The sequence below is a fragment of the Xenopus laevis genome, chromosome 5S (genome assembly GCF_017654675.1).
Source record: "Xenopus laevis strain J_2021 chromosome 5S, Xenopus_laevis_v10.1, whole genome shotgun sequence".
NCBI lineage: Eukaryota > Metazoa > Chordata > Amphibia > Anura > Pipidae > Xenopus > Xenopus laevis.
The window spans coordinates 56,933,541-56,988,945 of record NC_054380.1 but is presented as its reverse complement, the minus strand read 5'-3'; the positions used below and the strand labels follow the sequence as shown (position 1 = coordinate 56,988,945).

The 55,405-nt window shown below is 38.9% G+C and overlaps 1 protein-coding gene across 4 annotated transcripts; it reads right to left on the bottom strand.

The window, feature by feature from the left end:
• Nucleotides 1–11,979: 11,979 nt before the first annotated feature.
• Nucleotides 11,980–43,612, bottom strand: dse.S (dermatan sulfate epimerase S homeolog). Of its 4 annotated transcripts, none has more exons than XM_018265382.2 (6): nt 43,539–43,612; nt 26,309–26,777; nt 21,723–21,976; nt 20,749–20,988; nt 17,861–18,068; nt 11,980–16,939 (listed from the first exon to the last, which is right to left on the bottom strand). In XM_018265382.2, exons 2-6 carry the CDS (start codon nt 26,722–26,724, stop codon nt 15,187–15,189), a joined length of 2,871 nt encoding a protein of 956 aa, XP_018120871.1. In that variant the 5' UTR covers nt 26,725–26,777; nt 43,539–43,612; the 3' UTR covers nt 11,980–15,186. The 4 variants fall into 4 exon arrangements, with proteins under 4 accessions (XP_018120871.1, XP_018120872.1, XP_018120875.1 ...); XM_018265383.2 differs by lacking the exon at nt 43,539–43,612 and adding an exon at nt 40,141–41,202; XM_018265386.2 differs by lacking the exon at nt 43,539–43,612 and having other exon boundaries at nt 26,313–26,449.
• Nucleotides 43,613–55,405: the final 11,793 nt, after the last annotated feature.

The following is a 55,405-nucleotide window of genomic DNA, read 5'->3' as shown; positions in this document are numbered from 1 at the left end:
CTTACATCACTGCTTGCCCTTTCCATAGACTTACTATGTTTAGTATTTATCTAACTTTACACCACTTTGCTTGGTTTCCTCCGCTTGCATAAACAGTATACCTAGGGGGTTATCTACTAAGCTCCGAATACCCGAAAATCCCCGAAATCCGAAAAATTTGTGATTTTTTGTGTTATAATAGGCTTTAAAAGATCATGAATTTTTTGTAATTTATTAAACCCACGAGGGCTAAAAATGCGGAGTATAAAAACATGGCATCTCAAACCTGTCGAGGTTGCATAAAAGTCAATGGGAACAGTTCCATTGATTTTTGGTTGTGTCGGGGGTTTCGGGCAATTTCACAATGTTTTCTGAGCTTTTGGGTGAAAATTCATGAAAAAATCACGAAAATCTGAGCTTTTCCCGCAAAGGTAATTTTCGGGAAAATGTAATAATAAATAAGCATTAAGAACCCGAGCGGCTTAGATCGGAGTTTGTAGCAGCCGATATTGAGATAAATTTGGACCTTGATAAATAACCCCCCAAATGTATGGTATCATTTCCTCAAGAGCAGTCAAGAGCTAAGAAAAGAAAGCAAAGATGAAATAAGAGAGAATGTTGCTTTCAAGCAAGTTGGGAGGGGGATGAATACATAAAGCAATGTTTCTGGGTACACTTGCTTGTTCATTCAGACTAAGGGTAACACTTCAAATGGGGTTTTTTTTTCTCGTGTTTATTTCCTGCACACAAAAAAATGTTTTTCCATGAAAACAAAATACATGATAAAATTTAAGTGCAGATTTGATAAAAAAAAAAAATCCTCCCTCCTGTAACCATGAATTTTGCCACAAACCTGTATCAGGTGAAAAAAACGTGCTCATCCTTAATGCTTACATATTTAAAATACTGTATACACCATATACACTTGAAGCACTATAATTGAACATTACAATGTTCAAAATAATCTTTATCTGACCACAGGTATATATAGTTAGGATAGGGAAGCAGATACCAAAACTGCTATAAAGCAAAAACGATGGTCACATATGTAATAGTTTAAATGTAAGACAGGACTGAATTAGGGATGTCTCTGAAAGAAAACACTGGCTTTCTTATCTTTGTTACTATCCCTCCCCTCACAACTATCAGGGGGTGTGACTATAGCGTGCCCCATACCTACTCAGGGCAGCTGTGGCAGCAGCGTCAACAATTGTCCAAAGAGATAGGTAGGGGACATAGGGAGAGCACGGGTGGTCCCCAGAGCTCTTTGCAGCCATCAGAACAAACGTGGTGAATTCACTAAGCAACCTTTGGCACACTGGCTACCCCCTATCCCCCTTCACCCCCCCTAATCCCCCTCCCCCTTGGATTTCAAGGGAAAATATCTGGCGCAGGGGAACAGGTTCATTTTCAATTTGTATTTACCATATATAGGTATCTGAGAGCTGCCCTTTTAAAGCCGCCGCTCTAAGCACATGCCCTTGTGTGCCTATATGGTAAATACGCCCCTGGACACGGAGTAGAGGACCTGGTGCAAATTTAAGTTGGTGGCTTCTAGTTCTACAACTGTGCTTTTCCCTATTAATAACATTGACTTCAAGTACATTTTTAACTAATGGGTCAGTAAAATACTGACTAGCTTCTGCTGCCTTCCAGGCCTTATGACTGTATACTTGTTTTTTTGGAATTTGAAACTGTTCCTCCACATGGAAGAACATATGCCCTCTCTGTCCATGAAATGAAGGCTTTGAAAGAGCACACAGAGAAAATTCTGGATAAGGGATTTATAAGGGAATCAAACTGTCTGCAAATACTGGGTTTTAATTTGTTGAGATTCCCTGCATTTATTATCATACTCTAAAAATCACTGCTAAGAATTGTTGCCTCTGTTTCCCAATCTGGATAGTGGATTAGATTTGTTGTCAAATTGTGCAAAATTGAATTGACAATTATTCTAATGTTCAGCAACAGCAACATTCCAGTGCTCAGTTCCAGGAAATTTACAGGGAGTTTTCTGCCTGTGCTTTAGCATGGGCAAAAAAAATACTCGATAACCCGTTTGTTATGAATTAAAAGAGAGCATCATTCATAACCAATATTCCATTTATATTTTATGGCCAACCACCAGCAGATAAATAAACCGTATCTGTTTTACAGCCCAACTTGCCCTCCCATAAATTGTAAAAGGACTGTGGAACCTAATATTGCAAAAACAAATGATGTGGTGACTTATATAATATAAGTGTAGCGCTATAGTAAAATGTGTGTGTTATACACCACTATTGAGCTCCACTCCATATAATTGTGCTCCGGATGAGACCTGTAATCTTAAGGAGCGAGCCCTCGCAACGGTGTGGAGGCAGGGTGTAGAGCAACTCTAATTGGATTCAGGGTATAATAATTGGGTGCCAGTGGTTCTTATAACTTAAACAGGAACGTATTTATTGAACATACACAATCCTCAGTGGAGTATACAATAGAGCATGACAGGATTTGGCATCACATTAAATAGGCAATACTCACAGCACCATATGGTCAGTATTAGTCCCCACAGGCAAGAGGACGTGCTCAGCAGCAATAAAGGTACACCCAGCTTTCAGCCTTTTCCCTAAGTGGAACATGAGGGGAATCTATCTACCCTGTTCCTATACACTTCTGGGCTATTAATACCCCGGATCTTAATCCCTCTGACTCTCCTCGTCGGAGCCTTGAACTGCTCAGCTAAATAACCTGTCTGTCTGTTACTCCTAGAGTAACCTATAATGGTGAGTAGCCTATTCTGACTAGACCTGACCTGTCTAGGTTCCACAGAGCTCTGCCTGCCTGTTCAGGTCAGAGCTAGCACAAAATGGACCCTGAAAGCATGGACTGAGAGCCTTTTATATCCCAGCACAGTGCCATCTGATGGTCACTGTGAGAAGCAGAAAGGGGCATAGCTTAGAGCAGAAAGAGCAAACAGTACCCCTCCCAACTGTATTTTAGGACCCAGTTAAGTGTCCATAACATGAAGGGACTGCCTGGCAATAATACTTGGAGTGGCTATTTTACACATAAGTTACCTAGGATTTCTTGTTTTTTCAAGTCAAAATATATGTGGGTAACCTTAAGCTATTTAAAGGATTCAAGCCCACAAATCAAATAAAAGTAAATTTGTTTCACATTGTTTTGAACTATTTTCCAAATGAATTTATTGTTAGTAGTTATTTTGCTGCTAATATCCAGACATATCCTCATATTCCAACATCAGTTGTCCTTGCTGGAACCCAGGGCATTATAAAACATGAGACACTGTCTGTGCATGGCTCATTCTAGCCCCCTGCATTGTGGGGCTAAAAACTAGATTAATGGAGTCTTGTCTCTTTTGCTCAGTTCTCTAAACCCCCCTGGTATCTTGAATTGGTTTATGTTGGTTGAAACTGAAAGAGTACTCTAAATTAGCAATGATGAGGGCTAGGAAATAGTTCAGTGTTGGGTCTGCATAGGAGTGTCTGCATAGTCAGTTAATTCTAAGACTGAAGTAGAAGAAGAATAAGAAACCCCCTTCCCTGCCTGTAGTTTTTTCCAATAATAGGAAATGGTAAACACTATGTCTAACTAGAAGCAGGAGGTGACAAGCTATTACCCAGCTGCTTTGGTATTTTTGGACCTTCCTGCCTGAAACCACCACAGACTTAGTCATAGTTTCTCATTCTTTGAAATATGCCCAGTTATAATAGTTTAAATATTGATGGCTGGTTGGCTCAGGAGTAAGTTCAAAAGAGCCTAGAAAATATGAAAATAAATAAAGGTCTGGGACTGAATGGTATTCATCTCATGGTACTAAACAAGCTTAGCTCTGTGATTGGTAAATCTCTTTACTTAAGTTTCCAAGATACTTTGGTGTCTGATATGGTGCCAAGAGACTAGTGAATTGCTAACACTGTGCACTTATTAAAAAATGTATCCTATTCTCAGTCTCATTTGTAGGAAAGAGTTTGGAAGGAGTTATAAAGAATAAGGGGCTTCAATACATTTCAAATCAAAATACCATGAGTTTGTGCCAGCATGGTTTTATGCACAACAGATCTTGGCAGATATTATTTAATTGTCCTCTATGAGGCGGAGAGAAGTTTAATTTATTAATGACCTAATGACCTATACGTCTAAATTTGAGAACTGGGAAGCAAATTGGCAAAAGAGTTTCAAGTTTTGAGAAATGCAAGGTTATGAACTTTAATATAAATTAATACTAGGTATACAATAAATAGCTCTAAATTGGTCAAAACTATAGGTTCTATGGAGGATGTTGTTGCTGCTTTGCAGAGAAGTCTGTCTTAATTAGAGAACTGGGCAGCAAATTGGCAAATTAGGTTTAAGTTTTGAGAAATGCAAGGTTATGCACTTTAAAATAAATAAATACTAGGTATAGAATAAATGGTAATCTGTTGGGAGCAATCTATTTTTTTGGGATCTCTGTGGATAAAAAGCTGTCTAATTCTAGACAGTCTCATTTAGTGGCTACTAAAGCAAATAACGTACTGTCTTGCATAAAAAAGGGTATAAACTCAAGGGATGAAAAACATAAATTTGCCTCTTTTTGGGTCCCTGAAGTATATAAAAGGATTTTTTATCAGGGAATATTTTTCTCACATAAATTGTAGGACAAGAGGCCAACCATTTATACCCTAGGAATTGAAGCAGGGAAATCGGTTCTTAATAGCGAGGACAGTGAGGTTGTGGAATACCCTGCTGGGTGATGTTGCTTTCTATTAATGCCTTTAAGGGTGGCTTAGGTGACGCTTTGGACATGTACAATATCTAAGACTATAGTGATCTTAATATCTACAGTTAAGTATAGGTACAGTATCTGTATATATATTTTTATATATGTATATTGATAGGGCTGTAGGGGTATGTTTGTGCAATTTGAACGCTACAGTTCCTTAAAGGAGTGGTTCACCTTCAGAACAAAAAGGGGCAAATTTACTAACCTCTGAAAATTTGTCAGCAACGGCTTCGCTCACATCACAACACTTCGCCAGATGTAGATTCACCAGGACAATGTTAATTCAGTAAAATCCGAAGTTGCGTCCAGGGCACTGAATGCTGGCAAAGTTGTGCTAGCGAAGTTGCGTTGCCTAATTTGTATACGACGGGAAGTTAAAGTTAAATGGACGTATATGTTGTAGCAAATACATTACACTACACAAGCTCGGGGAACCTTAATAAAATAAAGTTGTTATATTCAAATAATTAGCCGCTCCAAACTCACCGCTCGTGAGTCTTTCTCCTCCACTTGCTCCACTCCAGAACCGGGTGCTCAGCCACCAGCGCCTCTGCTGTAGTAGGTAAAGATGAAAACAGATAGGTGGCACTCCGGATAAAATGAATAAAGAGAATTTATTCCAACAGTAGATGGATCCAAATGGCCTTACGCGTTTCGGGAACGCAATCCCTTAATCGTAGGCTTACAGGTCAAACTGTCATTTCCTTAAATAGACAGCATAACAGTGACATCTGCTGGGCAATACATGAATCACAGTTAAAATACATACAAATCAATGTAATGTCTTCATCAGATTGGAAAACCCGGAAAACAGTTAAAAGTATATTTGCTTTATTATTGTATATATCAAAAGTTGTTATATTGCCCTACACATGAGCCCACTGTATAGTTTATGTGCCATATGTTAGGAAATGTAGGGGGGAAGCCGGTTACCCCCCAAAAAAATTCGCTCTTTTGCAGCCTATCACCCTGAAAAAGGAAAGGATGCCAGCGTTTTTTGGGACTTAGCAAAATTTTCAACTATTTTTTTAGGAAAGCCTATCTACTCTATTGCACGTCGCCTTGTCTGAGGTGGTGAAGATGAGTCTGGCACAAGAGGTAACGTTCAGTAAAATCCGCATCTTAGTGAATTTGCGTAGTTACGTCCATTCGCCTGAGCGCAAATTCACCAGGCGTTAGGGAGCGAAGTACAGATAGAGTCTGTCTCCTTCGCTAGCCCGTGTAAGTCACAGCAAACGTTATTCAACTGTCATGTGAGGGGCAAAGTGTTTGCAAAGGCAAAATTTTCCACATGTGAACAAAATGCGAATGATATTTGCGTTAGTGACCAATATGACATTACCCCAATAAAATTAAACAAAAGCTCATTTGTATTTCCACAATGGTTGTATACATTATTAAGGGGGTTATTTATCAAAATCTAAATTTTTATGAATTTTTTCAATAAAAAAAGTCCAACCAAACTAGAATCCATGGTTTGACCTTATGTATTACTAAAAAATCTTGATTTAATCGGATTGGGGAAAAACTCGATAAAATTGAGTGAAAACCTGACCAAAGTTGGCGGATTTTCAGATTCAGATTCATTTTTGCTGCATCTGGCTTTAATTCATCGTGAAAAATTAGTTTTGCCCCAGGCCGGAGTTTATTAAATACCCCCTCAGTGTGCACGTGAGTTAATACAGTGCAGTAAAAGGGTACAACAACTTGAACAAGGGATTGGAATGTGCAGGGAATCCATAAGAGTAACATTGTATCAAGAGAGATATAAAATAGTTGAGGAGGGCAAACACGGTATAGCCCAACAATTGGTGGATAGATGACTGGATAGATTACCTTCAAATGACAAATAGACCAAGAGGTGTTCAGCTTCTTAAGTTGGATGCATGCACGTGCATCTGGAGCATGAATCCCGAAGAAGGGTAGCCAGGTGGGGCCCCAGTATATTACCTTGAACCTGGGTCGGACGCCACTAGTTACAACACTATATAAATTTTCAATACTGTTATTTTAGCACTAATATACATTGGAAATACTAGACTATGGTAAAATGCAGTCACATTTCACAAGTGACACTTGATGGATAAATAGCTATATTGCACTTTCATAAATTGATTTAAATTAACATTTTGAGAATGTTTTTATTGGGGAAATAAATTTCAGTATATAATGACCATTACAAGGTAATCACCACCAACCACCACAAAATTCAATATATTGGGATAGCAAATCACGGAAAACAGCAAGAGCAGAGTACCTGCTATTCAATCTTTATTGTGCATTTCACACAACATGTTTCGGGCAGCAAGTGCCCTTTCTCAAGTGTGAAGAGAAAGGGCACACCCTGTGGTTGCCTGTGACGGAGCACCAGTGCAAATCAGGAATATTCAATTAATGCCGGGTGCATGTGTGTTACCTTTGAATGTGATTGCAACCACCACAAAATGTCCTTATTGGTTAAGAAAAACCTCCATGTTCTGGCTTTATCCTCAACACCGCTCTAGAAAGAAAAGGTGAAATACTGTACACACCAGTTAATACAATGGCATTCTCTGTGAAATAGCATGTTTAAGAAATTTATATGTGCTGTAACCATCGACTGCCAGCCATAAACCCTGCTCGGGTGCCACGTGTAATGTAAAATCTGGGTGCCCCACAACACAGAAAGAGTTATTTTCTTTAGTAATAACATTTTAAATTCATACATTAAAAGAGACATGTCATATAATAAACATATTTTATTCTAACCCCAAATGTATGATTTACGGAGCTGACAGATTCCATGGTGCTCCCACTACAGGACATCCGTTAGATCATTATGTACTGGGTGGAGAACATGAAGCAAAACACATTATGTCACAGTCACAGTGAAATTTCCATTTGTAAATGCTCAAATTAAGCTGTCATTCAATATTTATAGTGTTATGATGGTACATAGTAGAATTTCCAAAACAAAGCTATGATACATTTTGTAAAGTTTAGAAACTTATTGCATACAGGGATTGAATAAAACTAGTTTAAAGGTGCAGTTAAAGATTACCCATGCACACCTGGGTTTATAAAACAAACACAGAGAAGTATGGAAATGTAAGAATTACTTGGGCAGAGAAATAGTTCTGATCAGTATCTTCTGCAATTTTGACAATTATGTTTATTCAAGATAGTGGCTGGACAACAGTCAAAAATACCTACATTCCAGGGCAAAAGGATTGTAGCCATTTCTGATTCTCAATCGGTTTTGTTCTATGCACAAAAATTCTGAGCTTTTTCTTCATTCAGAAACCCAAACCAAATATAATCTACTCTGTGTGTCTTAATTTGTTGCTTACTAGTTATATTTATACAAAGTATTTGAACCTTTGAAATGCCTCTTTGAACATTTTTCTCTCTGTTGCACCTGGCTTTTGAAAATTCTTGTTTTTTACTTGTATATGCTTTGATTTATCATAGTCTGTTTGTCTGGATGCCAACCCACTGTAATGTTGTAATGATTCTTTAAGTCTGCTGTAGAAGTAATAAGAAACACAGAGCAACTGTACTGTAAAACACCCATGAGCACTGCCTTGTTTGAGAAATGAGCAAAGAGATCATACACAGTTATTATTTTTGTGGCTCCAGTTGGGTTTGCTGTGGGGTCTGCACAAGTCTCAGAGCTGCCCACTTTTTTGAAGGCTGTTAGATCTCTGTAGCACAGTTGTGAGTCTGAACCTCTTAAATGTGTTGAGTGATTTGAATATACACAGTTCCCCTTTACAGAAACGTTTTAAACAGCGCAAGTGTGCAAAGGTGCTTGTTCTTGATTGTTTAGTAGCTTGCTTTGTGGTGTGCAACATTCCAGAGAACTTATTGTACTATTGGGATATTTGAAGAACTCTTTGTTCATAATATATGCATCTTTCCATTTTCAAGAGAGGAAGCTGGTATATTACTGCCAATTGCAATTCAAAACACTGTGAGCCAAAGTTTGTCACCCTGATCAGTGGGAAGATCAGTGTGATTCTGAATGGATTAAAGTGATGGAATGTGTAAGGTTTCTTTATTACAAGATTGTAGTTTAGACATACTTCTTCAAGAGTAGTCCTTTTATAAAATCAAATGAAAGCATTTATTTTATTGGGTAGGCATTTCTTGCTGGGACCATTACGATCCTGTTGAATTTTGTGGACCTGCAAGCTGCCAAGCAGAAGTAAGATTTTTGCACCAGTGTCTATTGCTAGTATCTGATCAGCTATGTGTATCATGTGTCATTAAAAGTGCAAAAATCTCAGATCTGCACAGTGGTCGGTTATGGTGGCCATTTAGAATTGCTGTGGTGTAGATGTAGCATCTTAAGGCTGTCGATAAAGAGCAGAAATATTTTTAGGGTTTTAATACTCTAAACATTTTCTAGTTTTACAGTCTATGGCAACATGTTAATAAAATATATTTTATGCTTTTTATGTTTTTTGAAGGTTTTATCTTCTGAACCTTCTTTACTTGATAATTGCGGATCTTAAATCTTTTATCCTTGAATGTCTGTCTTATAGACAAGCTGAACCCTTGTTATCTTTCTCTTTGGAACTTGGCATCTAAGACTTAGATGATTACATAGGTACACTGGAGTTGGCCAACATGAATTAGGGTTATTTTGGGTCCTGGCAATATTCTGAAGAAAGAGGTGGACAAGTCACATTGTTCTTGTTTGTATTTTCAGTCCATAGTCCCCCACTAAAATGGCAGTGTTGCCACAACAGAGTTGATGCCAAGGGGGTTATTTATTAAAGTCTTGTTTTTTTTTTTTTGAAGCTATCCTGATCTGCGATGGGTTTCGTTCAATAATCCAAAGATTTTGTGGTTTCGGGGTTCAAATCTGAAAAAGTCACAGTTTTTGGCAACAAATCAAAAAAATGTTTGATTTGGATATTTTTACGAGTCTTTTCCTGCACAATAAATTTTCATAACCCCCTAAGTGTTTTGTATTAAGCTTATGAAGGTGTTAGCCACAGTCAGTAGTAACTCTTAAAGAAGCTTGCTCCGTTCTTGAAATGTGATATTATCCTTGCTGCTCTCCAAACCAGGGATCCCAATCTTGATGACAGATGCAAGCTGTTTTACTAAATTATAAAGGGTTCTGTCATCTCACGGTTATCTAACATAATACGGTTATACTGTAATTTGTGTTTGCCAGTTATCGGAATGGTGGATATATAGTAATGTTGTTTAGGTTTTTTTGCAGCTTAAAAAATGAAATATTATAAGATGATGAATATATATTAGGAACTAGCTCTAGTGGTGCTATGGTGATACAGATAGATATTTTCTTTAAGCATATTGTCATGAATTACTGGATATCAACAAAAGTATGTGTATTATTTATGAACCTTTTTGATTTTGCTACATTAAGAGAATTCATTTGTGCAGCTTCAAATGAGTACCTTGTGTGGGCAAGTTTCCAGAGATGATGTGATTGAACTGGACAGAAAAAAACTGTCCACAAACCCACAGACACTCATGTTCCTGGTTTACACAACTTACTGACTTCACAGATTTAAGCATGTGGTAAACAAATGTTCTGCTGGCAAAAGGTTCTACAAAAAAAAAACCATTAACTAGTTAAAGGAACAGTAACATCAAAAATCAATTAAAGTGTTTCAAAGTAATACAAATATAATGCAGTGTTGCCCTGTACTGGTAAAATTGCTGTGTTTGCCTCAGAAACACAAATTTTGTTTATAGTCTTTGTAGTCAGGGGGGCAGCCATTCAAAAGTGAAAAGGGTCAGGTTACACAGTAGATAGCAAATGAGCTCTGTAAAACATAATGGTGTTATCTGTTATCCACTATTTAACCTGTGCCATATAGCCTTTTTTTTTTAATTTGGCCATTGTAGCAGAACTTGTTATTCTGTCTTGAAATAGCGCACATCAAGGATAGATAGAAAGTGCCTTATATATACTTCATAACACATAGGAGAATGGAGATGATCAGAGGCTACAGTGAACATAGCCTACCACGGAGTTCTTTTTTTATGTTTCTGGCTAAAGGGCTCATTTACAGGGATGGGCGAATTTGACCCGTTTTGCCAATAATTCCCTGCCGGCGAAATGTCACAGACGCCCATTAAAGTCTATGGGCGGCAGAATTTGAATGTAGAATGCTCAGGACCTGGGATTTTCCAGATAATGGATATTTTGGTAATTTGGATCTTCATACCTTAAGTCTACTACAAAAACATGTAAACATTAAAAAAAAAAAAACGATAGGCTGATTTAGCTTCCAGTAAGGATTAATTACTGTATATCAGTATATTAGTTTGGATGAAGAACAAGGTGGTTTTATTATTACAGATATTTATTTTCAAATTTGCACTATTTGGATAAAATGGAGTCTATGTAGGTAGGCTTTTCTGTAATTCAGAGGTTACTTTATAACAAGGTTCCAGACAATGGATCCCATGCCCGTATTAAAAAAAAGAACCACATCGGCTACTCAAAACAGTTCTAGAGCCTAGAGCAGAGGAAAGTATCTAATAGCTATTTACACGAGAAACCTCTAATGGAAACATCTAATGGATATATAATAGCAAAAATCGCATTACTTAATGCTAGACATAATGGTTCTCGGAACTGTTTTGTTGCCTGTGAAATCATTGTTATTGCTGTACTATATATGTGAGAGTGCTATGCTTTGGTACATCTCCTAAAAAAATAGCCCCTGAATGGTAGAATACAAACAACTTATGTTTTAGTATAAACAATTAAAGGGACATAATACTCACTAATTCCTGATTTTGGTTGAAAAATAAGAAGTTGTGTATGGCTTTCTAAAGTTCCCTGGTGCTTGCTCTGGTGAGGAACAACCATCTGCAGGTAGTGTTATCACAGCATTCAAGTGCCTGGTGAAAGACCACTGGTATAATCAGCTGGAACTAGGGCTAAGTAGAAGAAGCACCCACCTAGGGCCCAACAATGGGAGGGGGGGGGCAGGCAGGCATCTGTTCAAAGTTCCTCTGCCTACCCCTATTCCAAGTTCACGTGCTCCCTCTGCTGTTTTTGCCTCTTGTCTGAGCACCCCTCCGCGCATGACATCACTGCATATGCGTGTGAGGGAGGGGAGAGGTGGCTGCTGGGTTGCCTAGGGCACCCATTTGGCTTGTTTTCCCCCTGGTTGAAGAGGTTTATTTATTATTTACTGTATTCCCAAAAAATAGCTTGGGCCCCAAAAAAAAAAATGTAGCCAATGAAAAAGTTAAAGGCGTTTTTTTATCCAAAAAACAATTTAATGCACACTGAAAGAAAATAAAGTTCTAAGCAACTTCCCAATATACATTCATTCTAATTGTTTAGCGGTTTAAGTTATTAAGTTATATATGTGTAAATAGTTGCAGTGGAAAGCAGTGTTTGTTTTTTCTTTTCTGTTTTCTGGGGCTGGCTTTTGATACAATGTAACAGGTGTCAACTCTCTTCCAGCTGGCTTCTGCTACATTGTCTCAAGAGAAAATTTTAATCACAATTACCAATAATTTTAAAACCATTGTTTAATGTTAAATCGTAAGTTGCTTACAATTACATTTTCTTTTATTCTGCAAAAAAGTTTGGGTGTAGAGGACCCCTTCAAACAGATTCATTGGAAAAAAAACAACTTCTTAAATCCTAACAGGGTACAATTGATTGAGGTTTGTAAAAATAAGGGACAGATTGAAAGTTAAAAAAAGACACATTTTAAAATCGTTCTTACAATGCATTAATGATTGTATGGGCATATACACATAATCGCCTAAAGATGTTTTTTGCATATGTTGCACTACACAGCAATGTAGGAGTTAATTATTATTCTATTTTTAAATAGAGCTAGCATATTCTGCAGCATGTTACACTTACATAATCGGTGCCCCAGTGGAGCTTACAATCAAAGTCCCTGTTATATACACATACCAGGGTCAGGAGCCTGTATATTTTTTGAGAGTAGAAACAAGTACCCAGAGTCAACTCACAAACACCTTGCATATAGTGCCCTGGCTGGAATCAAATCGAGGTCCTAGCACTAACTGTGTTGCATTAAGTTCATTTTTCTTTGTTCAACATTAATATTCACAGCCTTGGTCCCAGACACACAAGGTTCAACAAAATCAACTAAGACACAACTTGTAACTGTGCTGTGGAACACAAACAAATCTACAATACAGCTTAAAGGAGAAGGAAAGATTTCCAAATGTTAGGCACTCCCCAGTGATTATAATGACTTACCTGATACCCCCATTCTCCTGTTCGCAGCAAACTTCTGAGCAAGCACCACGGTGCAACTGTCATCTTCCTTCTACATGGGTGTGCGCATGTGCAACAGAGTAAAATGCAGGACTTTTATGCTAAAAGCAGACTTTTTTACTCTACAGTCCATGCATCAACCTGTGCCAAGGATTTGAAGTTGAGAAATGCTTCATGGTGGTTGCTCTGAACTACCCAGGGACAGTGCAGTTTCTAACTGTAGAATTGGTTCAGGGTATCGGATAAATGTTTGTAATCACTGGGGGTACACCCAGTAAGTTAACCTTTCCTTCTCCTTTAACATGCAAAGAGGTAAGTTCCCTGTCTCAGATAACACCACCATTAGATAAAAAGAAACGTAATCATCTCTCAATAAACTTGAGGCACTTAATGTAAAGTATGTAGCTTCAATGCAAAAGAAGCTGAATGGCCGTAAGTTGGTTCAGGCAACCTGGTGAGCCCTTTGAAGTCACTGATGTCCTGAATCTGTTGATACCGTTTCATGAAAATATGTAATTTATTAAGTTACTTGACGTATTTCAGTTAACTCAAAAAAAAAAATGTATGCACTGTAGTTAAGCTTTACATTAGAAATCCATTATGCCAGACACATGCCATAGTACCAGAACTGCACATGACCAGGTTGTATTAACTACAGCAATGCAAACAATCGTGTTAGTAATGAAGGTTGTAATTAAACATCTACCTTCAAGCAAGGTAAGGTTAACTAACAACATCCATTACTTCAATGTATGTAACATGTGACAGGGGTTTATTACCTTTTAATTGGTATCTTCTCAATACCAATTAAAAAAACTGCCACTAATGTAACTTAAACCACTTCCTCCAGCCCCTTCTTCCTTGTATACAACAGTTCAGCACTGACTGCTGTAATAGTGACGTCTGCTATAGGGGTCTGGCAACGACCCAACTTACCAGACCTGACTTCACTGTTATAACAGCTATGGCTAAAAAGGTGCTGTAGGTCAACACAGGTAAGAAAACTGGGGCAGTAGTAGCAAGGTTTGAGTTTTAACACATTCAATTACAGATATGAGACCTGTTATACATAATGCTCAAGAACTGGGGTGTCCTGCATAAGGGTTCTTTCTATAATTTTGAACTCCATATCTTAAGTCTGAAACATGAATTAAACCCAATAAGTATTGTTCTGCCTCCAATAAGGATTAATAAGATCTTGGTTGGGGTCAAGTACAAGGTACTGTTTTATTATTACAGAGAAAAAAGAATGTTTTTAAAATGTGAATTATTTTATTAAAATGGAATCTATGGAAGATGGCCTTCCTGTGATTTGGATCTTTCTGGATAACGGGTTTTTGTATAACTGATCCCATATGTGCATTTTAAAGTGATATTAAAGCATTGCTAACATATTAAAACATGGGCGTATCACATTAACAATTTATACCTGTTTAGTCATGTGTTGTTCATTATGATTAAAAAACAAGAAAAGACTGTGGGAACAGCTTAACATCATACTAGGGCTCTGTTCGGATTTAAATTAAACTTTAATATGATAAATAGATTTTATAAATGACAGGAGGTGAAGGGACAGTTACAAACTTATTCACTTTTCTTTTTCAAATCTTTTTTCTTTATAAAAATATAAACATGAAAAAAATAATTTTCGAATTTCTGTAACTGTAGATGAATTTGGATATTACTAATGCTCTCCACACGTTGTCAATGTGGGTTTCAGCACTGATGTAAAGGAGGACAAACCTGTAGCCCTACTGCTTTGTTAAGCATCCATTTCAAGTATTGACCAGTCACTTTTGCTGGAAGCTATAGCTTAACAGTAGTGATGAGCGAATCTGTCCTGTTTCACTTCACCGAAAAATGAGCGAAACTGAAAAAACATTAGCAAAATGCATTGCAGTCAATAGGTGACAAAAACTTTTTATGCGCAACAATTTTTTATGTGAGCAATTTTTTTTCTCACTACAAATGCATTAAAGGCAACTGGTGTTTTTTATTGTGCCGATTTTCTGTTTTGGCAAAATGCATTAAAGTCAATTTTTCAAGTTTTTGTCTCACTGACATTTTTGTCATGTCGAATTTCTATGCAGCAAATTTTTCGTGAAAAATACAGAATTTCGCTGCAAATCTATGCATGGTAAAATGATTCGCTCATCACTACTTGCCAGTTAAAGAGCCATAGGTTTGACATGCCTGCCATCTAACACTGAGACTGATAGCATGACAAATACAGCCACATCAGTATGCAAAAATCCAATGCAAGTATAGCATACAGCCATCTTTTCTGTTGTAAACTCTTTGGCTTGAGGAACCGAGATAACTGTAGTACTAACAGAACTATGAAGATGGAAATGTTAAGAATTAAAAATAAGCTGGTGTAAGAGGCCGAAATAGATGAAGTCCCACTGTGGAAAGTTGTAAACATATGAGGGGATGCATGCTTACTAACAGAAACCGGTTTGTGCTTGACTTGAGGTTCATCTACAAAGTCCAAAAGGTCTTTCATTTGTTCTTCTTCATTAACTGGAAGTTCACTTTGTGCCAGAGCCATAGCTTTTTGGCGTGTTTGCTTCTCATTAACTTCTATTTGAGCAAATAGATCTGGTACAGCATTTTTAAATTTGTTATTTTTTGTGGCCTTCCTGTTTTTTTTTGTTTTGCCTTGCTCCTTCTGCTGCTGAGATACTGAAAATATTTTTTCAACAGCCTCCTCTGTATTCCTTTTATCTGTAAACCTAAGCAGACGTTCAGCCGTCTTTCTAAAGCTGGCGGTATTTTTGACATGGGATAGAATTTGTTTTTCCTTTTCCTGAAATACTGGCTTAAAGTGCTGGAGATTCTGCTCGAGAATTGCAGAATAATCTTTGACTTCTTCTGGAGAAGAGCTCCTGATGGAAGAGGTCTCGTCAAAGACAAATTTCTGTCTATCTGCAACTACTTTAGCATAAATGGACTGACTTGGTGTTTCTCCTGTGAAAATGTAAGCAGCATATGCATGTTCACTGGTCGCAAGATACACATCAACTTGCTGATAGTCTCCATGGACACTGAAGCTCTCAACATCCACAGAAGGTCCTATAAAAACATATATGGCTCTAGTGATAGGTTTCCTGAGGTAAGTTGTGACATTCACATAATTAGTTCCATTGTATGGATAACCGCGTGGATAAGAAATTGAAGTAATGACTGCTTTCTCACTCCGACCAGTGTCATCCATCCAGTACATCTTATACATTCCATCTTTGTGCCTAATTACTGCTCCATGAACACTGTCAATTGAGGTTGCCTCAAAAGGCATATCCACATTGTGGAAATAGCTGGAAGTTGCTTCCAGAGTGCTGCCACGGTCTAAATGAATATGGTCTACAAGGAGTAACAACTGTGGATGTAGCAGGATAAGATTTCTTTGAACACTTTTCAATTTCAAGTTTGGACTGTAGGCTCCAACCCCTTCACCCCTGATAAAAACAACCCCAGATTTCTCCCCAGCAGCAACCACCCTTCCTTGACAGTCTGCAGCTTCCCCTTGCTTGTATTTTAGCCATTTAGAACTACAGTCTTCTGTAACCTGACCTTGCCAAGGAGCAAAGCAGCTTTCAGATACAGAAGGTGAAAACATTAAAGCATTATTTAGAAAAGTATACTTCGGTCCATATAAAGCTTCAGTTATAAAAGGAAATCCGTTAGGAGCAAATGTAAAAGAGTTTTGATCAGGATGCTCATGTCCAGCATTAAAATTTCTCCATCCTTTAATCCAGTCTTTGTACTTGTTTTCGTGAACAATGTCAAATATGGCACGGCCTCCAAGTTTTCCTGATTTAAAGGACAGAAAAGACTTGTTAATTTCCGCTGGTAGGGAACTTCCATAAGTCACTACTCCCCAGTCTTCAAAGAAGTGCAGTTGAGGTGTGCCAAAATCTGGTGGAGGTGTAGACTGTAAAGTTGCATCATACCTGTAGCAAAATAAAGTTTATTTATTCTTAATCTCTTTCATTATAAAATATACAATTAGGCACATGAAATAATAAGTATAGAGCATGGCAGCAAATCAAATGAGCATGACAGCAAATCAAATGAACACTGGCATTCCCATTGAGTTTTCTGTTTATATAAAAAGATGCTCTCAGTCTGTGTTAATCCCAAATACAGAATTAAATGATTAACACAATATACAGTAAAGCAGGTAAACAAAATATTTTTGTTATAATTGTACTCTTAATACATACTTTTGAGCATAAAAACAGTGTTTATAATGCAAAATAGAGAGCTTGCATGAGGAACTCTCGCATGGTTGGCTGTCAATGGTAGCGTCCTGTCCAGGCAGTTTTTTAACTATGGAGGTTAGATTGTCGTTTACTAATCCTGCCTTCTCCCCTCCTATAGATCAGTAATTTTAGCTGGCCATACACATTAAGATCTTTCCCAATGTGGCCACCTACATTCTGTGCCAGGCTGATCTGATTGTTTGATCAGAACATAATTAGCGCCTATGCCAGCTCGTTGGAAGAGTCTGAAGGGGTCAAATCGCCATCTTAAATCTGCCCATAAAAGGCCCAATTTACAAAGATAAGCGATATATCAAATAAAATTCCAATATTATTCCATAACTTTATTTTCAGTAAAATGTTGGGGGGGAGGTGGGGCTGAATGAAGTATTGGGGTTACCTATGCAGTTGGCATTGCTCTGAAGAATAAATGGAAATGCTCTTAGTGCTTCTAGAATAGTTACATTTTAAATATGAAAACATTTGTTTTGTTACTCCTTATACTGTCATTACTGCAGAATAGTTTCTATCTTCATAGTAAGCAAAGGCAAAATGCTCTCTATCTGTAGTCGGATTACAAATCCCAACAACTTTCACAGCCATACTTACCAAAGAAACTCAGTATGAAGGGTGCACCAGCGCTGCCCTTTAGCTGGTGTTCCTGGACCTTCTTGCACTCTGTTTGTGTGAATTTGTTCAGCCAGCCAATTACCACTTCCATTTCTCAAGACATATTGGTCTAAAAACACCAACTGGCTCTCGGGTCCATAAAACCAATTATAATTGGAATCTGCTATGGCCACAGTTCTTTGAAAGCCTAAAAAAAAAAAAAAAAAAAATCATACAGGGTATTTAAAAAAAGATTATAGGCTGGGTCATGGGTAAAACACAGGACTTTGGAGCGCCTTTATTTATAAGTGATAAGTCCTGCCAGTAATGTGTCCCCAATCTACCCCTCATTTACTGACCCACAAAAGGAACCATGACATCATAAACAGACTTGCTTGTTAGGGGGATTCTGCATAATCTCCCTGAAGAAAACAACATTTTATCTGACAACAGAAACAATAGTTAAAACAGCATAGCTAGCTCTAAACCCGTTTTTGGGTCTAATGTAATTGAGAAAGAAATCAAAAAGGGATGCAAAGAAATGGAATTAAGAGATTCATATGCCAAGGAAATCTCTGGATTTTACTGTTCAGGATGCACATGAGCTGAAGTCTTATTTGATGCCTCACCCCATCATCCCAGCCCTTTGGTTACTCTCCAATAGTCATGCAAGATGCCTATTATAAAAGTTATTTTCCAAGTTGGATTAACGTAACCCTCTGATACAAAAAATATTGAGGTCATTAATTTTACTATATGAACATGAATACTGTGGGAAAAGATTTCTAAATCATGTCCTACCAAGATTACAGATTCAAAAGAATAAACAAAATGTGGCCCAAAATCTCTCAAAATCAGAATGTCATTAATCCAATAAGGAAATCACAACATTTTATACAATTATTAGAGGCTTGTGCTATGTGTACATTTCTTTTAAAGGAGAACAAAGCTTAACTAAAGGAGTAGGACAGAAATCTTGTACATTATGTTTTGTGATTCTATACCAGCCAAAGCCAACAACAGCCATTTAGCAGTAAAGTTCTGTGCCTCAAAATATGCCCCATGTAGCTCCCCATCTTCTTTTCTGCTGATTTGCTGCACATGCTCTGTGCTGCTGTGAGTTACTGAGCTTAGGGACTGACACAAAATATACTGAATATATAATATAAATGCCACAATATAATGCTGATCAGATTGTTGGTTATTGGCACACGGCAGTTCAGAAACCAACAAAATTAGCATCAAAATGTAATAGTCAATCCTGTAGCATCAGTTTATATGAAAGGCCAACCTCATTTTCATTCTGCTTGATGATTTGCAACAAGCCCTAAGCTAAGCTTCTCAACAGCTGCCCAGATAACACTGAGCCTGTGCGCGTTGCTGACACTCCTAACAAAATTCAAGAAGAGAAACTCCTGTAACACATTATTTGAAGGCCTGGATTATTACTACTATAGCAATGCTAAACCTTTAGGCTGGTTCAATAACTTTAATATATAAAATATGGCTTTTTTAACCATATTCATTTTTAGGGTTCAGTGTTCCTTTAAACATCATGCAATGATTAACAGAGCAAGGTTTTGTGTGCTGCATTGCAATAGTTGACACAGAGTAATGACCAAAAGAAGGTACAGCAGTTCTCCAAAAGTCACTGCATCAGAATTCAGGACCTACAGACAACAAGGGACGGATTTATCAAAAATCGAGTTGGCTTTTTTCCTCAATTCAAAAAAGCAGAGAAAAACGTATTTTTTGACATCTTGAATTGTCTGGATTTATTAAAGAAAAAACTGCTAAACGTTGCCAGAAAAAAAAAAAAACTTACTTGGTAACTGCTGGCGAGGTTGTATAGAAGTCAGTGGGAATATTCTCTTACAACTATACTTTCCCAGTTTTTAAAAACACTGAGTTTTTTAGCCTTGTTGAAAATAAACAGAACCACGCGAGTCTCACTAAAAAAAACCTACTCGAGAATATTGTATAGTATTTTTTTTCTTAAAGTGATACTGATGCTAAAAAACTATTTTTTAAAATATGAATGTATATCAAAAGTTACCTATAGGTCATGTTGATCGTTTTTTGCAGAGAGGTCTGTTTTTGTAAATAATTTTTAGTTGATGTTCCTAAACCTAACTGTTTTGACAACCTGACTGTCACATCTCAGCCGGTCAGTTAAAGTTTCTAATGCTAACGGACTAGTGCTGCACAAATATGGCAGCCCCCTCATAGACGAGCACGGGGAGTAAGATGGGTTATGTAAAAGCTTTGAGCAAATACTTTATGGCAAAATTACAAGTAGCAAACAAAGCCAATACTATGATAGATGTAAAAAATGGTTTAATTTCTGGTGTCAGTATCTCTTTAAATAAGGTAATATTAAAGATATATACTGTATAGCTCACATTTTGTCTGCATGTTTCTTTTTTTGCTTTTTCCCCTGAAAACTTTTTCTAATAAATAAGGCCTCATGTCTGTTGTCGGGATGTTGGAAGCTTTAGTGTGACAAAAGCAAGAGCTTGAATGGCTGGACAATACGAGGTTCCAGTCTCCAACCAAATCAACCCCTTCTTCATTGTTTTAAGGCATTTTTCAACTAACATAATTGAAGATGAGTGTTTTGGTTTCGAGAGGAATGTGTAGCTTTTGTAAGTGTAACCACGGTGAAATGTTTTTATAATCACATTTTATAGTGAGGAGACAGTCTTGTCATTTTACAAAGCAGAGGGAATGCCCTGGCTTTGTATTTAAACCTAGTGGCATAGCTTTATATTATAACCTATAGTCCATGAAAACCTTATGAGCCATATGTTATTTTCCTCTGAATCTCTGCTTTTTATTACTCTCAGTCATAAATAGAATTAAATGCGAGCATAAAGTGTATGTCTTACCTGGTAGTATGGTTCTGTACATAAATGCAAAGTGCTCTTTTAGCCAAGGATGGCTGAAGTGATTAATGTTGAAATGCCTCTGAACAAGGAACATGTACTGAAAGAGGGATCTGGTGGTGTAGCTACCATAAGCCACTCCCTCATAGAGAGAGCCATCTGTCACGTCATATAATAGAACCATAGACTTCTCCATGATTGTCAGCACTTGCTTTGTCCAAAAATAGGCCTCTTGCAGGTAACCTAAGATAAAGTCAGTTATACAGTTAAGAAACACATTCCGTAAACACTATACTTGGCAATGGCCAACATGGGGCTGTCCAGATTGTAATGGCTGCTGTAGTACACTGGCATTTAGAGCACTGCAGATTTCCATCATATCTATACAGAGAGTTATGTTATAATAGGGTTAAAGTAATGCATTGGTCTATTAAGCTGATAAAGTGACCAGTCACTTTTGGCCATAGAGTATGTACTGTATATCAAATATACAAAAAGAGAAAGTGGCACCTAACGTACAAAAAAAAGTTTCCCACACCAGAGGTTTTATTTTATTCAGACAACTTGCAGTCACTGAATGCTTGCTATGTAATATAGCAAGACACAGTATTATGGAATATTTGAGATTCTTGTTATTAAACAGTGTATTATTAAAGTCTCTATATTAACATCATTTGAACTAATGTCTAAAGTGATGTCTTGACTGCTACCATCAGGAAAAAAAACAGGCAGTTAAAATGCCCTTCTCCATTGGTTACTGCTTCCTACTGTATATTTATCTATGGGAAATAACATTCCTGAAGTGCAGGTAGAGGTAACAGGCTCAGCAGAGATCTACCTTCCACCATCAGGGGTTATATTAGCCTATATTCTGTTAATGAAGTTCTTCTAATTAAAGTGTATTTATCCATGTCATGCATAGACAGCTAGTAAATTGTTTTAATAACCTATACTGCAGTTACTGCAGAGGTACGTACCTTGATTCATCATCACCAAACTTCCAGTTAGCAGGGCCACACAATTTGTGGGCTGATGGTTGTGAATGTACTGAAAGCCCCATCCTCTCCTGAAGGAGGTTTCATACATATTTGCTGAGGCATTGGCGATTACCTCTAGAAACCTCACCTTCTGTTGCTTGCTAAATGAGTTGTATAGAAAGTCATAAGCAGTAGCAAAGCCAACCAGGGAGTGTGCCAAGGGAACTTCATCCCAAGGAGCATCTTTCACTAACCTGTAAAATAAAGCATATGTTTACATTTTACGTTTAACCTGTTCAAACCAACTACTACACACAAAGATGAGGTTCGTAAAGTTATTGTGCAGTTCTGTGTATTTTTGACTGAAACAAAAAACCAAACCAAACCAAACCAAAATGTTTTACAGGGGGGAACAACGGCTGACCAGAAGCTTTGTGTAGCTCTATGATGCACATGACACACATCTCATTTATTGTCAGGGGTTCCTTACTAAAAAAAGATACATAACATACAGAGGATTCTTGTGACCACACTGTACAGTATTTCTGTCCCTGTGATTCATTTCAGGAAGAAGATGGTAACCACCATAATGTCACTTAATTAAGAGAAAATAGAAGATTGCAGCTTTGACAACGTAAATTAAGGGCCAATCAAAATATATTACAGGACAGTTAAGCCTAATTTATTAAACAGAGAGGGAAAGGTTCAGCAGGTATGGGTGGTTTAAATTTAACAACCACTGAAAACAGATGATGCCAAATTGTGTTTTATACTATTATACTTAATGGGTTAGGAAAATCTCTGGGATAAGGACATTTCGAAACTTAGACCTTTGCTTTTATTTTTGTACAGCCAGAATAGTTAGCAACTAAGGTGCTAAAGTGTAGCCAAAGAGTGGTCACTTGTCTTTCTAATAAATGCTTTGTGTACTTGGAACAAACTAACTGCGCTAAAAAAAGCTGGCCACAAGCCACCTGGGCATGTTGGCTGAACAAAAGTATCTGCAAAAAGTTTGCTCACATATTCAGTAATCTGGTCAAAAATATATTCTATAAAAAATAAAACTCCAAACATCTAGATCATGAGGCCACATCTACAGCTGATCACCATACACTGGCCAATCAGAATTTCAAACCGGTTTAAAAACTTTGCTCCATATCAATAGGGAATAAAAAGTACCAAACAAATCAAATATTCTCATTTGAATAGCAAAAACTTAGTCAGAAGTTAATGCCCTCTGACAAAACATTTTTAGAACTCTATATAGCCCATCCCAACTTCCATATGAGGCAAAATCATCCGATATAGCAAAAAAAAAAATATGCTTTTTTTTTTTAAACTGGGATATAAAAAATGTTATTCGACTTGTTATTCATTTGGCTCCAGTATTTAGAAGCAAGTCTTTATGAAATGACCTATTAATATCCATGTTAATGGCTGTCCCCGACCCATTAATCAGCTCCTGGAAGTTACAAGGAACTGAACACATCTATCTACTTGATTAAACAGTATCCAAAAATGTATTTACTATGGAATGACTTGAAGAAGTGGTCATTATTAAAACAAGTTAGCAGACATGCTCTTCAGATGCCATGTAATGTGCTTTTGCAGCCAAGGGCAAAGACACACACACGAGATAAACTGCAATGTACCCAAGAGCCAGGCCTTTCTAGCTATCTAATAGAATTCCAATCATAAACTGAGTAATTTGCCTCCTTGGCTTTCTGTGGATTGAGACAATTACCATTGTGCCTGCTAAATGTAACTTCATATAGTGTGAATGTATCATACATCTGAGTTGGTTTGCAATAGTGCATATGTAAATTTAAGATGAATTAACTAAGCTAAAATAAATATTAATGCTCATTAAATTTCTGAAAGCGATCCTCTAGGGATTCCTCTAATTAAACTATAGTAAACTTTCACAGAGAATAGTATGAAGATTTTCAGAATGGACTTTTTGGGAGATAGCCTTCCCATAATTCTGAATAACAATTCTGTATAAATTATTCCATTCTTGCATAATAATTTTACTATACTTCAAGCATCCAAGCAAAGCTGAAAACTTTAAAGCCTGAGAAAGTTCTTGACTCGGTATTTTATTGCAGCTTTAGAAGCTTACTTTCCTTATTAATTGCTCCATACTTTCCTCCATAATGAGTTGTCCGTTAAAACTGCATTAATTAATTAGGGGCAGATTTATCACATTGTGAATTTAGAACTCACCACAAAAAAAACTCACTTTCTATTCATTCCTATGGGATTTCTAGAATTGTATTTAACAATGGAGTTCACCATTTGATAAATACAGTATGCTGTTAAAAATCCCATAGGAATGAATAGAAAATGAGTGAGTTTTTTTGTGGTGAGTTCTAAATTCACACTTTCACAAATCTGACCCATTTTAAATGTTAACTTTAAATTTGTCTCAAAATCGGCTCTTTGCACTTCCATATGGTTGTGCTCAGAGCTGCTCAGCATTTCCTGACTTCAATTCCAAATTGCACCTATTGATGCAGGGGAACCCCAAAGCTACTACCACCTCCTGACCAGGCGGTAGTTCTAGGGTGCCCAGCAGAAAGTGACGCAGCATACTTGGGACTAAAGAATCAGGCACAGATGTCACTTGCATGCAGAACACCGGTCCACCAAGTGGATTTCTGCACAACTGCATCTGATTTGCAACAAAATGCATGTGTAGATGTGTTAATTTTACCAAATTGGACACAACTGCGTTGGCACAGTGCTATTGCATCAGGTGCAATGTCCTCTTGCAACCTCATGGCATCTCATTCTGAAAAAAAATGCAGCATTGTGTGGAAACATGCCAATTGTGCTCCAAATTGCACTTCACCAACTGCAATTTTAGAGGTAAATGCAAGAAAAAGAGCATCTTGGTATGAGAACAAATCATTAAGTACTAATTAAGGCCCCCACAAAGCTCTTTGGGCCCCTTCCTAGTTAGACTCTCCTTACTTCTACACACAGATCTGCAAAGAACTATGTTATTCAGCAATAGCAGTGATGTTATTTTTCAACGGTGAAGGAGATACATTTTCACCGGTCATTTGCTACACACCCATAATCTAATGGACCCAATGCAATCTTGAGGTTGCCAAAGGTCACTTCACTATCCTTATCTTCCTTGACCCATCATCTGCATTTGATATGGTTGACCACTCTCTCCCGATACAAATTCTGTATTCGCTTGGCATCTGTGACCAGGCTGCATCTTGGCTCTCTTCTTACCTCTCTAACCTTTCGTTCACTGTGTCCTATGATAATGAAACTTTATCTCCAGTACCACTTAATGTAGGGGTGCCGCAAGGTCCGTTATTGTTCTCGCTGAACACTCTGTCTTTGGGAGATCTCATCCACTCATTTGGTTTTAATTATCATCTGTTTGGTGATGATACCCAAATATATTTATCCATCCCTTAAAACTGCCTCCTAGTGATCTCCAACTGTATGAACTAGCACCACCTCAAACTCAACCTAAAAAAACTGAACTAATAATCTTTCCATCTAAGCCTGGTCCTACTCCCCCATTTACTATCTCTATTGATGGCATGCTCATTAACCCTGTCTATTCAGCACACTGTCTGGGGGTAATCTTTGACTCCATTCTATCTTTCTCTGATCATATTAACACCACTGTCAAAACTTGTCACTTTTTCTTACGCTATATTGCCAAAATCCATTCCTTTCTTTCACCTGCTACAGCCAAGATGCTCATGCATGCTCTTATCCTATCCCAACTAGACGACTCTAATCTTCTACTAACTGGCCTCCCTAACTCCCATCCCCCCTCTACAGTCTGTATTAAATACTGCTGCCAGAATTCCCCTCCTCTCATCCAAAAGGGAACAGGCCCTTCCCCTGCTGAAGTCCTTATCATGGCTTCCCATAAAACAAAGAATTACAAACTCTTCCTCATAACCTTCAAACCACTTCATTCATATGCACCTAACTATATCTCCTCTCCTCTCAAAGCAATCACCTGGTTTCACCCCACTACATCAGCTGTTTCTCAACTTAAATGCTTCTGTCTTGCTTCTCCTTACATTTGGAATGCTATTCCCAAACTCCTTCGGAGAGCATCCTCACTCAGTCTCTTCAGAACTAAACTTAAAGCATAAAGACATTAAAGATATAAAGACTCCCCCTATTCACACCTCCCCCTATTCAGAACTAGAGTTTGTGAACCTATAATTTAGAATAGTGGATTCAAGCTTTTCACTGTTTTTGGATAACTACATACTGTAAATAGATAACTACCTATATTATGACAGATCCACGCTGGCAACTTATTTAAATACCTTTACAGTGTATTTAAGTTGGTTAATAAAGCAACAGAGAGAGCACCATGAATGCCTGGCCAAACCACATCCAAAGGTGTGCAACTGGGTGTACAATCAGAAGCAATTTCTAAGTTTCACACAGTTTCTATTAATGATTGTGAGTAATAATATAAAATAAGGTAAACTACCAATGTGTTCATGCTACAAATATTAATTTTACATCTACTGAAAAGTATATTACAGACATGACAGAAGCGAAGTTAACAAAAGACAAACAAAATCTACCAACTAGGCTGAGCTGCCATCCTTTCCATATATTCTCTGGCCAGACCAAGTGCTTCAGTGTTATCTGGATTCAGGACGCAGAACATCGCCAGTGCACCAAGGTTGTTGCCATAAATTTCATTCCATCGAGCAGAAAACTCCTTTGGATCCCACGGGGGAAGGTACTCACTAGGGTTGGTCAGCATTACATGAACTGCCTCATTAATTCTTGCCGAAATGTGCCGATGGCTGCTTGCTGCCTGGGCTCGGAGTCCTTCCATGTTGCCCTTTGAGAAGTACAGCATGGGATAGCCATCATATTTTCCATTGAGGAATGGTATTTGTGTATTAATGTCCTTTTCTGTGCCGTAAACCACAATGTAACAAAGCAGATGTATGAAAAATACACTAGGGGCTCCCCGAGTGTGAGTCCTCATTGTGACATTAGATCTCCAGGCCACTTGCTCTGCCAGACCATCTTTGATACAGCCTGGTGGAAAAACAAGCAGAAAGAGATTAGAAAAAGAACACACAATTTTAAAGGTAAAAAAAAAGAACAGTAAATTGTATTATGCCCTAATCTATATATATTCATTACTTAAATCTTATATTGTAAGTTTCACTATAAAAAATGTATACAAGTACAGCAATATTATTAGTAATATCTGTAATTTGACAGTTCTCTTTTTTACCTCTTCTATTGGTTGTTTTTGTATGTAATCATGTATGCTCAGTGTATACACTCATTTATTGTACAGCACTACGGAATATGTTGGCACTTTATAGGTATAATTATTATCATGTATTTATAAAATGCCAACATAGTCTGTAATGTTGTACAATAAATATACAGGAAAACATACAAAATCCACCAAAACTAAAATTTTTGTTAATTATAGCAACAGTTGACAGCTATATATGGGTTTTCTTTACCTTCATCTGACCGAAATTAAGAAACACTGACCTAGAAGTAGAGAAACAAGGTTGAACATAATGAATGTGTTTTATTTTCAACTTTGACTATTATGAAACTACGTTATATAAGGGTAAATGATAACGGAGATAGGCCATTTGCAATGATTTATTAACCATGTACCTGCAAAATCCATAAAGCGTGTTAAGAAAAGTGCTGACATTTTTAGGTATGTGTTTTCTATAGTTATAGTGTTTATTGGACCTCATAAACAAATACCATTTGGACATAAATTCCATGTTCAGTTATAAACTTGTAAATTGCCTTTATACAAGAACATTATGACTGTTTTCTGTTTACATATGAACATTAAACAAAAATTATCTCATGCTTAGTTTTGGCCTATCAGCATAAACATGCCTAAATGATCAATGACCTCTTTTTTCACTTATAGTGCCAAATAGCTAAATAGCAGTGAAATGATTGATGAAATTAGAAACCCTACAAATCAGAACCCTTAGAGTGCTTTTAGTATATTACGTTCTCTGAAGTAAAGGACCTGAGAGAGACCTCAGAGAGGAAAAAAAACATTTCATATGGTGTTTCAGGTGAGAATTTTCCAAAGAGGAAAAAAGGAACAAATTCTTAAACGTAAACATCTGTGGTTTCTTTATGCTCTGAAACATTCATATGAAAACAGAATGCTGCTCCAGTTTCTGAAAACTTAAAAATACATCATAGTTTAAAATCTACAAAAAAATATATATATTCACAAATTATGTCAACTGAAAAGACCTAAACCACTATGTATTTTAATCCTCATACACTAGAATGACTGAACTTAATGCAATACAAAAATGTATCACTGATCAGACAAAATATATTTTTTTAAATTTCAAAAAAAAGAGATTTACTGTATATAATTTATGCAGAGGGGCTGTTATAATGTTTTCTATAACCTTTCCCCTCTGAGAATGTCAGGAATTCCCTGCCTTTCCTCAAAAGGATGGTATGGCCTGTGTTAACCCAGACAGGAAAAAAAAAATATATAGGGGCATATTCAACGGGCGAATTTTCACCAGCTTCGCACCCATGGCACCATTTTGCCAGGCGCAAATACACTACAAATACACAAATTCACTAAAATGCAAAGTTTTGTCCCTGGCGTTGAACGCTGGTGACTTTTCGCTAACGTTACTTCGGCTGTGTGAGGATATCATAGTGAAGATGCACTAGCATTCATTTGTGCCTAGCGAAACTTCGCTAGTAATCTTGCGCTTAGGTCAATTTGCATAAGATGGGTGCATAAGTTGTATGGACGTCTTTATTATAAATGTTGCTGCAAATAGTTTAAGTTACTGGTTTATTTTACACATGTCCAGTCAAGAGAGTTAATATAATGCCATACACATGAGCCCACTGTAAAATGAATGTTCCATATCTTAGGAAATGTCTGGAAAAAAACAGTTCCCCAAAAAAGTTTGTTAGGACTTTTGCAGGCAATCACGCTGATAAAAGGAAAAGACGCCAGCGTTTTTTTGAACTTTGATGCATTTTCAGCTCACAGGATATGATGTAAGTGATCTAGCTGCTTTACAGCACTTTGCCTGGTCTGATGTGGCAAAGGCAATCCTGGCGAAAGAGGTTCAGTAAAATCCACATTTTAGAGAAAAGTCGCCTGGCGATAAGAGTACAAATGACCGCTAACAACAGTCTGTTTCACTAGCGAATTTGTGCCTGCTATTAAATTGGCGATGTCCCTCCGGGTGGCAATGCTGGCGAAAAGTCGCTAGTGTTAGCCACTTCGCTCTTTAGTAAATCTGCCCCATATTGTATATGGAAAAAAAAGAAAGCACTCATGGTGCAGAATGAAAATGTAGCCTTGCATTATTTAAGCTCACCAAACCAACTATGATAATGATCTTAAACAACAATTATGAGAGGGGTTCATGGCTGTTTAATTTAAAAAAAATTGTTGTCTAAAAATGCTATTCTTTTTTAACAAAGATCATTAATTAAAAGGAGGAAATGCTGTTTTCACACAATTAAAGTATTTATTATTTTAGCTTTATTTTGTTCGCAATTGTGTTCTCCACACTTTTTAAGAAATGGAAATTTGGCTCTTCAAAGACAAGAAAGGTTTATTTACCATGGGGAGGCAACTTTGTTTTCTCAAGGCTTTTAGGAAAAAAATGCACTGCTGCCATTTTTCGTACCTTTCCCTAGTGCTGATTGACACTAGTGCATGCATTTTATTCTACTGCATACTGCATACGAACAAACCCAAGCCAGGGACGCCTGAATCTAGTGTAAGATGGCAACTTCGCACTTGATTTGATATTTCCCTAGGCCAATACAGTTTGTTCCTAAGAGGAACACTCAACTATGAAAAAACTTGTATTCAATGGGAGAAATATATTAGAACCCCCTTTTTTTACCTGTTAAAATGCAGTCAACTTGCCTTATGGTAAAAACTCCACTGTCTGGAACCCACACTTTGCATATAACATGCTATGCATACAAGCCTTAGGGTAAAATGTGCAGTGTTACTTTTTCAGACCTGGCTCTTGGCAGCAATATCCCATATTTTTGAATGGGAGGGGCAAGTGCTAGAAATCGTTCTGGCTACCATTACCTTTAAAACAAAAGTAAGCATTCATGGCATATAATGTGTACCAACTACAGAGAGGTACTCCTTTATAATTTCACTGCATAGGCTTCTTGCACAGAGAGTCTTCTTGAGTACTACAGTTCAAGAAGCAATCTATCCCCACTGACCTTCAGCAGCCAGCCATTTAGGAAAGTATCAAAAGCATACAGAAATTGAGAATTTCCAATGCAGAAAAGAAGAATAATATCTGAAACAGAGTTGCTGAACGTTGTAGACTTAAAAAACATATTTATGACAGGCAGATTGGGGGAGATTTAATTGCCTGGCGACTAATCGCCTTTTCTGCGTGGCGACAATCTCCCCGAACTGCCTTCCATCTGCTGGAATAAAGAATCGCCTGCGCTAATGCACTCATGGCGCTTCGATTTCCGAAGTCACCTGAAGTTGCCAAACTTCGGGCGACGTCGGAAATCGTAGCGCTGCGAGTGTATTAGGCGCAGTCGATTCTTCATTCAAGCAGACTGAAGGCAGTTCGGGGAGATTGTCACCACGCAGAAGAGGCGATTAGTCGCCAGGCGCCAGGTAAACAAAATGCAACAAGCTAAGCAAGTGCTCAGCATAACTGAGTAAATAAACCTGTTCTGGTCTCTATTTATTGTCACTCCGTCACACTTCCCACTCCCATTAACATTACTTTTATTGATTTGTTTGTATTGACTCCAAGCAACCGGGCCTGGCTAATTGATCTAACTGACATCTAATGTAAACTTAGCTGGAATGCACCTCAGATTCCTGCTGTAGAAGTAAAATACATTACAGAGCACACAGCCCCTTAGTCTGTGCTACATATTTACTATATGTAAACTAGACCAGAACTGCAATCTATTGTGGAAGACTAAATAGCGAGTAAACTGGGCTCACTATGCACCAGTGTCAATTTCAATGTTGTGCAAAATGACATCCAAAAAGGACAGAACAGAAAACAAATACTAGGCCAAAGTTACACATGCGGTTTTTTAACAGAATTTTGTGATCCTAGTCACTTCCCACAACTGCTAACATCTTACACACCTAAAATACTATCCTAAAAATAGCAAGCTTTATGTGATATGTCTCACATGTATGCACCGTTAAGGCCAGAGAGTCTGGCAAACTACAACAGTAAGTAATTTGGTAATTGTAGGCAAATTACAGTTACATAATGCGTGGTGCATGAAGGGTCTTACTACTTGAAGTGCAATCCTGTATGTGAAACACGGCTGTTCATTTCTGCAGCTAAAGTTGGGCCTGACCAAAAGCTCAAGGGAAACCTGGCCAAAGGTTGGACCTTAAGGGTAGTGTAATCTAAAATCTACTACCTTAGAGTGAACACTGAACAGGATTCAATAATAATAACCTATTCAATTTCAGCATCTTTAACTAAACTTTTAGTATGATGAAAATGCAGCGTCGGACTGGCCCACCGGGACACCGGGAAAAATCCCGGTGGGCCCCAGTCCTTGTGGGCAGCGTCGGACTGGCCCACCGGGACACCGGGAAAAATCCCGGTGGGCCCCAGTCCTTGTGGGCCCCTGTGGCCACTAGACGACAGCGCTCACTACTATATAATCTATATTGCTGCTGGTGCTCAGCTCGTGAGCTTGTATCACGCAGCTATGGCCCGCCTCCTGCCTCTTCTCCACCTGGTGGCTGCGCTTCAGCTGTGCGCCTATTTTCTGATTTGAGCCCTGATGACGTCACTTGCCTGTGCCTGCGCCCTCACGTGGTGGGGGAATCAGAGAGAAAGAGCGCGTCAGGGAGGGCGTACTGGTGTGGTTCCTGGGTTGCGATTGACCTGCTGCCTGTGCCCTCATGGCATCGTTTGTTCTCTGCAGCCTATTGCTACGTTCTTGGCTTCTCCTCTAGCTAGAGACCAGCTTGAATACAGTACTTTTCTGGTGAGCAAACAATCTGGGGGGGAGAGAGAATATGGGGGAGGATGGGGCAGCAGAGTCAGTGATGGAATTTGCCTGTCTGGGGTGTCGAGGAGGAACCAAGCTGCCAGTGAATGTAGGGCTTAAGTACCCCTATAGTCATGTTTGAGTTAATTGTTGGTGTGATGTAGAGTGATATTCTGAGACAATTTGCAATTGGTTTTCATTTTTTATTATTTTTGTTTTTTGTGTTATTTAGCATTTTATTCAGCAGCTCTCCAGTTTGCAATTTCAGCCACTTGGTTGCTAGGGTCCAAATTCCCCTAGCAACCATGCACTCATTTGAATAAGAGACTGGAATAGGAATAGGAGAGGCCTGAATAGAAAGATGAGTAATAAAAAAAGTAGCAAAAACAATACATGTGTAGCCTTACAGAGCATTTGTTTTTTAGATTGGGTCAGTGACCCCCATTTGTAAGATGGAAAAAGTCAGAAGAAGGCAAATTATTAAAAACTATAGAAAACAAATAATGAAGGCCAATTGAAATGTTGCTTAGAATGAGCCATTCTATAACATACTAAAAGTTAAATTAAAGGCTAACCACCCCTTTAATTTCATTTTACATTTAACCATTTGTTTGCCCCTTTAAGTTTGCTTACCCACTTTCTGTTATTATCCATTTCCATAATCCATTTTTACTGGGACTGGGGTGGGACTCAAGTGCTTACAATGAATTAAAAATTAAATATGCACTGAATTTTTACTTTTTTTATTGATTGAGTGTAACATTAATTTTTAATCAATTACAAGTTGATGAAATGTGATTCATAAAGCTGATGGTGTACTGATGTGAATAAACTGTGTACCCCTCTCTCTATTTTTATATATATATTTCACATTTCCATCAGTTCTTGCCCAGTGAGCTTACACTATAAGGTCCCTATCACAATTATATCAGTTCCTGTCCTAGTGATTTTACAATATAAGATCCCTATCACAATCCCATCAGTCCTTGACAAGTGAGCTTACAATCTAAGGTCCCTATTACATTCCCATCAGTCCTCCGCCAGCGGAGCAAACATATTGGAGCTGGATATACCCATGGACTGACTTTTATCCGCTAATTGCAAGCATATTTATGTGAGTGCAATTTTCTCTTTTAAATTTATTTATTAAAGGTTTTTTACATGATGTTGAGCACATCTTTTTAGAAACCGATGGATGCTAACAGTGCTTAAAAACAAGGGGCAACAACTATTTACTACGCAAGCAATACCTGTAAATGTCTGCAAGTACAAAATCTGGAAACACAGATCGTGCCATTTAGGTGTTATTTTGGTTAAAGGGCAAGCTAATCCCACAGGGGAAGGGAAATAGACACTTTACCTAATGATAATTAACCCCAATATCACTGCAGGTGTAACAATTAATTAAGTAAGAAATACTATACTATATATTATCGTTTTTCTGTCTATCCCGAGCTTACATTGCTGGTTTATTATGCAGGTATACTGGTTTGTGTGTTTTTTTATAGGTGATTAAAAATTATACTTATTAATAAGGTTATTTAATAGTGGCAATTTAATGTTATTTAATAGTATACAAATAAAAAAAATGTTCACTTTGTTATGCATTTTGTTTATTTTACCTTGTCGGCTTTCGTGAGTAAATTGGGGGGCCCTTCAGATCAGTTTCTCTGGTGGGCCCCCAGTGCCCCAGTCCGACACTGTGAAAATGCCCTTGCAATTAGGCAACAGTGTGAATTAGAGACCGAAATTTAAATAGTCCAAAAATCCAATAAAGTTGTGGCTCAAGTTGAAAACAACTGTTCACTCATAATTGCAACCTAAGCAATTTTGTAAAGATGAATGAGTAAAAAATTGTGGTATCCAGTTGAGCAAAGCTCATAGAGACCTATACACGCAGAGCCAAGGCTGAAACTGCATCTAATTAATACTGGCTTGAATGGGATGTATACTTATGTATAATCTGTTATATTAATATTTGGTCATTTAAAATGTAACTGTTGCATAAAATAAGGTATTGTCTAATGCTTTCTGCATATGCAAAAAGATTTTGCATAATTCCAAAAGATTATCATTGACAAATTTGCTTGTGGGTGGCTTTTGTGTGGCAGCTGCTAAAAAGTAATCGCCTGTTTGCAGGTTTTTAAAGGACCAAAAAACCCAAATTAACTGGGAGTTTTCCCCTTATTTAGGTGCTCCTATTAATACCCATCCAACCCCAATTTACTGGTAAGTAATAATTTGTTAGTGATTTGCCCCTTGCATAGACTCAGACTTGAGCCTAAGCAGTATAGTATAGTACTGCGGAATACCCACAAAGCAGTCAGGTTTCGGGCAAAAAAAACCCTGATTCCCTGACCATGTGGGGAAGTCCACGGGTAACCAGGCAAAGATGCGGACTGGTCCCTCTCACCCTCCCTTTTGTACCTTTCCTGAACCACCACTTGAGGTATGTCCCTTCCTGTCTATGGTGACGTCACTTCTGGTTTTGGGTTGGAAGATAAGTTTAACTGCATAGGTTCCAGGTTGGGTAGCAGCTCTGGGTAGGGGGATGTGGTTTGGATTGTGGGTGCAGATCGGGTTAGGGGTCAGCAAGTCCGGCTAAGGCACGCGTCCTTCCAGTTGGACCCGCGCAGGACAGTACCTCTTCACGTGTTAGTATACTGTACAGGTACGAGGCCAAGTTTAAGCATGCCCGGGAAAATCAATATGGTGTGGCACTGCTATAGAGAGTTTTACCAGGATGGTGTTTTTTTCTTTAAAAAGAGGAGCTTCAGCCAAGGGGGAAAAATGTGTTATTTAATCCAGTGGTAAGTGGCCGACATATTGGTACCCCCCCCCATGAATTAGGGTTCCATTGTCCTTTAAAAACAGGATTAACTTGAACTTTAAGGCCTTTAATTTGATAGGCTAAGCAATAAATATGGAAAAGTCTAGTTCAACTTATGCAAGATGAAGATTTTAACAATGCTACCCTATACTCCTCAAAGCAAGAAATCAGGGGTTTAAAGATCACAGCATACTAAAATACAACTCATTCAGCATTACAGTTTGGCTCCTGTTTTGAGAGGAATTTCTTCCCTTAAAAAACAGAAACCCGGCAACAGGGGATAGATATTCTTATACAGTTTTATATAAAAGACTGCAGGCAAGAAAACACCTGTCTTTGCTGACTGCCAAACAGTCTTTAAAAGCTTGAAATTAGTAGTGATGGGCGAATAAATTCACCAGACACAAATGAACAGCATTTCACCGCAAGCAAATTAAATCGTGAAACTGTGGCAACAATTCGCAGGCAAAAAATCTGCGTAACAAAAAATATTGGCGTGCTTCGAAATTATTCGGGCGCCCATTGACTTTAATGCTTTTGGACCAAATAGTTGCGAGTATAAAAATTGTTATATTCTCCACTGCTACTTAAGGAAACATGTTATCCAACTATACCTGCAATCCCACAGCCACATTCCCATCTTGGATGTTATTATGCCCACTGTTACTATAGGCACAATCTCTCCCTACTATACCTGTTTACAATCACATTCCTATTCCTATTATTACCACTAACACTTCAGGCAACATCTCATCCTACTACAACTGCCCCGAGCAAAATTCCCATGTTAGAGGTTTATATTGTTCACTGCTACCTCAGGCAAAATCTTTCCCAGCTATACCTGTCAATTCAAAGCCACATTCCCAGATCAGAGGTTATATTTCCCACTGCTACTCCCTCTCTTCACCCATATATACACTCCATTTTCTCCAAATAATTGAAATATATTAAAAAAGATTTCCTTTTTTTCTGTAATAATAAAACAGTACCTTGCACTTGATCCAATCTAAGATATAATCAATCTTTATTGGAGAAAAAAAAACAGTCTATTGGGTTTATTTATTGTTTAAATGATTTTCTAATAGACTTAAGGTTTGAAGATCCATATTACAGAAAGATCCGTTACCCAGAAAACCCCAGATCCGACGCATTATACCTGTACATAGAAAGATGTCTGGTATCACACAAAGTGCAACATCTTGGAACTGGCTCAAAGCAGGGACATGCTACAATTTATTATTGGGGTTCAAGCAGGGGACTTATAGCATCTTGAAAGGGATACCGTCATGGTAAAACATGTTTTTTTCAAAATGTATCAGTTGATAGTGCTGCTTCAGAAGACGTCTTAATTGACATACGTTTTTCAAAAGAGCAAACAGATTTAATTTTGACATCTCACATGGGGCTACACAGATTTGTAATTTTCCCAGCTGCCCCCAGTCATGTGACTTGTGCTCTTTTAAACTTCAGTCACACTTTACTGCTGTACTGCAAGTTGGAGTGATATCACCCTCTCCCCCCCAGCAGCCCATCAGCAGAACAGTGAGAAGGTAACCAAATGACAGATATCCCTAGTAGATATAAGAACAGCCATCAATAGTAAAAATCCATGTCTCACTGCGACTCATTCAGTTACATTGAGTAGGAGAAACAATAGCCTGTTGGAAAAAAAATCATTAAAAAAATCATAAAAATCATGACAGAGGGGTCCGTTTACTAAAGTGCGTTAAAAATATTCGCACGATATATAGACAGAATTTTTCGCCAAATATGTTATCGCCAGTTTACTAACCTGCGGTAAATATAAATTTGCGAATTTTCTTGCGCAAGAATAATTGTTCGCCAGTTATCGCATTCGCTGAAAATAATGCTATGTACACATTAACGCATGGTTTACTAAATAGCGAAATGTGCTAAAGACAAAATTAACGCCAGAATATTCGCAAACTTTTACCGCCACCTATGTAGTGGCGTAAAAGTATTTTTTTCGCCAGAAAATTCTCAAGGGGCAGGAAATATCCCATAATACTGTTTTTTTTTACCCATCATTCTTTGCTGACAGGAGAGAGATCTGTAGCTATTGCTGACAGGATGTTTTGGCTTCTGCTTCTATCTGTGTAACAGCAGCAGTTTCAACTCAGAGTCGTATTATTGGCAGCGGCATCACAGTCCAAGGATTCGTCAGCCTCTACACTTTTTTGGTTTCATTGTGATTGGCTACATTAAACTGTGCATTTCTATGAAGCAAAGAGATTGACTGGTATCATTTCTTGTTCCTATGATTCTATTGGCAGAAGGGTTTATGTGATGCAGACATGTTTGATTGGTGTTACTCTGGTGATGTTGTTGGATGGTATAATCATCAGTCAATAAAGTTTATGAGTTTTGAAGATGCATTTCTGGCCATAAATGTCACAGTAAAAATTGCCATAATAACCGCCATAAAACAAGACTATTTTATAGCATAAATATTCGCAAAAACGTAATTTTTCGCCAGAAAATTCGCAACTCGCTAAAATTACCGCTAACGTAAGCTGGTTCCTTAACGTAGTTACCGCAAGTGATCGCAATGACTTCTGAGCGTATCGCTGTTTAGTAAACTTAGTCGCTGCGAATATTCTGGCGTAAAAATATTCTCAGCGATAACATGCGGAAACTTAAAGTCAGATTTACCGCACTTTAGTAAACGGACCCCAGAATCCCTTTACGATAAAGAAGAGGCTTTGAGGATGTAATAACAAGCAGACAGCAGTTGCAACAATCCACAGGTGAACAGCCCAATTACATCAAACAATTTCCAAGTACAAAGTACAGCACCCCCCATGTGGTATCCCCAAATTAAAGAAACAGTAACACCAGAAAATGAAAGTATTTTAAAGGAATGACAATATAATGTACGGTTGCCTGCCACTGGTAAAATTGTTGTGCTTGCTTCAGAAACACAACTATAGTTTGTATAAAAAAAACTACTGTGTAGCCATGGGGGCAGCAATTCAAACACAGGATTAGACAGTAGATAACAGATAAGTTCTGAGGAATCCCATTGTATACTACAGAACTTATCTGTGTATCCCGTGCCTTTTTTCAGCTTTGAATGGCTACCCCCATGGCTACACAGCAGCTTGTTTATATAAACTATAATAGAGTTTCTGAAGCAAAACAACAGCTGTACCAGTGCAGCATAAGAGTGCACTATATTGTCATTCCTTTAAAACACTTTACATTTTTGGTGTTACTGTTTATTTAACTGTACATACATTAGCCGGGCAGAGTTCCCTTAACACGCATCCACAGGTTAAAAACACATAAATCTCTTTGTACCATGTTTAATTTATTCACAGATTAACAGTACCTGATAATATCCTGGCACTCTCCTAGCAGTATACAGTCATTCTTGGGGCAGGGGATCCAATAGGTAGTCTTCCTACCTCAGCTAGGTGGACTAGGGTGTCCTGCCGCAGCCAGGGTGAACCTCAATCTCTCTGAGCTATTCATGCAGCTTACACAGCCTCTGCTGCATCAGCAACAACATCCACTTCCCAGACCAACAGCACTATGTTTTAATGCAGGCAGGTTATTTACCAGATAAGTTCTGTAGAGTCAGATTTCTGTGTAAGAACTAAACCCATTGTAACGATTACCTGCTATTTAACCCGTGCCATTTAACTCTATTGCTACACAACAGCTCATTTATATATACAATGGTGTATTTGCTTCACAAACATTATTAGTTTCACCAGTGCAGGGCAACAGTACATTATAGTTTAATTACTTCAAAACTTTAATTTTTCTGCTGTATTGTTCCTTTCATATGCATACAGATAATATATATATATCTATATATATCTATATATCTATATATCTATATATCTATATATCTATCTATCTATCTCTATCTCTATATCTATCTATCTATCTATCTATCTATCTATATATATATATACACACAGAGGAAACATACCATGTGCCTTAACTTTTAATATCACTGCAGGTAATTTTGACTTTTGACTCATTAAAGGGCACCTGTTGGGCAAAAATATTATCCCAAACCAAAGGCGTGGGCTAATAGAGTACTCTCGCTAGGGTTAAAAGTTTTTTTTTGTTTTTTTTTAAATTGCCCCCCGCCAGTGCTAGGCCAACCACAAGTGAAGGAGCTCCCCGTACAAGCGGACATTTTGGGTCACATTTATGCGCATGATGAGTGAATGCTGCAACGTGCTCATTTGCTCATTATGCACATGCAAGTGATGTCAGAAGCACATTTGTGCATGAACTCTAACTGACAGCTCTGACTCCCAGTGTGAGTGTCCTAGTGCTGGCGGGGGCTATTAAAAATACTACTGTTACCCCCAACTGGAGTGCAGGCTCAATTAGTCTGCACCTTTGGTTGGGGATAATATTTTTGCCCAACAAGTGCCCTTTAAAGGGGAACTATCATGAAAATGAAAATTTAATATAAGCTTCATCAAACAGAAATAAAAAAACTTTATAAAAACAATTTTAAATATTCAGCATCATTTTTGAAATAATTAAATTTATGTTCACTATTCCTCTCTCAGCATTTGTTTCTCTTCATTATGTCTTCATGCAGGAGTTGGGTGTCAGATAGTCACTGACAGTTATATGCAATATATAGGGGGGCTTAGCGTCCTAGCAGAGCTCATTCAAATAACTGATTCCAGTACAAACACAATCTAACAAAATAACTGCCTTTTGCACAAATCCTGCATGTAGAGAGACATGATGTCTGGTGATTTTATTAGAGTGAGCTCTAACACATCTTGTAGGCAAAAGAAGCCCCCTATAAGATATATTGGATCTAAAAGTGGCCACAGACGCAAACATCCGCTTTTTTTGGCGACATCGCCAAACGAGCGGATCTTTCGCCAATATGCCATTAACAAGCATGGATATATCGGGGGTAATCTGAACATTCGGCCATATGGCCGAACGATCCGATAACGATGCGCAATGGGCTCTGTGGGATCGGTCGGGTCCTTCGGACAAAAGATGTCGGCACTCTCCACACATGATCAGAAAATCGTACGAATCCTATATTGGTACAATAGGATCTGTGCGTCTATGGCCAGCTTAACTGTCAATGAATATCTGACACCCAACTCCTGCATGAAGACAGAATGAAGAGAAACAGTGGCACAAGGGCTGGAGTGAGTGAGAAATGAGGCAGGAGAGCCATCATGGCATTTGGATCCTTTTCTACTTCTGTTTCTCCTCGGTCCCTAACCTGGCTGAGAACAAGGAGTGAGAGTCAAGAGGGTCTCGTTAGACGTAACACGTAGATTTGAAGCAGACAGGGGAGAAGGAGGGGTATGAGTGGGCTGTCACGGCCAGACTTTCCTTCTGCAGCTGAGAACTTGCCCCAAACAAAAAAAAACAATATAAATAAGATGCAACCACAGTGGGCGTTGGGCAAATGCTCCTTTGCCCCCTCATTAAAGTGGTCTTGAACCCCACACTGCAATTACTACTCTTGTACCCCAGGCACGAATGAATGTCATCCACTCGATATGGAAAGTAAAGAGTCCTCCATCTACTCACCGGGGTCTCTGAGCCAAGTCCAGTGAAATCACAGCGACCCACAGTTCACCTTCTGGGATGTACTTGCGATCCCTTGCGATTTGGAGTCATCCCTGGCCTCTCGGTACCGCCTCTAGGAGGCAGAGGTTCATGCTCGGATTCAGAGCCGTAACTAAAACTTATGCTAATCTAAGAGACGCCACAGGTCCTTGTGAAACTACAATTCCCAACATCCCCCAGCAAAGAAAAGGGGGTTACATAGAAGAGCGCAATTTAAGAGAACGGCGCTAAGCAGAAGCCTCGTTGGCAGTGTAGCCCCGCCCCCAGTCATGTTTAACCCTTTTCTAGCTGAGACGGAAGGGAGTGAGGGGTCTGCATTTTTGTGTGGTGTCGTGCAACGTCAGCAATAGAAATACCAAGAGTTCCCCTCTCCGTGGAATTTGGAAAAGGAAGTGACACATCCCCCACCCTCGGCGTTTCATGGAGCCCAGGGGACTGGAGGCATGTTGGATAGAGGTGCCGGCCCTTGTCCTGGCCATGAGTGTTAGTAAGTGTTGGCTTCTTGCGTGAAGTAAATAGAGTCACATGCATTTTCCTTCACTTAAATAACAGGCAGCATAGATGGGTACAGAGCTCTGGTGCAAAATGTGCTGGAAATATGCAGGGGAGAAACATTACTTCTGTCTTTATTAATTGGTGTAATTCAGACATGCAAACTGACTGGCTCAGGACTGCTTAAAAAAAGAGGCATTCGCTCAGGGCCCACTAATACTAGGGGTCACGTTGTGGTCGTAGTTGCAGTTATTTATATTGGCTTTGGTTGGGCGCAAGTTGCAGCTGCAAAAGAAAAATCTGACCGTGATATCCAACCCCCTCCCTTCTTCCCTGTCTGTTTCAAATTGACATGTAATGTGACCCTCTTGACTCTCTCATCCCTTGTTCTCAGCCAGGTTAGGGAGCGAGGAAAATCAGAAGTAGCAAAGGATCCAGAGATGCCCTGATGCCCCCCCTGCCTAAATTCCAGTGTTGGACCCAAAAACAATTCACCAGGGGCCCACCAATTCATCTTAGACCATGGGCCCACACTCTATTACTATTTTCTATTTCTCTTCACTCATCCTTTATTCTCCTAGTCCCTCTTTCTTTACATACTATAATCTATTATTTCATCGATTTAGCCTCTTTGTTCTCATAGAAATAGGGAAACAGGCCAAATGTTTAGCAGCATGAGGGCCTACTGACACCTGGGCCTACCGGGACTTTTCCAGGTGTCCTGGTGGGCCAGTCCGACACTGCTAAATTCTCACTCGTGCCACTGTCAGTGTGGGCTCCAGATGTGTGGGTGAACTACAATATATAAAATATATAAAATAAATTCAAAATAATACTTTCTTTAGCTATTAAAGGGGAAAAAGTGTTAGTGTATGCATTTGCATAAGGACAAGTTGACTATAGTTTGTGGGGACATGTTCATGGCTGTAAGTCTGAATGTTTGACAACTTTCCTGGTAACAATTACCTGGCATTGATGTCAAGAGAGAGGGATGGGGTGGATTGGGGCCAGCAATCTGCTATGGCAGTGGGGCAGAACACAGGGGTATAACTAGGCTGTCTGGGAGCAGCAGAATGGGGCCTGACTTTGCAACTTTGCTTGTAGGGCTGTAGTTACACTATGGACTGTAATATTTCTAAGAATGCAATATTATTTTAAGTTGAGCTTTGCTTTCAGGCAAAAATACAAACATTTTTATTTGCCTAAAATTATCTCCAGTATCACTGTACCCACTCTGCAGTGTCTGCAACTGTACTGGCAGATTCCTTTCTTGCTCACAGAAACCCTTTCAATGCTTCTGTGGCCTCTCTATCTATATTAGGGGAATGCAAATGCTCTAGATTCCACCAAGCAAAGACATTTAAAGCACTTCATACCTGCCCCACCCTACATCTCTGAACTCATCTCTATTTACTCACCCAACCGCTTACTACGCTCCTCTACTGACCTGCTACTCAACATTAGCTCCTCACATACTCGCATTCAAGACTTTGCAAGGGCTGCACCCCTCCTCTGGAATTCTCTCCCATGGTCTGTCCCACTTTCTCCCAACCTTTCTGCTTTCAAAAGATCTCTTAAAATGCACTTCTTTAGAGAAGCCTACCCTCTCTCTGCTTACCTACCAAATGCAATACCACATACAGTACTACATCTCTCACTCACTTAATTCTGATCTGGCCTACTCCCACACCTTGTGACTTATTCCCTTCACTTTAGATTGTAAACTCTTTTGCACAGGGCCTTCCTCACCTTTTGTAACGATATTGGTTGTGATGTATGTAACTCCATATGTTCTATGTATGTAATTTAATGTGATTTAGTTGTATAAACACATCTACTTTACAGCGCTGCAAAATATGCTGGCGCTATATAAATAAATGTTAATAATGTGAATAAAAGTTGCATGTGGAAAAAGTAAGTGCTGAGTGAATACTTGTTTCACAAGGTTCTTTCATGGTGAGTATTATTTATCAATCATTTGAAGGCACTACAAAAACTTTCTAGGGAATTCCCACCCTGATGTGATATACTTTGTGTTGACATTAGCATTGACAGAGCATTGGTGAAGCACCTTTGGACTCTAGCTGCCATAGTTAAATCGTCTCTTTGAGCACTGATGCTGAAGAATTTCACATGAAAGAAAACGTTGCTGTCCAGTTCATGAAAGGACCCTGCTACATCTTTATGTTAGTTTGATAGGACACTTCTAAACATTTTATATGCACTATGCCCATAACAGTACAATAGCAATGGCTTTAACTACAACTGTAGAAAAGATCTTTATTCTTTCAGTGACAACTTGACAATCCAAGCTCAGAAGAATATGCAATTAAAGCATTGTTGCAAATAATAAAAGGGTGGGCATCCTTCTATTTAAGTGGGAGGTCTAAATTGTACATCATTCCCTCTCTGGCTTCTCCTCCAATGAGAATACTGCCTTTTTCTGTTTACACCTAACACTTTATAATCATCACTGGATATCACTCCCAGTATGGGATCTGTAAAGCTCTGAAGTACAGGAAACCTATCGCCCATGCTTTCCATTATAATCAAAACATTCTAAATTATTTCCTGTTTCGATGTAATAATAAAAGAGAACATTGTACTTGAAACAAATAATATATAAGTAATCATTAGTGGAGGCAAAATAATCCTATTGGGTTTATGTAAAATGTTAAAATTATTTTTTTTCGCAGACTTTAGATATGAAGATCCCAATTATAGAAATACCTTATTCAGAAAAACCTTATACCTTATTCAGAAAAACACAGTATTCCAGATAACAGATCCCATACCTATAATTTGTGTCAGATTTTATGATGCATACAAACATATAAAAGGCATAAACAAGTTTATCCAAAACTCACCAAACAACAAGTGATCCTAGTGCACCAAAGCCTCAGAACAACAAAAAGGCTCTCAAGGAATGCACAAAGTCTTCATAAATAAAGTGAAAAGAAAGAAAAGCACTTAATTATAGGCTGGGTGTGTACAGTGAAAGGTAGGTATTTAAAGGTATAACCAATAGGAAAACAGAGTGAAAACAACACCTAAAAGACTCTTAAAGAAACAGTGCACCTTATATAGGTTAATACAAAACAAATAATACCAAATACAGGGAAAAAGCAATAACACCAAGACACATCACAGTAAAAATGCATATCTATAGGTAGTCTATTATATAGGTAAATACCCCAAATAATACAATAATGAATACACTTCATAGAGTGGAACATTCAATATTGAATATTGTATATAGTGCAGGGAACCAGATGTATCACATTATTCATGTAACAATTAATGTACAGAAAGGCATATACATCGATAGACAACACATAGTACATTGTATCATTTAAATGTGCCCACATAGGAAAGCCAGATGCATATTTGCGATTTTACAATGCACACAAAGGACTTTGTGTATAAAAAATGCATACAATTGGATCTGTTTTATTTGTACTTATGTCCTGTACATATGCAATATATATATTTTTTTCCATAATGTTTTTATTTCTTTATGCTTTACACATGTGTTGACATGTAACAAATGAAATAAAATAACAAAATCAAGTATAATCAGGTAGTTGTAAAATCATAAGTGATAAGTAACATTTCTACAGTACAGAGTACAGTAGTATCTCTATTTACAAGAGAAAACCGTGTAGACAACTTTATCAGTTTATTAATAAGGGTAGCTTACTAGAAGATTATTATTTTATGGGTGCGGTAGTTGGCTTGTTAACAGTCTGCTGAGGTAATGACTCCTGGGGTGTTCCATTATAGTTTGTAGATTTATTGTATTCATGGGATTATCATTTTCCATTTTGTAAAATCTTTATTAGAATAATCCACATCTAGAGTCGTTCTGATTTTTCTATAGATTTGAGCGGTCGATTTAATTGTATCATGTCTAAGCCATAAGGAGATATTAGTATTTTACATATCCCAGGGTTACTTTTATTTTTTTCAGTGAGTTTAGCCAAGTGCTGTGTGATGAAATGAGTTAGTTGTAATAATGAGAATTGATGAGACTGTAAGAACCGGTATTTCTGTGTTAAGTCTGAAAATGGTAGCAAGGTGAATTTGTCCGTAATCATGTCTGTAAGCAGTGGCGGAACTACTGGGGGAGCAGGGGGTGCGAGAGGGCCAGGGCCCGCACCCCCTCAGGGCCCCCCCCGGCAGCTTGCGGGCCGAAAATCACGGACCCGGCTGCGCGTCCCGCATCAGGGCCCGTCCCCTCTAGTAACGTTACTGTCTGTAAGCCGTTTGCTTGCCATGTGTTAAATATAGTACTATTTCGGCCAGGAGTGAAATTTTTATTTTTGATCCAGGTCAAATGTGTAGTGTTAAACGGAGATAGGTTCACTTTTTTTATGGATGTGATGCCAAGTTTTATATGTGTGAATGAAGCAATATTTTTATATGCAGTATGTTATTATCAGTTTGATCTCATTGCTGAAATGCACATAAACACTTTCGGCATAGTGAAAAGCATGATATTGCATGTGGTTTGTCTGCTACCTCTATGGTCAGTAACACTATGTTATTTTATTCACATACCCTATACTTTGGTATAAACCGCTGCCCATGCTATGTAAGGCATAATGTCAATAGGAAAGAGTCACCATGCACTGGTTTTTGTGGTATCTCTCTGCTGTTATTTAAACCACATAAGGGCATGGGAAAAACCTGAATACTAGAAGCACCTTCTAAACTTCTGTTGGACCATTTCACTGAAGAGGGTTGTCTCTGTGGACTAGATAATAGTTGCATTTCTTTTGCAGTAAAAAATGTTAAAAAGGACAAAAACCTTCATAAATGTCTACTTTTTTTCTTTCAATAGTGTGTTGGACACCATGGTATATGTTAAATCCTAATATCTCATATATTTAAGCCCCTGACTTGTATGTTTAACCATTCCCATTTCTGCATTCTAATTTCAATTTCAGTCTGCCTTTGTTTAGTTTGGTGCCATGGTTCTTAAAGTAGACCATAAAGTCTGGGCAGAAAAGTACTTCTTGGTTTCAGTATCAGAAGTAGCAATAACCACATTGCTATTTCTATTTCTGCTATTTATGTTTATGTTACTGAAACTCACACACCAAGGACTTTCCAAGCCTACACTTCTCAATGGACCTTATCATCAAACATCCTATGTTTCACTGTGCCAATCTGTTGCCACCATTATCAGCTTTATCCTGCATCTCCTTTTTAAAGGACAAGATAAGTCTAAATGACTGTAGTCATTTACCTGATACCCGAGGCCAGTGATCCTGTTAGCAGAAAACTGCACCAGCCCAGGGTCTTCTTTTTTCAGCTTCTACTTCTTTTACTAACCCCATGCCAATACATGCACAGGAAAGTGAAAAAGTTGCCTTTTTTGGATTTTCGCTCACTGCACATACAGTACATACCATAGCAAAGAAAGAAGAAGCAGGGAAAGAATTGCTCTGTGGTACTCACACAGATGTACCCTGGGACAGTGCAGTTTTCTACTAACAGGAACACTGGCCTGGGTGAGGTATCAGGTAGGTGACTACAATAACTGGGGGAGCCACTATTTGACAGTCTCTAGTAATTTATACTTTACTTCTCCTTTAAAGTGCATGCCTTCCTATACACAGGATTCTAACCATGTGATTAAGGTATCAATCTCCCCAGACCTCTTGGCTTCAATGGACGTTAAAAGTGTTCAGCCATCAGACATGAGGCATGGGCAAGTTCACTGACGAGCATCCTGGATGGAATTGCTCTGACCAGAAACTATGTTACATTTGGTAAAACATATTAAAGGTAGGGCCACCATTACGGGGAAGGTGTACTGTTGTACTGGGACTGGTGAAGCTTGTGTAATTTACTTATCAAACATTGGCAATGCAAAGAAGCAGGTGCAGCTTCACCTAACTCCACTGAACATTAATGATTAAAATATTTCTCTATAGTTGCACCCCTACTTTTCAGTGCAATAATTGGTAGATCCACTGTTTTACACTTTGGTCCCAGCAAAACCTACTTACTGGCTAGGTGATCATTTGATTAGCATACACAAGGGGTGTGGCCAAAAATGTTGGTACTGCACGCTTGTGTTCATGAGGGGGGCATCTAAATAACTTGTATGGGGCCCCAAAAATTGTAATGGCAGCCCTGACTACAGGTAAACTCTACACCACACAGTTTATTTACATCTACAGACATAGTGAGCAACTTGCACTTTTCCCTGCCATGAGTTGCTTCTAAAAACCTCTTTCTTTAAAGGTACTTGTGTGCATATGTGCTCTGCCTTCTTCTAGTTGTGCTCAGTGGTGATCAGTCCTTTCTTTCTTCTATTTTGAATTGCAAGTTGGCGTGTCAGATGCATGGCACTGTGCAAAGCCAGGAGCTACTGCCACCAGGCAGTATCTCCAGGGTTCCCTCAGCATCCTGCAAGAATAGATACAGCACACTTGCAGCTAAAGTATAAAGAGCAAACATCAGCTGCACACCAAACACTGGAACAGACATCAGGTAAACTGTGAAAATAGTCAACACTACTGTGGGCAATTTATGGCAAAGCAAACACAGTTGCATCCATTTTAATGAATCAGGCATAGTTGCACCGGATGAAGTGCACAAGAGTCAAGTGCAGCACAATTGCGTCCAATTCAATGCTCGCAATGCACCTGCAATGACGCATTAATTCTGGGGGGAAATCAATGCATTGCAGAAAAAATAACATGGTGATCGCGTCCAAGAAGGCATTTTACTCACTGTCAGAGTGAATGAATACACCCTTACATTAACAACCTGTTTTTTTTTCTATGGCGGTGTGACAGGGACTCAATGATTTCATTTCATAACTAGTTCAACTGATTTCTCTGTTAGACAACTAATATATCTTGCATAGATTTTTATGGACCTACAGATTTTCTGAATAGATGAAGGACTAGGGTCTTGCCTAAAAAAAGGATCACAATACTATTGAGTGCCACCAGCCACAAACGGACTCCTTATTCACAGGAAAAACAGTAATATTACTATGGCACAGCAATAACTTAAACAAGTAATAGGCTTTTGAACACAGGATACAATGAAGTTATTGAATGGAAATTAGCACATGCTGTCACACACTAACAGAAACATTTATTACAGGCGATGTCATACCCCTCTTTTTTTTCTTACACTTTAAATAACGGAAGCATTCTACCTATAACTGACTGATCAAGACATTAAACTTCTTTAAAGTACCCAGAAAAATGATAGGTGAATAACATGACAGAAACGTTAGGGGCAACTGTAAACACTGATTTCTATGAAGGACCAGGAAATACAGTAAACTTTTTTACAATGGCAAAACTGAATTGTTATATGAGCATTTATTTATTACCTGCAGATCTGGACTAGATTTCCCACACCCACATACAGAACAATGAGATAAGAGTTTACATTTTTATTTCCTTGCACCACCACATTTTTGATAAATATCACTTTTCCCTAGAGGCTATAGTATATGGGCGACACACCTGTGATGCTTAAGGCATATATCCAGTCATAGATCTATTAGCAAGGTGTTGCAGGAAGGAAAAGCAAAACAATCTGTCACAAGATGTGTCTTATTGAAAGGTCTACTTCCCAATGTGTGACTACTGACTTTCAGCCCCCTCTGCCCATAAGTGTCAACAGGGAGCTTGCATTATTACTCAATTCCATTGTGGGGTCCATTATCCAGAGAAACATTATACAGAAAGTTCTGAATTATGGGACGGGTATCTCCCATAGATTTCATTTTAATCAAATAATTCACATTTTTAAAAAAATGATTTCCTTAGTAATAATAAAACAGTACCTTGTACTTGATCCCCAGCAAAGATATAATCATTATTTGAGGCAAACCAATACTATTGAGTGTTATGGCAAGTAGTGTAGAGAAGCCCGTAAACTGAGAAAAACCTTTGATAAATCTTCGTTTAAAATTATCAAACCCAATGGCTGGAGGCCATTCTTTGATCGCAGAGACCTTAGCAGGATCCATCTTAAATCCAGAGGAGGAAATAATTTAACCTAGGAAGGGAATTCTTGACTTATGAAACTCACACTTCGTTAACTTTGCATAAAGATTGTTTACTCTGAGACATTGTAAGACCGTTTTAACTTGAGCAATGTGTTCAGGAAGGGAGTAGGAACACACGAAAATATCATCAAGGTACACTACAACACAAGACTGCAACATATAACTTTTATGAAATCTTGAAAAACTGCAGGGGTATAACATAAGCCAAAGAGCATAATGAGGTATTCATAGTGGCCATCACGGGTGTTAAAAACGGGTTTCCACTCATCCCCCTAAAAAATTTGAATCAGGTTATAAGCACCCCGAAGGTCAAGTTTGGAAAAAATCTTGGCTTCTCTCAATCTGTCAAATAGTTGTGGGATTAAAGGAAGAGGATAGGGATTCTTAATCGTGATCTTATTTAAACCACGGTAACAGAGACCGGAATTCCTTCTTTGAGTCCTCTCTTCAGGAGACAGATGGGGAGCCCCTAACTGCATGGTGTTAAGTAGATTTAAGGTCCAGTGTTCCAAACTACAGAAAAACCCCTTATCCAGAAAGGTCCTGAGCATTCTGCATAACAGGTCCCATACCTGTATATTCACCACCTTGACACAGACTCTCTATTTCTTGACAGCACTTATGATATATTTTTAATGTCAGGTATGGGCTTCATTCAGGGGCGTTTCTGCCAAGAAGGAATGCAATCAGGGGCAAGATCACCGGAATGCAAGAAGGAATGCAATCAAGAGCAAGATCACCGGATCAGTCTCAGGGTATGTCTCTCATGATAAAAAAGGCGAAGTCAGCACCTTGCCTCAGGTGGTAGTTCCACAGAAGTTGGAGGAGGCAAAAAGCCGGTCCTGGTATCTTTAAGACTCGAATTTCTGGTTATTAGCCTGAAATTCTAGTGCAGAGAGTACAATTTTGCTGCTTACTAGAGAGCTGACCTGTGGTTAGAACACAAAAAGCATACTTCCTTTGATCCTGCGTGAAACCCCCCAGAAGTCTTCTTGGTTATTAACCTGAAATTCATCTATACTAGTGCAGAGAGCACAATTTTGCTGCTTACTAGAGAGCTGACCTGTGGTTAGAACACAAAAAGCATACTTCCTGCATGAAACCCCCCAGAAATCAGTGCATAACACTAGTAGCTAGTAATAGCCATTGTTTTTGTTTTTTGGGATTTTTTTTGATAATTGGTTGTCAAATTTGACATCAAATTACTGATTAACTAATTGAATTTTCAGTTTTTGGAGCGCATTTTCAGGATCTGGTAAGATTTAAAGGCTAATGCCAGATTTTTGACCCTGCAAGCTCTGGTTTTTGGAATGTGCCGGATTAGGAGCACAATTCCTGTACTTGAATAGTGCTTGGTTGCACTGTAGGAGCATCAGTCTCTCTATATACATTCATGGTCCTGATACCACTGCATCGTATTTTCTTTCCACAGCATAGAGCAGGGGTCTTCTGGCATTTACCAGTAGACCTGTAGCTGGTGATCAGTAGATCTCAAGACACTGTCAACAAACAGCTTGACTAAATCACCCTCCTATTTGTTTGTTAAATGTAGCAAGATACATTTTCTCATAAATCAATATTTAAGTAATATTTTCCATGGAACAGAATGCTAACAATGATTTTATGGATGTAGATCAAAATGGGACAACATCACTAAAAGTAGACCTCACATTAGTAAAGAGCACAGAGGATACTGTAGTTAGTATATGGAGGCTTGCTGTGCCTTATGCATAAGCCCACCTCTGAAATACATGATACAGTATAACTAGGTATAGTTGGTGATTTGCTGGTTTTGGAGGGACACTGTCTTTGAATATGAGCAGGGGTGCTACTTTTTTCACTGCATATTTCAGTATATCGTCTTTTATTCTACCTCTGAGCTTTCCTTCCTGTACTTTTCCTGATTTTGTACTTTAGTTTATGTGTTTTTTTTACTTGGTGTTGTGGTTTTGTTTTGCTGGGGTGTTGCCTATCAACCATTTTTGATGAGAAATACAGGTGGGGTTCTATAGCTTTTCTTTTTAGTTTTGATCTAGTTTCATCTGTGTCCCTGCCTAAGGTCTCTATGTAATGTTGACTATGGGGGGACTGATAAGTTAAATAAACCTCCGCATTTTTATTAGATTTTTCTAAATACTGTGCAAGAAATTTTCAAAATGCTATTAACTATTTTACATGATGTTTTTATGCACCTTTTCTACACACACACACACACACACTCACACACAAACAAACACATACATATACATATATACATACATAAATAGTCTATTATTTGTCTTTTTCTCCATTTAAACAAGAGATTTTACAGCTCATTGTAAATACATAACAATAATGCATAACAATGCATATTACATTTATACTATATACTGCAGTATATTATAACTCGTATAATGTACCACATAATGTAATTACAAGGTTAATATTAATCACAGATTTGTTCTGTGACCTTATTATATAAAACCATGAAGGCTGCACCGCACCAATTTTAGAAGCAAAGGAGCACTGCAAGATAGTGAGTACAATGTTTTTTCTGTGTTGCTGCACATACATCTTCATGTCTGTGACTTTTGCTATGGGTTTTGTACCTTAGTCTCATGTTATTTGTGTATAAGTGTGTCTGTGTTACCCCTCAGCTTTTCCAATGACACCTTACTGAAAGCTGCATCTGTAAGAAACATGTTCTGACATCGGAATTCACCCTTTATATAGTGAATAAAGTACCCCCTCTTGTAAAATATAAGGATATTATAAGTTACTGAGAAGTTTCATGACCATATAAAAACACGAGGCCAAAGGCCGAGTGTTTTTATACAGGTCATGAAACTCCGAGGTAACTTCTAATATCCTCATATTTTGCAATGGGGGGTACTTTATTTATTATAATACACAAGTTTCAGTGAGTCATATGACAGAAATGACTTCAGAACTCACCGTTTATAACTGATGGCATCAGAACTCACCGTTTATAAGGATATAATTTACAAGATATTCATGGCTTTTGTGTATTATAAGTAGGGATGTCGCGGACTGTTCGCCGGCGAACTTGTTCGCGCGAACATCGACTTTTCGCGCTCGCCGAATGTTTGCGAACGTCGCGCGACGTTCGCCATTTTGGGTTCGCCTTACCTGGCGCTTTTTTTTGCCCTCTCACCCCAGACCAGCAGATACATGGCAGCCAATCAGGAAGCTCTCCCTCCTGGACCACCCCCACACCCCCTGGACCACTCCCCTTCCATATATAAACTGAAGCCCTGCAGCGTTTTTTCATTCTGCCTGTGTGTGCTTGGAAGAGCTAGTGTAGGGAGAGAGCTGTTAGTGATTTCACTGATTTGAGGGACAGTTGATAGTAAGTTTGCTGGCTAGTAATCTACTTGATACTGCTCTGTATTGGAGGGACAGAAGTCTGCAGGGATTTGAGGGACATTTTAGGTTAGGTAGCTTTGCTGGCTAGTAATCTACCTTCTACTGCAGTGCTCTGTATGTAGCTGCCTGCTGTGGGCACTGATCTCTTCTGATCTCATCTGCTGACTGCTGTAATAACCCAATAGTCCTTGTAAGGACTGCTTTTATTTTCTTTTTTGTTTTTTTACTTTGCTAGTTGCTACTATAAGAGCCCAGTGCTATTAGTCTAGCAGTGTTGGGGAGTGGGACTGGTGTGCTACTGTGCTGCTCCTAGTAGTTCAGCAGCACCAACCCGAGAATTTTTTTTTTTTTTAATATACATATTTTTTTTTTATTTTACTTATCTTACTGTTCTTTAACGTGTACAGTGCTGTTTGCTGTTCTTCATAGTAGTGCACCAATAGTAGTGCACTTGTAGGCATTATTTGCCCAGTGTGTTCTTCATTTTCAAACAACTGCCATCTAGCTGTGTAAGCTTGTTCACATTCTGTCTAAATATCAATAATAATACCGTCTCCAGAAACAGCACCTGAGTGATGTTTTTCAAGCAGCAATAATATATTCCATATCCACCACTGCTGTAGTGTATACGTTGACCTTGCAGGCATTATTTGCCCAGTGTGTTCTTCAAACCACTGCCACTTAGCTGTGTGAGCTTGTTCACATTCTGTCTAAATATCAATAATAATACCGTCTCCAGAAACAGCACCTGAGTGACGTTTTTCAAGCAGCAATAATATATTCCGTATCCACCACTGCTGTAGTGTATACGTTGACCTTGCAGGCATTATTTGCCCAGTGTGTTCTTCAAACCACTGCCACTTAGCTGTGTGAGCTTGTTCACATTCTGTCTAAATATCAATAATAATACCGTCTCCAGAAACAGCACCTGAGTGACGTTTTTCAAGCAGCAATAATATATTCCGTATCCACCACTGCTGTAGTGTATACGTTGACCTTGCAGGCATTATTTGCCCAGTGTGTTCTTCAAACCACTGCCACTTAGCTGTGTGAGCTTGTTCACATTCTGTCTAAATATCAATAATAATACCGTCTCCAGAAACACCACCTGAGTGACGTTTTTCAAGCAGCAATAATATATTCCGTATCCACCACTGCTGTAGTGTATACGTTGACCTTGCAGGCATTATTTGCCCAGTGTGTTCTTCAAACCACTGCCACTTAGCTGTGTGAGCTTGTTCACATTCCGTCTAAATATCAATAATAATACCGTCTCCAGAAACAGCACCTGAGTTGTTGTTGTTGTTTTTGTTTTAAAAATAATGCCAGGCAAAGGCAGGCCGCCACGCAGAGGCACTAGGGGCCGTGCTGCTATGCTATCCTGTGGCCCTAGCAAATTGCCCAGTTTTAAAAAGGCAATGACCCTGAACTCCCAAAATGCTGAAGAGGTTGTTGACTGGCTTACACAGCACACCCCATCCTCTACCGTTTCTAACTTTACCACAACATCCTCATCCTCCACTGCTATGGCCACCCCACGTAACACTTCCTCCACCACCGGCGCCCCTTCTTCACTGGAGTCAGAGGAGTTATTTTCACATGAGTTTCTTGAACTGAGTGATGCGCAACCATTATTGGCAGAAGAAGATGAAGGAGATGAGGACGTTACACCAGATTTAATTCTGGCAGAGAACACAACAGAGATGGACATAATGAGTGATGAGGAGGTCCCCGCTGCTGCTTCCTTCTGTGAGCTGTCAGAAGAAATTGATGCATCTGAGGAGATTGATGTTTTGTGGGTGCCCAGTAGAAGAGAGCAAGAGGAGGATAGTTCAGATGGAGAGACGGAGAGTCTGAGAGGCAGGAGGAGAATAAGACTTGGAAGAAGCAGGGAGGACAGCTCGCAGGGAACAGTAGGGCAACAACATGTATCGGCACCTGTGGTCAGCCGGCCAACGCACCCGCCATTGCCGCCAACGCCGCCAACTTCTACTGTTACCGCCAGATTGCCAGCTTCAAAAAGGTCAGCAGTGTGGGATTTTTTTAATGTGTGTGCCTCTGACAAAAGCGTTGTAATTTGCAATGAGTGCAGTCAGAAACTGAGTCTTGGGAAGCCCAACAGCCACATAGGTACAACTTCTATGCGAAGGCACATGAACGGCAAGCACAAAGCACTTTGGGAGCAACACCTCAAAGGCAACAGGCAAACTAAAAGCCACCCTCCTTCTGGTCCAGCATCTTACTGCTCTACCTCTGCTGTCCTTGACCCGTCTGAACCACCCTCCACTCCGCCTTCCACCTTGACCACCAGTTCCCATTCCCAGTCATCTGCCCCCAGCCAAGTTTCTGTGAGGGCCATGTTTGAGCGTAAGAAGCCAATGTCTGCGAGTCACCCCCTTGCCCGGCATCTGACAGCTGGCTTGTCTGCACTCTTAGCCCGCCAGCTTTTACCATACCAGCTGGTGGACTCTGAGGCCTTCCGCAAATTTGTAGCAATTGGGACACCGCAGTGGAAGGTACCCAGCCGCAATTTTTTTTCAAAAAAGGGAATACCACACCTGTACCACCATGTGCAGAGCCAAGTCACCGCATCTCTGTCACTTAGTGTTGGGCCAAAGGTCCATATGACTACTGACGCATGGTCAGGGCAGGTATGTCACCTACACTGCCCACTGGGTGAACTTGGTAATGGCTGGGAAGCAGGGAATGTGTGGCTCAACAACGACAGTGGAGTTGGTGTCACCGCCACGGAATGCACGCGGTTCTGCCACCACCTCTACTCCTCCGTCGCTCTCTACCTCGTCTTCTTCCTCTTCTTCCTCCTCTGCTGCTGGGTCCTCCTCCTCCACACCTGTGCACCCCCAGCTCCCCCTAGGCTATGCGACGTGCCAGGTACGCCGTTGTCATGCCGTCTTGGGGATGACGTGCCTGGAAAGCAGAAACCATACCGGATCTGTACTCCTGTCATCTCTGCAGTCACAGGCCGATTGGTGGCTGACCCCACACCAACTGAAGATCGGAAAAGTGGTGTGTGACAATGGAAGCAATCTGTTGGCAGTAATCCTGCCACGAGCGCACCTGCAAGGACAAAGCACTTTGGCCACTCTGTAACGTCAGACATGCAAATGTTTTTTTGTCCAAGGCAGCGCCAGAACCCTTCTGGATCCACCCTCAAAGAACGCCTCAACCGGCAGGTAGCGGACTACCTGGCATTAACTGCAGATATCGACACTCTGAGGAGCGATGAACCCCTGGACTACTGGGTGCGCAGGCTTGATCTGTGGCCAGAGCTGTCACAATTTGCCATGAACCTCTTGTCTT

Coding starts and splice junctions, on each gene's coding strand:
- dse.S (XM_018265382.2), bottom strand. CDS start 26,724: ATGAGGACTCACACTCGGGGAGCCCCTAGTGTATTTTTCATACATCTG. Junction 21,977..26,308: donor ATGGCAGCTCAGCCTAGTTG/GTAGATTTTGTT, acceptor TTTATTTTACAG/GTTAGTGAAAGATGCTCCTT. Junction 20,989..21,722: donor TTTGGTGATGATGAATCAAG/GTACGTACCTCT, acceptor ACTTTATCTTAG/GTTACCTGCAAGAGGCCTAT.